This window comes from Protopterus annectens, chromosome 17.part0 (genome assembly GCF_019279795.1).
Source record: "Protopterus annectens isolate FY-2018-M chromosome 17.part0, PAN1.0, whole genome shotgun sequence".
NCBI lineage: Eukaryota > Metazoa > Chordata > Ceratodontiformes > Protopteridae > Protopterus > Protopterus annectens.
Window position 1 is genome coordinate 51,783,242 of NC_056751.1, and position 72,089 is coordinate 51,855,330.

The window sequence follows — 72,089 nt, forward strand, 5'->3', positions numbered from 1 at the left end:
GCAGCAAGCAGATGATACAGTTCAGACCACATATTCAGTGGTACAGTGCTCAGGTTTGACAATAAATGCAACACCAGCTTTTAAAACCAGTATTCACTAAAGAGGGTTAGGATCAGTCTTGGATGGCTGCTTGAGGCCCCCTAACACTTTGATCCCAAGGCAGGTACACACCTTTGCCTCACCCTGACTATGCTACTGAGAATAAAGCTGCAGCATGACAACATGAGTAGAGTAACTGGTGAATTGAGAGAAAACTGTTCTGTCACTGTGTTGTGTTTGAAGGCATCTTGTCTTTGAGACACTGTTGTGCTCAAAAAATTAGGTTAACTGTTTATGTACTACAGTCTCTAGAACTGTGGTAAATGGGCTCATTATAGTAAGCCAAATACTTTGCATGTTTAAAGTGATTGCCACTTTTTGGTACTGGAATTGTTTTGTTGTTTTTCAGGCTGTTGGTATCTTGTCATCTTTGATACTTCAGCTAGGTAAGATGGTAAGCAGGAGTGCTATACCTTCATAGGTACTAGGCTATTGATCTGGGAGAACCATAAGAAGCCTGGCCTTACATTCCCTTGGTAGTTTTTAGCCCATATATTTTTCATATGAATAACACTGAGATGTGTCAAACAATGATATGTTGGGACATTTATGTAAATTATCACCCAGTTGCAATTTACATATGTGTACAATTATAACGTTCCTGACTTGTTTAGTGAACTCTTGCTGGCTAAGTGGGAGTTCTGTTTATAAGCTTACCCAACATAGTTTGTGCCACAGGCAGAATATTGGGTGGTAGAGTGAAATCAGATACATTAACTATAGACGTATGGGGAGTGCTATATACTGTTGGCAGGTTAATACAGAGTTTAGACGTCACAGCTGAGAAGTAGGTATCAAACCCAGTTACCATTCCCTGCAGAACTATGAAGAATAAGGGGTCCGTATTACTATTACTTTTCCCATGTGGTTATTGACCCATTTGCAGAATTTATGTGCACAACCCAGGCTTTAGCTTTGCAGAGAAGCATAACAGCTTCAGTTTCCAAATAACATTTCTTGTTGCCACTTGTTAAAATTGGGTCTGTAAGTGAATTTTAAATGTTTGGCACTGCTACTCTTGAAAGAGAGCAATGCTCTGTCTATTCTGGCCATAACCTTTGTGAACTGTAGTGCTTGCCCGTGGTAGTATACCTGTTTTTACAATAATGGTCTGTAAGGTACATATCTGTGTCAGTTCAACTAATGGCTTGAAAAACAATCTGCTGTTTCCTAAATGATGGGCATCTGGTCTAATGTGTTCACATTTATGGTATTTAGCACATGCTCAGTTTTGCAAAGGAAAGTTTCTTTATGTTCTTTATAGTTTTTATAACAGTTTCACATGCTGATGCTCTATATGCCGAATCTGCTAAGGTGGGGGTGTGATCACTAAGTGTAATTAAGCCATGTACCAGCTTCAGTAAAGACTGGGATTTTTATAAGGACACTATTCAGTGATGCTTGATGCACTGTAGTCTTGTCAGCTCTTGTGGGAGTGGATATGCACTGGTGATACCCCAGCACAATGCAATCATTTTAATATTTAGTGCAGTTGCTGATTTGTTTTTCCAGGGGATACTGAAGTCACTTAGGGCAACTCACTCACCGCTACTAAATTTTCTGTACAAAATAGCAATATATGGAATTAGCCTGTTTCCTGCCAAGTTTTCATTCATCACAGAGGCAATTAAGTTTTACTAATTCCAGCAGAAGGCGAAACCTGAATACATACCCATACCTGTAGAGCTGTGGGCTGGTTATTATCTAATTGGGGGCATAAATATATAATTGAGCTAATACAGTTCTTTTACCAATTCTTTGTTTTCTACAGATGGTGAAATTAGCCAGAATGGGGTCACTGTCCCAGACAAACATATCAACCTCTTAGCTCAAGAAAAGTGGACAAAGAGTAAAATATTAGGGCAGGCTCAAAACTAGGGATAGATTTTAAATATTGCTCTTATAAACCTAGAAAGTTTCTAGAACAACATGTTTGTGTTACTGAGCATTTTTTGAGGGATATAAAGTCTGAAACTCATATGTGAGTTATTATTCAGTGACTTCAGTCCTCAGTGAATTGCCAGAAAAATCACAAATTTTATATATGAGGAAATAATTTGGATAACCTTTGAAAATCTGGACAGTTGAAAACTATGATCCCTGATGAAGAGCTTAAACCTTGTCTGAGGTAGTAAAAGTTAGTTTTGGAAAAACAACCAAATAATGGGATACTGGTACGAATTTGGGGGTCCAGTCCATTATGCTACCTACAGACCTATTTGACCATGATCTGGCACTGATAGTACATTACTATAGCAGTTGGCAAGAGCTCCTACTTTAAAAGTTATGAGATATCTGGTTAATCTAGTATGTATCCTGATACAGTGCAAGATATATACCATACAACTACTGGAGATTAAAAATATGTATATCATGGGCTTAGTTTAATTAGTCGATAAATGTAAATGACTACAGGAAAGACATGAATTAGGAATGTTGGCATAATAGAATCCTGTTAACAGATAACAAATGTTCAGTATTAGACACCCTAACACTAGTATGCACTGTGCTTCCTATCAGCTGTAATACATGCAAATAGTAACTGATTCTACATGTAAATCATAAGAAACACTATCATACATGTGGCCATTTCTTTTAGCAAAGCTGTAGTAATGATGTAAAATGTAAAAAAAAGAAAAAAGAAAAAAAAGCTGTATGAGATCTACACCTATTTTTCAGTTTTTTTTTTTTTTTTTTTTTTTTTTTTTTGTTAAAGATGCGACCTTTAAACGATGGGCTAAAACCTCTGGTTGTTGTTTCCAGCAAACCAGGCAGCATAAGAAAGAATCATACAGCTGTTTTTTTGTAAAATATGTGAGCTTTGGAACTGATTTCAGGCACAAAGCACAGATTTTTTTTTCTTTAACCTACCACTACGTTTCAAGGACTTTCAAAGTTTATTGCTATAAAGGCACTGCAGTTCCTAGAGATCTCAGTAGCTGTGCAAGCACTAGACTTATTTTTAGCTTTACTCTGTAGCACAGAAGGAGGAGCGCTAATGCTGAACCAGGCAACTTGGGTTCAGTTAGTGAATTTGGTACTGGAGGAGCCATGCAATGATAGAGGTGAGTGAACTGACATAACCCACTTGCCTCTCCAAAGAGGCAGGAAAGGGTTTGGGGTGCACAGGGAGCATACAGGATAGACTAGGGAAAGCTGCTTGCTGTGCTTAAGTGAAGGGGTAAGGCAGCTCCCCAGAAAAGTCCTGTGTTGAAGTGAGGGATGGCTGGTACAGTCATCCCATTGCATGCCCCCTCCCCCCTAGCATCCACAGACAGTTAAAGCTAAAAAAAAAGAAAAAAACCCTCAAACCACCCTGATGCCTGTCTGAATGATGGCCCCTGCTGGTCAACCCTCACTCTTGTTATGGAGAACAAATAGGCTAGTTTCACAAGATGGACTGATGAGCACTTGGCAGTGAGTGTACAGAGTACAAAAGAAAAAAATATATATAATTATATTTGAAGTCTAAACCAAATAGGAAATTCATTGTGTAAGACTCAGTCTTCTTAAGTTCAAAGTGCAAATGCTGTGCAGCTGTTAGTCACTGTCTTCTGGAGAATGCAGTTAACTTTGTAGACTAAGAGCTTATAAATGGAATTTATAGCCTGTGAGTCTTCAACAGCTGATAAATGCTCTTAAATATCTCGGGTAGATAGATTTCAGTAAACCTTCAGCTAGTGCAAGTATCAGGACCAGAGAACAGTTAGTATTTTCTAACTGCCGTCTGCCTGTTTAAAATCTTTGTTCGGTATTTCATTGTGCAAGTATATATTTGCTTGTATATTTTGTACTCAAATGCATTGCTTAATTTCATTTATTTCAAGTAAAGGATTTCATTGTACGATTTCAAAATCTTATGAATGATGGTTTATTCATTAGTTTAAGGATTTATTTGTCTGTCAGTTTGTGCAGAGGAATAAGGTTATGAGCTGTTAACAAGTTGCTTTCTGTGGTCAAGAGTTGGATTCCATCAGCCTCCACTGGACTAACTTTATGAATCTTAGCAAATCACTTGATCAAATGGTGCTCCTGAGATGAGTCTGAAAAAAGTTGGAGAGATCAGTGCTCAGTCCTAATGGAGAAATAAAATAAAACAAATCAATAAATATTTTGGCTCAGAACTGGTAAATGATTAGCTGATACATCTGCCCATCAAACAGCAACCACTTTAACCATAGCTACCAAGCATCAAACAGCAACCACTTTAACCACAGCTACCAAGCAATTATATTATGCTTGTCTTATTTTAAGAGTAGACAATAACTGTGCGCTTGGTTTACTACAGTGGTCTTGCTTGTGGCAACATGTTATCACAAAGGCATTGTCAGCTGTAACATCTTAAATTGAAAGTGTGTGTGTGTGTGTGTGTGTGTGTGTGTGTGTGTGTGTGTGTGTGTGTGTGTGTGTGTATATATATATATATATATATATATATATATATATATATTTATATACAAAATTATCTGGGTAAAGTTTCTGTTAAGATAGCAGTGGTTAACAGTGGGGGTGAGAAAAAAAGAGGTGAAATCCTGAGAAAACAGTGGTTATAACTCTCCTCTGCAGCTTATTCAAATGTGTAGGTGTTGGTCATAACCTGATGCAGCAGTCTGCATGTGAAACCTGATGCAGCAGTGCGCATTTGGCATTTGTTCTGAAAGCCAGCCTCCTCACATATTAGTCAGAGACAGTCATAGGGATCATGGGACCATAGGCCCTGAACATGACATAAGGAAAATCAAAACCAAGCAAATACTGTTAGTGACTACAAAAGAAAAATAGCCTGTTGCTATATCATGCTCCTTATAAAATATTTACAACCTATTTGGAATCACATTTTCAACTGTGTATATAACTCATAATAATCTTTTGTATGTACATCTGTAGTTGTGCTGCTACTTATCTGCGCATTATATTAATTTAACTCATTGTAAAGTCGTTGTCTCATGACCCAGGTTATGTCTGAAAAGGGCTACTGATCAGCCCATTCACCCACTTAACAAATGAATAACTAAACAGATTGAGTGATATATATATATATATATATATATATATATATATATATATATATATACACACATACAGATCCTTACCAGATGAGCAAATGTTCACATTATAGAATTTCAAACATTCGAGTTGAAATTCTCAAATCCCAGAATATTCAACCAGCAAACCAAACCGAGCACTTTTTTTGCAGGGGTACAAGTTCCCCTTCACTTCTCACGCCCAGTACTACTTATATATTCCAACGGTGTGATCACACTCCAGTGGGGGTGGAACCAGTACTCCAATCCCTGTTGCACCATGATCCAACAAAGTGCAGGTCCCTGCAAAAAGAAACAGTGCTGGTTGGCTCGATAATCCAGAATTCAAGAATTTTGGCTTAGTCATTTGAAATTCGATAATGTGAACATTTGCTCATCTGATAGGGAACTATATATATATGTACACACACACACATATATATATATATATATATATATATATATATATATATATATATATATATATAAAATAATCTAAACTCTCAATATATATAATAATCTAAACTCTCAAATGTCAATGTTCCTAAAAGTGACACAAAAAGTTTTAAAAAAGTTAAAGGTTGGTACGTTACTGTGCATGCACCAATACAAAGCTCAGAGCATGTAATAAAATAACAGTGGGCCGGATTCACGATGGCTTGCATGGAGTCTAAGAGTAGAGTAAGACTCCATGCAGCCATCATGTCCGACGAGCGATCCAGGAATAGCCTGTAGGGGCGTGTAAGAGAGCTCCTAAAACGGCTCTTACACGGACAGGGCTGGGACATGTAAATCACCTCAATTGCAGGCAAAAGGCATGCAAATGGGGTAGATTTGCGATTCAGGAAACCTGAACCTGTCCGAGTGTTATTTGCAGAAATGTACTCAGTTGACAACTGAGTACCATTCTGCAAAAAGCAAAACGGAGCCATGACTGACAGCTCCAAATAAAGGATGCATCCAGTGCAGGAAGCATGCCAATGGCCAAATATATGGCCATTGTAAATGTTCCCTGATGCAAAATTAAAATAAAAAATATTTTTTTACGGCGATTTCCGATGTTTAAGCATAGCGCAGTGCCGCGCAAACAGGCTGCGCTCTAAAAACCAGAATACTAAAAATTATAATCCACAAATGTGGATTTTATAGAAATTGTTAATGTACAATGCAAGGGAATGGCAGGCTGAAGACAACATGGCCACTGAGTAGAGGTTGCTAAGGGGGGAAGCTCAGTCTAAGACATGTAACCAAGCATTAGTAGGCAATCCTATGTAAATGAGTGTTAGGATAGTGAATCGCTAGTTTATATAGCAAATGAGCACAGTCAGTGGAGTGTAGGAGTAGGATACGGGGAGTAACAGAGTAGAAGATAGGTGACATCACGAGGGGGGTATGTTCAAAGAAGTGAAGCTCATTGAGCAGAGTGGCATGTGTCCGCTGTCATTTAGACATCATGGAAAGAGGTGTGTCAACAGGTAGGCTAGAGAAAGCCAAGAAATGGAAGGTGTATACCTTGGATAACACCAAAGTTTCTTGCTGAGCATGCATGCGCTCGTGTGCATGCGTGTAAATGTGAGTAAGACAGATTGCACGCGTGTAAGCGTGAGTGCGCACGTTTAAGCCAGAGTAAGCATGTATAAGGCTGTGTAAAGAGTTGTAAGCATGTTTGCGCTGGTGTGCGTGCGTTTTAACCCGAATAAGCAAGTTTTAGTCCATGTAAGCATGTGTGCACGCGTGTTAACTGCTGTGAGCGTGTTTGCACTTGTGTGCGCGGCGCTCCCCCCCTCCATGAGGAAACAGAAAGGAAAAAGGAAGCACAACAAATAGTAGGAAGCTACCAGGGAGTACTAACAGAGCTAGCAGGTGAAAACAATCAGAATCAGGCAATTACACAGGCAGTAAACTAACCCAGCCCAGCCTAGCACTTAAAACTCTGACAACAACAGTCCATTATGTTTCTCACAACAGACACTGCAGTAAGCTAATAGAAGTGAAAACTGAAAAAGCTTTACTGAGACAAAGAAATGTTAGGGGCTGCCATTGCTGTTATAAGGCGACATATGCAACATGCTGAGGGTGGTGACAATGGAAATGCTGCTGGACAACCCACAGTGAGGAGACGGAGAAGAGTGTACAGGCCCAGGGTAACCTACCAGGGGCTACATGAGCTGGCGATAGTGGAGTGCTATAGAGTGGACAGAGACCTCCTGCAGCAAATTGTTGAGCTGTGCAGGCCACGGCTCACACACAGAACCAACAGAGGGGAACCCATCCCAGTGGAAACCAAGGTATGTGTTGGCCTAAGAATATTAGCAACAGGTACCTTCCAGAGACCAACTGGTGATATGATGGAGATATCACAGGCATCAGCATCCAGGGTACTACACCAGTTCCTGAATGCCATGTCAACACATGTCGGTGATCATGTATATTTCCCCAATTCCCATGAGGTATTGGCCAGCAATATGTGTCTCTTCCAGCAAATAGTGGAATACCCTGAGGTAGTGGGTGCAATAGACTGCACGCACATATGCATCAAAGCACCATCCGGCGAGCGGGGTAGGGTCTACTTCAACTGCAAGGGCTTCCCCTCCATCAACTGCCAGGTCATGTGTGATGCCCAGGGCATAATACTGAATGTGTGTGCAGGCTGCCCTGGAAGCTACCATGATTCCCATATCTGGCATCTGACACAGCTGTACCAGACATTTGCCAATGGGGACATCCCACATGGTCACCTAGTGGGGGATGCTGGCTATGCACTGGAGCCGTGGCTGATGACACCCATCGGAAACGCACACACACCTGAACAGGAACGCCATAATGAGGCACACGCACAAACACGTAATGTAATAGAGCATGTGTTTGGGCTGCTCAAGTCACGGTTCCGGTGCCTGGACACATCTGGTGGAGCCTTGCAGTACTCACCAACTACATGTACCCAAATTGTCATGGTATGTGCTATGCTACATAATATGATCCTGCGAAAACAGCTGCAGCAGGACCAGCATAGGCCTGGGCCAAACAGCCCCCCACCATTTCCAAGGCCATCACAGGCAGAGCGTGACTTGGAAGAGGAACAACCTGAGCCTGCTCCAGTAGGCAGAAGGAGGCATGCCCAGTATGCTTTGGCCTTGGCAAAGAGGCAACGCATAGCACATACACTGGCTCAGTAGGAACTCTGGAAATTATACCCCTCTCCAACTCGCACATAAAGTAATAGGGATGCCTAAGTTGACACCTCCTGCTTCCAAACATGTGCAGGGAGTGTAGTATGTGCATCCAACATAGGCAGCCCTGCAGCACCACCTAAGGCATGAATGCCATGTGTTAAGCAATATAAAGCAGTGCTAAACAGCAATTACCACCATGTAGTATATGCAAACAAAATCGCACACACCAACTAGCACAACTGTGGTCAATGTTCAGTAATATTGGGCAACGTCCAGCAATGCTGGTGAATATTGAGCAATGTCGGGCAAGCCTGGTCTAAGTAGGGCATAGCTGAACAAAAGCCAACATGCTCATATTTGCTTAACAGGCCCTTAAGCAGTCTGGTCTGCTCAGTATGAAAATATAAAGCAGTAATGGGTCTCGAACCCCAGATATTGTGCACTATAGCCAAAGTACTGAACCACTAAACCGTGATAGTATTGCAGTGGTCCACCTGTATGACGGAATGTTGATAAGTCTATGCAAAGTATTCCATGGAAACACTGCAGGTACAGCATAATCCTTGTTGAGTTATGACACAAAGGTGAGTCCTGCAGTGAGAGCAGAACCTGACTGCCAACACACACAGTATAAATGTTAATATTGGTCATGTTCGCACACATCAGCAAATGTAGTGGACCTCAGATAGCAACATACTGAAGGTTCACACTGGGCATGCTCACACACTTGAATAAATGAGACAAATGTCAGGAAACAAAACATGTAATGTCAGAACTGGGCATGCTCACACACTTAGGCTATGTCTGAGTACAGCAGTGGGCCACGCATATCTGACAGTTGCATGTGTTAACCCAGGAACCTGTCACTATACAGCAATCCACCCTGTGCACACAGTTATATGACAACAGACACATCTTTAATATAGTGGAACCCTGGCATAATCAAATATGTTCTGCAGATACTGAAGTTCTTCATGGAAACTGGTAAAGCAAAGATGATAAAGACCTGCAAACAGTATCAGCAATGAACATTGTGCATCATGAACATAAGCATAGGTTCAAAGGTCGATACTAGGCTATCTGCCCTAGGGCATGTACAAACATAGCCAGAGTGTGTTTGGCATTCGCAACCCTGTCACATTACTACATTGTGTGTGTGAATAGTAGGTCACACATGATAGCCCATGTACGTTTATGCTAGTGTGCCTCTGTCTAGCAGAGGCACAGAGGATATCCCAGGGGTAAATATACAATCACCCATACAGTCATCAAGATGTCTCCAGTAGGTGGTCAGTGGGTGGCTCTGCCTATGTGAAACTGGGATTACATTCTGTAGTGAGTGGAGCCTCTGGGATAAGAATCTGTCCCTCCACAATGTCCTATTAACATCTTTGCTGAGGTATACATCCCTGCAGTATGTAGCTCCAAGGGAGTTGGATATCCTGAGGTGGAGCATGTCCAGTAATACTGGTTTGGGTATAGCTGTAAACAACAGGCACACATCATATCTGAGTAGGTGGTAAGCGACTGAGTAGAGCTGAAGTTACTGCATCTGAACTATACAGGGCATCTGTGTGAGTCCCTAGATCTGCTTGGTGAGGACCGTCTGTGGCCAGTACAGTTGCTGCAGGTGTCAGGTAAGGTACACCCCAAATGTGGCATGCAACCAAGCATGGATGTGATGAGTATAGAGGCACAATGACCTCACTCGATCTAGATGTGAAACCATATGGGATAAGGTGGCACTCATAGCAGGTGTGTCCAACCACTTTGGCAATGTGAATGTTAAAGGCGACAGTATGAACAAGTGATGTCCCCAAACCCCTAACAACCCCTACTGTATGTAATGGAGTACTACCTATGTGGTAATGTGTGGGCATGTTGTTACTCCCAAAGGGGATGACTATGCAATTAATGGCATTAAGCTGTAGGCCATGGCTCAGGCACCACTAATCCATTTCTGTGAGACCCTGATTGAGTGTGCATGTGGCAGCTGGAGAGTTGATAATGGCAGCCAGTTTGCAGTCAAGTGCAAACATGATCAGCCATATTCCCCCCATGATAGCCTGTACGTAAGACAAATATATACTGAACAAGAGAGATCCCAGGACCAAACTGTGTGTGATGTCATGTGTAACTGGTGTATAGTCAGACATGGCAACTGCAATCCTCAGCATGTGGGTGCTATCCCTGATCTAGGTATCAATCCATTGTGTGAGATATGTGTCCAGATTGATGCTGGTGAGCCTATGCATAATTGCCCAGTGGGTTATTGTGTTGAATGGTTTTGCAAGGTTCAGGTAGGCTGTGTGGATAGCCGTCCCTATGTCGATGGACCTGTTAGCCATTTAAAGAATACCTACAGGTTCAAGAGGCAAGATCTGGCCACAACAATGCTGAAATGAGTAGGACACAGTGTCTGTAGGTTCCTGATGTCTATGTGTAGGAGTCCTATGACAATATGCTCCATAGCTTTGCAGAACAGGCCACATAGGCTTATAGGGCAATATTGTCTGTGGTCCGTTGTGGCACCAACTCTGTGGAGCAGGACCACTGTTGCAGTACACCATTCCTTGGGTACATATCCTGTGGTAACTCCGATACTGAACAGTGATGCAATGTGAGGATTGCATTTGTCATGATGCTCGTGTATGATGCAGACTGGGACACCATCTGGTCACATTGATACTGTGATGTACGCTGTGGGGAGGGCAGCACTCACATGTTACTGTGTGATGTCAGGAAGGTTATACTCTGTTGGGATGGATAGTTGCTCCTTAGGGGGGGATGGGTGGGAGACATCTGCACTGAACCTGTTTGCCAGGATGTAGGCAATGCCAGTGGGTTCAGAGTAGGTTTTGTCAGTATGCAGTAACTCACAGCATATCAGTGAGTGTCCACCCAGGTTCCTGACATAACTGAAGAAGGCTGTGTGATGGTCCTACGTGTCAGGTGCAATTGTCTGGTAGAAGCGGCCCTTAGAAAAGTCTATGAGTGATTGTAGCTGTCTGCTAGTACAGATCACAGATGTCTTCCCTGTCTGGGATTGTGCTCTATCATGTAGTAGCATCCTCTTGATGTTGTACAGCTTATTAATGGCTGGGGTCTACCAGACAGGTCCCCTGCCATTGTAGTAGTGGGTCTTGTTGTTATTTGGGAGAGCACAATCCATGCGGTCCACTAGGTGTCCATAGAATGTGTATGTAAAGGATGCAGTAGTGTGAGCCATATATGCCACTGTCTCAGGATCTCTGAAGGATACCACCTTGCTTCGGTGAAGTGAGATGTTGGCTCATGAGAAGTTCACCAAGATTACCCAGGATGGGTGTGTGGAGGGTATATGTATGTCCTGTGAGATACATGTATGCTCTGACCTTACCAATGAGGGGTATATTGCTGGTGTGGGACATAGAGTCCCCATGTTGGTAATGAGCAGGTCCAATATGTATTCCCCCTTGTGGCTGTGCTGACTGGTTGTGCCAAAGCATATGAGTCCACCAATTGTAGTGACTGTTGGGTGAGGTTGTCAGGGCTTGAGTAGTATCCCCAGTCAATATGTGTGTATATGAAGTGTATATGAAGTCACACAATATAATGGTGTCTGTGGAGACCTGCATATTCTCCATAGCTCCCACAAAAGCCAAGTGTGGCTCCTGAGTTTGGGAGTGTGTTCTGTAGCAGGCAACAAACTGAAAGGCAGTATTGCACAATGGTAGTTATCTATGTATGGTCTGTGATGCCTTGTGCAGTGCTACTAACCTGGAGGTGTGTGTATCTGTGACGTATATGGATACTCCCCCTAGTTGTGTTGTCTGTTCCAAGTCTTGTTGTCAGACAGCATGGTATGGAACATAACCTGGTAGTGCTGGTGTGCATAAGCGAGCCTGAACCAGGTGTCTGTCAGGGCACAGATATTGCTCTCCTCCATACTGAGGAGAGTCCTGAGTGGCCACAATATGAGGTTAACACAACTGTTGTTGAGCAGCATTACTCCTAGTTTCATTTAACCTGTAATGTCTATGGAGGTGGGTTTGTCTTCTGAGCCCTGCATAAAAAAGGCACTTTGGTGGTAGCAAGAGCCTTAGCCAGCATACCAAAGTCCAAGGGTGACAGGTGCAAGCTGTCCATAGTGAAGCTACGTGGCATGTTGAGCATGTCACCATACATTGACAGACACTGCATCCCCTATGAATGAAACAAATGTGTTAGCCAACTGTTAAATGTGATATGTATGTCCGTATACTGTGACATCATAATTGGTGGGTGTAAGATGCTAGACAAGGTCAGAGTCATACTGTCCTGGGCTACATGATCAGAGTGTACCTCCATGTACCATGTCATGTGGTCCAGGGAGTAACATCTGAGGTGACACACACCAACATGGACAATGATGGTGCCAGTCTTGTACTTGCTTTGGAGTGACCTGACTGACTGTGTTATGTGGCAGATCCTGGCACCCAACAGACAGCCCAAAGTGACTATTCCCTTGTCAGGGCTGGTGAGTGGTACGTCAGTGTGTTTGAACATAAGTGTCGCCTATTACAACTGTATTAGGTGTGTTGTTTAGCCCGAAGGGCAGTGACTGTGTGGCACACAGACATTGTGAACTTAGTGATATGTGGGTATTGTAGTGGGGTAGCAGGTGTGTGTGTGTGTGTGTGTGTCTGCTTTGGAGGCCTCTGCTGCTTAGGTAGAGTACATTTACAGCATCCAAGTATGTCAATGTGTGCTAATGTGGTTTGAGTGCTGTTGCTAGAGGATATGTGAGACTGATATGTGGTGTGTGTGGTTACCTTCACCACCTGATACAGTGTGTCAGTCATGGGTCGAGAGACTTCAGCTCCCTGTATGTTTATATAGGTGCATCTCACACATATATCTGAGTTTGTCTGGAGGAGGAGAGGGTTATCTGTGTACATGAGGCAGATGTGACATTGTGTCAATATCACAATATCCACCAGCTGGACTGAAGAATACACACAAAACCGACCCCTGGACATGTCAGGATATTATCATGACATACTCTGTAGCCTGATCACAAAGGATCAGTAGGGTGTTAAGCGTGTAAAAGAGTATAACAGGGATTAGTGCTCATGTTTGTTAGTGTGTTGTAAAGAGGAGTTGAGAAGGAGTCCAGACTGAATCATGGCACCTCCTTCCGCTATGTCATAAATATCAATGTACACACATATATGTCCTGAGTCAGGGCCAACTGTACCTGTGTGTCAATGCCGACATCATGACAGACAGGCCCATATGTACATACCTATACCCCACTGACAATAGTCTACATCATCATACCAGGAGAGATCACATGTAGAATGGATGAGCAGCTACCCCCACTGCCAAAAGCATGGCAGCAGGTGGAATACATTGATTCACAAAATGTGTCATGCACAAACTACAGAAAAAACAGATCATGTACCTGAACAGTTAGCTGAGCCGCACCCCCTACACAGGATGTGGAACCATTGAATGCGTCACAGCTACATATGGCACTCCCCACAAGTGTTGTTGCACAACACACCATGGGAAGTCAAATCCAGTACGCCTATGAGGTCTGATCTGCAAGGTCATGAAGTCCATCATGGTTGCAGTTATAAACAGAGCTACTGGAAGCTGACACACACACAACCCTACCAACTGTGGTTTCTTCCTGTGCGGATCATGATTACCCAAACATGCTATGGAAAGACTGATGATGTCACCATCCTAGAAATACAGCAGGAGAAGGGAACCTAATCAATAAAGCAAATAGTGTGCCATGTTCATGCGTCTCTTTTCAGTATCATAACATAGCTAGGTAGGGGTTTTAATCCTGCAACGTGTGTGGGGGGGGGGTTGTGAGTATGTGTGCAATTGTCTTTGAAAGAAGTGCCCTTTTTGGAGAATGGGAAAACACACTAGAAGATGTACATTCCTCTTTGGAAAGACTGATGATGTCACCATCCTAGAAATACAGCAGGAGAAGAAAACCCAACCAGTAAAGCAAATAGTGTGCCGTGTCAATGTGTCTCTTTCCAGTACCATAGCATAGTTAGGTAGGGGTTTTAATCCTGCAACGTGTGTGGGGGGGGAGGGGTTGTGAGTATGTGTGCAATTGTCTTTGAAAGGAGTGCCCTTTTTGGAGACTGGGAAAACACACTAGAAGATGTACATTCCTCTTTGGAAAGACTGATGATGTAACCATCCTAAAAATACAACAGGAGAAAAGAAACCAACCAGTAAAGCAAATAGTGTGTCATGTTAATGCATTTCTTTCCAGTATCATAAAATAGTTAGGCAGGTATTTGAATCCTGCAAAGTGTATGTGTGTGTGGGGGGGGGTGTGTGTATGTGTGCAGTTTCCTTTGAGAGGTGTTCTTTTTTTGGAGACTGGGAAAACCCAGTAAAGGAGGTACATTCCTCTTTGGAAAGTCTGATGATGTCACCATCTGGGGGGGTTGTGTGCATGTGTGCAATTGTCTTTGAAAGGAGTGCCCTTTTTGGAGACTGGGAAAACACACTAGAAGATGTACATTCCTCTTTGGAAAGACTGATGATGTCACCATCCTAGAAATACAGCAGGAGAAAAGAAACCAGTAAAGCAAATAGTGTGCCGTGTTAATGCATCTCTTTCCAGTATCATAACATAGTTAGGCAGGTATTTCAATCCTGCAAAGTGTATGTGTGTGTGTGGGGGGGTGTGTATGTGTGCAGTTTCCTTTGAGAGGTGTTCTTTTTTTTGGAGACTGGGAAAACCCAGTAAAGGAGGTACATTCCTCTTTGGAAAGTCTGATGATGTCACCATCTGGGGGGGTTGTGTGCATGTGTGCAATTGTCTTTAAAAGGAGTGCCCTTTTTGGAGACTGGGAAAACACACTAGAAGATGTACATTCCTCTTTGGAAAGACTGATGATGTCACCATCCTAGAAATACAGCAGGAGAAAAGAAACCAGTAAAGCAAATAGTGTGCCGTGTTAATGCGTTTCTTTCCAGTATCATAAAATAGTTAGCCAGGTATTTGAATCCTGCAAAGTGTATGTGTGTGTGTGGGGGTGTGTGTATGTGTGCAGTCTCCTTTGAAAGGTGTTCTTTTTTTGGAGACTGGGAAAACCCAGTAAAGGAGGTACATTCCTCTTTGGAAAGTCTGATGATGTCACCATCTGGGGGGGGTTGTGTGCATGTGTGCAATTGTCTTTGAAAGGAGTGCCCTTTTTGGAGACTGGGAAAACACACTAGAAGATGTACATTCCTCTTTGGAAAGACTGATGATGTCGCCATCCTAGAAATATAGCAGGAGAAAAGAAACCAGTAAAGCAAATAGTGTGCCGTGTTAATGCGTCTCTTTCCAGTATCATAACATAGTTAGGCAGGTATTTCAATCCTGCAAAGTGTATGTGTGTGTGTGTGGGTGTGTGTATGTGTGCAGTTTCCTTTGAGAGGTGTTCTTTTTTTGGAGACTGGGAAAACCCAGTAAAGGAGGTACATTCCTCTTTGGAAAGTCTGATGATGTCACCATCTGGGGGGGTTGTGTGCATGTGGGCAATTGTCTTTGAAAGGAGTGCCCTTTTTGGAGACTGTGAAGACACACTAGAAGATGTACATTCCTCTTTGGAAAGACTGATGATGTCACCATCCTAGAAATACAGCAGGAGAAGGGAACCCAACCAGTAAAGCAAATAGTGTGCCATGGTAATGCGTCTCTTTCCAGTATCATAACATAGTTAGGTAGGGGTGTGAATCATGTGCCATGATAATGCATCTCTTTCCAGTATCATAACATAATTAGGTAGGGGTTTGAATCGTGTATGTGTGTGTGTGTGTGGGGGGGGGGAGTTGTGTGTATGTGTGCAATTGTCTTTGAAAGGAGTGCCCTTTTTGGAGACTGGGAAAACACACTAGAAGATGTACATTCCGCTTTGGAAAGACTGATGATGTCACCATCAGCAGGAGAAAAGAAACCAACCAGTAAAGCAAATAGTGTGCCATGTTAATGTGTCTCTTTCCAGTATCATAACATAGTTAGGCAGGTATTTGAATCCTGCAAAGTGTATGTGTGTGTGTGGGGGTGTGTGTATGTGTGCAGTTTCCTTTGAGCGGTGTTCTTTTTTTGGAGACTGGGAAAACCCAGAAAAGGAGGTACATTCCTCTTTGGAAAGTCTGATGATGTCACCACCTGGGGGGTTGTGTGCATGTGTGCAATTGTCTTTGAAAGGAGTGCCCTTTTTGGAGACTGGGAAAACACACTAGAATATGTACATTCCTCTTTGGAAAGAATGATGATGTCACCATCCTAGAAATACAGCAGGAGAAAAGAAACCAACCAGTAAAGCAAATAGTGTGCCATGTTAATGCGTCTCTTTCCAGTATCATAACATAGTTAAGCAGGTATTTGAATCCTGCAAAGTGTATGTGAGTGTGGGGGGGGGTGTGTATATGTGCAGTTTCCTTTGAGAGGTGTTCTCTTTTTGGAGACTGGGAAAACCCAGTAAAGGAGGTACATTCCTCTTTGGAATGTCTGCTGATGTCACCATCTGGGGGGTTTGTGTGCATGTGTGCAATTGTCTTTGAAAGGAGTGCCCTTTTTGGAGACTGGGAAAACACACTAGAAGATGTACATTCCTCTTTGGAAAGACTGATGATGTCACCATCCTAGAAATACAGCAGGAAAAGGGAACCCAACCAGTAAAGCAAATAGTGTGCCATGGTACTGCGTCTCTTTCCAGTATCATAACATAGTTAGGTAGGGGTTTTAATCATGTATGTGTGTGTGTGTGGGGGGAGGGGTTGTGTGTATGTGTGCAATTGTCTTTGAAAGGAGTGCCCTTTTTGGAGACTGGGAAAACACACTAGAAGATGTACATTCCTCTTTGGAAAGACTGATGATGTCACCATCCTAGAAATACACCAGGAGAAGGGAACCTAACCAGTAAAGCAAATAGTGTGCCTTGTTAATGCGTCTCTTTCCAGTATCATGACATAGTTAGGCAGGTGTTTGAATCCTGCAAAGTGTATGTGTGTGTGTGTGTGGGGGGTGTATCTGTACAGTTTCTTTTAAGAGGTGTTCTTTTAGGTTGTATGTATGTGTGCAATTGTCTTTGAAAGGAGTGCCCTTTTTGAAGACTGGGAAAACACACTATAAGATGTACATTCCTTTCCAGTATCATAACATAGTTAGGTAGGGGTATGAATCCTGCAACGTGTATGTGTGTGTGTGGGGGGGGGGTGGAGGTTGTGTGTATGTGTGCAATTGTTTTTGAAATGAGTGCCCTTTTTGGAGACTGGGAAAACACACTAGAAGATGTACATTCCTCTTTGGAAAGACTGATGATGTCACCATCCTAGAAATACAGCAGGAGAAAGGAACCTAACCAGTAAAGCAAATAGTGTGCCATGTTAATGCGTCTTTTTCCAGTATCATAACATAGGTAGGTATTTGAATCCTGCAAAGTGTATGTGTGTGTGTGGGGGGGGTGTGTATGTGTGCAGTTTCCTTTGAGAGGTGTTCTTTTTTTGGAGACTGGGAAAACCAGTAAAGGAGGTACATTCCTCTTTGGAAAGTCTGATGATGTCACCATCTGGGGGGTTTGTGTGCATGTGTGCAATTGTCTTTGAAAGGAGTGCCCATTTTGGAGACTGGGAAAACACACTAGAAGATGGACATTCCTCTTGGGAAAGACTGATGATGTCACCATCCTAGAAATACAGCAGGAGAAGGAAACCCAACCAGTAAAGCAAATAGTGTGACATGGTAATGCGTCTCTTTCCAGTATAATAACATAGTTAGGTAGGAATTTGAATCATGTATGTGTGTGTGGGGGGGGGGTTGTGTGCATGTGTGCAATTGTCTTTGAAAGGAGTGCCCTTTTTGGAGACTGGGAAAACACACTATAAGATGTACATTCCTTTCCAGTATCATAACATGGTTAGGTAGGGGTTTGAATCCTGCAACGTGTATGTGTGTGTGTGGGGGGGGGGGGTTGTGTGTATTTGTGCAATTGTCTTTGAAACAAGTGCCCTTTTTGGAGACTGGGAAAACACAGTAGAAGATGTACATTCCTCTTTGGAAAGACTGATGATGTCACCATCCTAGAAATACAGCAGGAGAAAAAAAAACAACCAGTAAAGCAAATAGTGTGCCATGTTAATGCGTCTCTCTCCAATATCATAGCATAGTTATGTAGGGGTTTGAATCCTGCAATGTGTGGGGGCGGGGGGGGTGTGTATGTGTGCAATTGTCTTTGAAAGGAGTGCCCTTTTTGGAGACTGGGAAAACACACTAGAAGATGTACATTCCTCTTTGGAAAGACTGATGATGTCACCATCCTAGAAATACTGCAGGAGAAGGGAACCTAACCAGTAAAGCAAATAGTGTGCCATGTTAATGTGTCTCTGTCCAGTATCATAGCATAGTTAAGTAGGGGTTTGAATCCTGCAACGTGTGGGGGGGGGGTTGTGTGTATGTGTGCAATTGTCTTTGAAAGGAGTGCCCTTTTTGGAGACTGGGAAAACACACTAGACGATGTACATTCCTCTTTGGAAAGACTGATGATGTCACCATCCTAGAAATACTGCAGGAGAAGGGAACCTAACCAGTAAAGCAAATAGTGTGCCATGTTAATGTGTCTCTGTCCAGTATCATAGCATAGTTAAGTAGGGGTTTGAACCCTGCAACGTGTGGGGGGGTTGTGTATGTGTGCAATTGTCTTTGAAAGGAGTGCCCTTTTTGGAGACTGGGAAAACACACTAGAAGATGTACATTCCTCTTTGGAAAGACTGATGATGTCACCATCCAGCAGGAGAAGGGAACCTAACCAGTAAAGCAAATAGTGTGCCATGTTAATGTGTCTCTTTCCAGTATCATGACATAGTTAGGCAGGTGTTTGAATCCTGCAAAGCGTATGTGTGTGTGTGTGTGTGGGGGGTGTGTGTATGTGTACAGTTTCTTTTAAGAGGTGTTCTTTTAGGTTGTGTGTATGTTTGCAATTGTCTTTGAAAGGAGTGCCCTTTTTGATGACTGGGAAAACACACTGTAAGATGTACATTCCTTTCCAGTATCATAACATAGTTAGGTAGGGGTTTGAATCCTGCAATGTGTGTGTGTGTGTGTGTGTGTGTGTGTGTGTGTGTGTGTGTGTGTGTGTGTGTGTGTGTGTGTGTGTGTGTGTGTGTGTGTGTGTGTGTGTGTGTGTGTGTGTGTGTGTGTGTGGGTGGAGGTTGTGTGTATGTGTGCAATTGTCTTTGAAACGAGTGCCCTTTTTGGTGACTGGGAAAACACACTAGAAGATGTACATTCCTCTTTGGAAAGACTGATGATGTCACTATCCTAGAAATACAGCAGGAGAAAAGAGCCCAACCAGTAAAGCAAATAGTGTGCCATGTAAATGCATCTCTTTCCAGTATCATAACATAGTTAGGTAGGGATTTGAATCCTGCAATGTGTATGTGTGTCGGTGCGTGTATGTGTGCAGTTTCCTTTGAGAGGTGTTCTTTTTTGGAGACTGGGAAAACCAAGTAAAGGAGGTACATTCCTCTTTGGAAAGTCTGATGATGTCACCAACCAGGGGGGGGGGTTGTGTGCATGTGTGCAATTGTCTTTGAAAGGAGTGCCCTTTTGAGACTGGGAAAACACACTAGAAGATGTACATTCCTCTTTGGAAAGACTGATGATGTCACCATCCTAGAAATACAGCAGGAGAAGAAGGAACCTAACCAGTAAAGCAAATAGTGTGCCATGTGAACGCGCCTCTGTCCAGTATCACAGCAGAGTTAAGTAGGGGTTTGAATCCTGCAACATGTGGGGGGTTGTGTGAATGTGTGCAATTGTCTTTGAAAAGAGTGCCCTTTTGAGACTGGGAAAACACACTAGAAGATGTACATTCTTTGGAAAGACTGATGATGTCACCATCCTAGAAATACAGCAGGAGAAGGGAACCTAACCAGTAAAGCAAATAGTGTGCCATGTTAATGCGTCTCTTTCCAGTATCATGACATAGTTAGGCAGGTGTTTGAATCCTGCAAAGTGTATGTGTGTGTGTGGGGGGTGTGTGTATTTGTACAGTTTCTTTTAAGAGGTGTTCTTTTAGGTTGTGTGTTTGTGTGCAATTGTCTTTGAAAGGAGTGCCCTTTTTGAAGACTGGGAAAACACACTATAAGATGTACATTCCTTTCCAGTATCATAACATAGTTGGGTAGGGGTTTGAATCCTGCAACGTGTATGTGTGTGTGTGGGGGTGGGGTGGGGGGGTTGTGTGTATGTGTGCAATTGTTTTTGAAACGAGTGCCCTTTTTGGAGACTGGGAAAACACACTAGAAGATGTACATTCCTCTTTGGAAAGACTGATGATGTCACCATCCTAGAAATACAGCAGGAGAAAAAAAAAATGTCCTGAAAGGCCCTTTTTATTTAAAACAATTATGTTTTTTGGTGTGTTTTTTTTGGGGGGGGGGTTTTTTTGGGATGTTGCTTTGTTTTAAAATCCCCTTTTAGATAAAACAATAAGTTAACCTTTTGGGGGTTATCTTTTTAAAAAAGGGAAGGGCCCCCCAAAAAAAATTTTTTTGGGGGGTTTTTTTTTTTGGGGGGGGTTTTCCGGGGTTTTTGGGGGGTTTTGTGTTTGGGGGTTTTTTGGTGGGTTTTTTTTGGGGGGGGTTTTTGGTGAATTTTTTTAAAAGGGTTTTTTGGGGGGGGGGTTTTTTTTTGGGAAAGACTGGGGAAAAAAAAAAAAAAAAAAATTAGGTGTTTTTCTTTCCAGTATCATAACATAGTTAGGTAGGGTTTGAATCCTAAGTTTGTGTTTTTGGGGGGTGGGGGGGAAAAAAAATTTTTTTGGGGAAAAAAAAAGGGGGGCCAATTTTTTTGAAAGGTCCCCTTTTGGGGCTGGGAAAAATAAAAGAGTAACCCTTTTTGGAAAGCTGTTTTTTAGTACAGGGGGGGGGGCCCCAAAAAAAAGGGTGTTAATGTTTTTTAGATCTTAAAGAGGGAAAACCTAAAAATTTTGGGGGGTTTTAAAAGGGTTTTCCCTTTGGGGTGTTTTTTTTGGGGGGGGGTGGGTCTTTCTTTGGGTTGTGTGCCCCTTGGGGGGGGAAAAGTGAAAAGTTTTAAAACCCCTTTTTAATTTTAAAAAATGAAAAATTTTTTGGGGAAAAAAAAAACCCCCTTTTTTCAACAAAAGGGGGAAAACCGAAAAAATTGTGTTTTTTCTTTTTAAAACTTTGGATTTTAAACCCCAATTTTGGGGTTTTTTTGGGGGGGTTTTTCAAGTTTTGAAAGGGTCCCCTTTTTTGGAAGGAAAAACCCAAAATTTTTAAAATTTTTCATTAAAAAAAAAAAAATAAAAAAAAGGGGGCCTAAAAGAAAATTTTTTGGGGTTTTTGGGGGGGGGGGTTTTTGGTTTTGAATTGTTTTGAAAAGGGTCCCCTTTTTGGAAGGGCCCTTTGAGATGAACCCTTTAAAGATGAATTCCCCCCTGAAAACGAAAAAAAAACCCCAAATAAAGAAAACCCCTTTAAGCTTTATTCCATTTTAAATGGGGTTTAACCCTCAATTTGGGGGGGGTTGATTTGCAATTGTTTTGGGGTGTTTTAGAGGGTGGGTGTCATTCCTTTTTGGGAAAGAGGGTTTAATTTAAAAACCAAGGGAACCTCCAGTAAAAAATATTTGGGTTTAAGGTTTTTCCGACATGTTTTGGGGGTTTGAATTGAAAATTTTTGGGGGTTTGGGGGGAAAATTTTGGGTTTCATTTTTTGAAAGGGGGCCCTTTTAAAAAGGGAAAAAACCAAAAAATTAATTCCCCTTTTAAAGTTAAGTACCTGAAATTAAGGGGGGGGTGTTTTTTTGGGTTTGTTTTTTTTGGGGTTTTTTGGGGGGGGGGGGTGTTTTTTGGGTGTGTTTTTTGGGGGGGCAATTTTTTTGAAAGGTCCCCTTTTGGGGCAAAAACAAAAAGGTAATTCCTCTTTGGGTGTGTGTAATTTCAAAAAAAAAACCCCTGAAAAGGGCCATTTAAGTTCTTTCCTTAAACATATTTAATTTAATCCGAAAATTTTTTTTGGGTTTGGGGGAGTTTTTTGGGGTTTCTTTGGGGGGGAAAAAAAGGGGGTTTTTTTTTTTAAAGATGAATTTTGTGAATTGTTTTGGGGATCCCTTTAGATAAAAAACCCAAAATTTTTTTTTGGGTTGGGGTTTTTGGGGGGGGGGTTTTGTGGGGTTGTTTGTGTTTGTGTTTGTGTTGGGGTTTTTGTTTGGGGGTTTTTGGTGCTTGTTTTTGAAAAATTTTTTGGGGGGAAAAAACCCCTAAAAGATGTACTTTCCTCAAAACGAAAACCCCACCTAAAAAAGGGAGAAAAACCCCAGTAAAAAAAATAGTGGTGAAAATTTTTCCAGTTATTTTTTTTTATTTTTGGGGGTTTTTGAAAAAAAGGGTTTTTTGGGGTTGATGTGCAATTTTTTGGGGTGTTTTTGAAAGGAAAAACCCTTTAAAGGGGGGGAACCTTTTTAAAATTTTTTTGCAAAAAAAGGGGGGGGGGGAGGGAAGTTTTAAAAGTCCCCTTTTGGCTGGGAAAACAATAAAAGTTTTTCCTCTTTGGGTGATGTGTAAACCCCCTGAAAAAGCAAAAAAAAAAAAAGTAAAGGGAAAAATAGGAAAAAAAAAGGGGGGGTTGATTTTTTTGTTTTTTTAAAAAAAGGGGGGTTTTTCCCTGAAAGTTGTGGGGGGTTTGTTTTCTTTAAAGGCCCCTTTTGGGAGGGAAAAAACCCTAAAGATGCTTTTTTTGGGAAAACTAGATGTCACCTCCAGAAATAAAAGGGGAGAAAAACCGAAAGGGTTTGGGGTTTTAAAGGGTTTTTTAAAATTCTTTGGGGGGAAAACCTAAAATGTTTGGGGGGTGTTTTTGCCCTTTTTAAGGGGAAAAAAGGGTTTTTTTTTTTTAACCCCAAAAAAAAGGGAGGGGCCCCCAAAAGGGTTTTTATTTTTGTTTTTAAAAAAAAAGGGGTTTTAACCCTGAACGGGGGGGTGTGTGTTTTTTTTTAAATTTTTTTGGGGCTAAAAACCCCAAAAAAAAAAAAAAATTTAACCCCCCAAAAAAACCAAAAAGGGGAAAAAGAAACAAAAGGAAAATTTTGTTTTTCTCAATTAGTTTTTTTGAACCTGGGGGTTGTGTTGGGGGTTTTTTCTTTGGGATTTTTGGGGGAAAAAAACCAAAAGATGTTTTCTTTGGGTGATGTGTACTTTAAAATCGCGGAAAGGAAAAAATTTTGGAAGGGGGCCCCATGTTAATTTTGATCCAAGTTGTGGGGTTTACAATTTTTGGGGTGTTTTTGGGGGAACTTTAAAGGGAGCCCCTTTTTTGGGGGAAAAAACCCCTAAAGATGTCACCTTTTTTTAAAACGAGAGCCCCACCTAAAAAAAGGGGGGAAAGGCCCCAGTAAAAAATAGTTAGTAAGGGTTTTGATCTAACTGTTAGGATTTTTGAATTCCCCTTTTTTGGGGGGGGGATGGTCTTTTTTTGGATTTTTTTGGGGGGCAAAAAGGAGTCCCTTTTAAGCGGGGAAAAACAAAAAAGTGTCATTTTTCCAATTCTGAGGGGGGGTTTGAACCCAAAGTTTTTTTTGGGGGGTTTGTGTTTTTTTGGGGGGGGGGGGAAAAAAAAAAGGTTGTTTTTTGGGTGTTGTTTTTTGGGGGGGGTTTTGTGTGTTGGGGGTTTTGGTATTTCAATTGTTTTAAAAATCCCCTTTTGGGGGGAAAAAACCATAAAGAGTTTCCCTTTTGGGAAAAGACGGGAACACCAAAAATCCGGAAAGAAAAAATAAAGTGTGTTTGTGTTCTTTAGAATTCTTTGGGGGGGAACCTTTTTTTTTGGGGGTTTTTGGTTTTAGGGGGGTTTTTTTTAAAAGGGCCCTTTTTAGCTGGGAAAACAAAAAGGGGGAAAATTTCCTTTTTTAAAGTTAGTTAAAGGGGTTTTGGGGGGTTTGCTTTTGGGGAATTTTTTTAAAGGGAGTCCCTTTTTTTGGGGGAAAAAACCCCTAAAGATGTACTTTCCTCTTTAAAGAGAGAGACCACCTAAAAAAGGGGGAAAAACCCCCAGAAAAAAATAGTTATTTTAAGGTTTTCCGAATAAATGTTGGTGGGTTTGAACCCTAAGGGTTTTTTGGGGGGGGTTGTGTATGTGTGAAATTTTTTGAAAGGTGCCCTTTTAGACGGGGAAAAACAAAAAGAGTCATTCCTTTTTGGGAAAAGTTTGAATTTGCAATTTTTGGGGGGAACAAAACCCGGGGGGCCCTTTAAAAATTTTCCCTTAAAAAAGAAAAAAACCGGGGGGAAAAAAAAAAAATTTTTTGGTTTTTAAAAAAAAGGGGGCCCTAAAAGTGTTTGGGGTGTATTTTGGCATTTTTTGGGGTTTTTGGGAGAGGGGGAAAAATAAAGAGGTACTTCCTTTTTTTTGGAGGGTTTTAAAAGTTTTTGGGGGGGGTGAGTGTAAATTTTTTTGAAAATGTTTTGGGAACTAAAAACAAAAAGGAGAATTTTTTTGGAAAATGTGATGTACCACCCTAAAATAACAGGGGGGAAAAACCCCAAAAGAAATATGTGATGTTGTTTTTTAGTTCTAACAATTTAGGATTTAACCCTAAATGTTTTGTGTGTGTGGTTTTGGGGGTTTTTTTGGGGGGAAAAAAAAAAAATTTTTTTTTGGGTTTTAACCCACCTATGGGGGAATTTTGAAAAGTCCCTTTTTTGGGCTAAAACAACTAAAGGTTTCCCTTTTTAAAAAGACGTTTAATTGTCCGGGAAAAGGCCCCCAAAAGAAAAATGGGCTTCTTTTTCATAAAAGTTGGGGGGGAACCTAAAAAAGGTGTGGGGGGGGGGGTGATGTGTGCAAGTCTTTGAAAATCCCTTTGGGGAAGGGAAAAACCCTAAAGTGTTTTTTTGGGTGATGTGTAAATTGAAATCCGGGAAAAGGAAAACCAGTAAAAAAATATTCCTTTAAGTTTTTTTTTTGAAAAATGGGGTTTGGGGAATTTTTTTGGGGGGGGGGGGTTTTTTTTAAAAAGGGGAAAAGGGGGGGAAAAAAAAAGGGGGGTGTTTTTTTTTGGGGGAAAAAAAAATTTAAAAAAAGGTTTTCCCCCTTTTTGGGGGGGGGAAAACGAAAACAAAAATTTTTTTGGAAATTTAAAGGGGGGTTTTAACGGGGTTTTTTAAAAACCCTTTAAAGATCCCAAAAGGGAAAAAAGGGGGAACCTGAAAACTGTTTTTGGGGAAAAAAATGTTTTGAAATTTTGTTTTGGGATTTTGGGGGGAAAACCCAAAGGTATTTTTTGGGGGGGAATTTCCCAAAGGGGGGGTAGGGCAATTGCTTTAAGGGGCCCCTTTAGATAAAACAATTAAAGATTTTTTCCCCCGCAAACTGTTGGGGGGTTTAAATCCTAAGGTTTTGGTGTGTGTTTTGGGGTTTTTTGGGGGGGGGGGGTTTTTTTTTGGGTTTTTTTTTTGGGGGGGGGGGGGGCCCCCTTTTGGGTGGGTGGTGTTTTTTTGGGTGATGTGTAAACCCCCTAAAATCCGGGAAAAAAGGGAAACCATAAAGAAATTTTTAAAGCCTTTAGTATCTAAATAGAGGAGGGAACCAAAATTTGGGGGTGTTTTGCATTTTTTAAATTTTTGGAGACTGGGAAAACCAAGTAAAGGAGGTACATTCCTCTTTGGAAAGTCTGATGATGTCACCAACCGGGGTTGTGTGCATGTGTGCAATTGTCTTTGAAAGGAGTGCCCTTTTTTGAGACTGGGAAAACACACTAGAAGATGTACATTCCTCTTTGGAAAGACTGATGATGTCACCATCCTAGAAATACAGCAGGAGAAGGGAACCTAACCAGTAAAGCAAATAGTGTGCCATGTTAATGTGTCTCTGTCCAGTATCATAGCATAGTTAAGTAGGGGTTTGAATCCTGCAACATGTGGGGGGGGTTGTGTGAATGTGTGCAATTGTCTTTGAAAAGAGTGCCCTTTTTGGAGACTGGGAAAACACACTAGAAGATGTACATTCCTCTTTGGAAAGACTGATGATGTCACCATCCTAGAAATACAGCAGGAGAAGGGAACCTAACCAGTAAAGCAAATAGTGTGCCATGTTAATGTGTCTCTTTCCAGTATCATAACATAGTTAGGCAGGTGTTTGAATCCTGCAAAGTGTATGTGTGTGTGTGGGGGGGTGTGTGTATGTGTACAGTTTCTTTTAAGAGGTGTTCTTTTAGGTTGTGTGTATGTGTGCAATTGTCTATGAAAGGAGTGCCCTTTTTGGAGACTGGGAAAACACACTATAAGATGTACATTCCTTTCAGTATCATAACATAGTTAGGTAGAGGTTTGAATCCTGCAACGTGTATGTGTGTGTGTGGGGGGGGGTGCAGGTTGTGTGTATGTGTGCAATTGTCTTTGAAACGAGTGCCCTTTTTGGAGACTGGGAAAACACACTAGAAGATGTACATTCCTCTTTGGAAAGACTGATGATGTCACTATCCTAGAAATACAGCAGGAGAAAAGAGCCCAACCAGTAAAGCAAATAGTGTGCCATGTAAATGCGTCTCTTTCCAGTATCATGACACAGTTAGGTAGGGATTTGAATCCTGCAATGTGTATGTGTGTGGGGGCTGTGTATGTGTGCAGTTTCCTTTGAGAGGTGTTCTTTTTTGGAGACTGGGAAAACCAAGTAAAGGAGGTACATTCCTCTTTGGAAAGTCTGAAGATATCACCATCCGGGGGGGGGGGGTTGTGTGCATGTGTGCAATTGTCTTTGAAAGGAGTGCCCTTTTTTGAGACTGGGAAAACACACTAGAAGATGTACATTCCTCTTTGGAAAGACTGATGATATCACCATCCTAGAAATACAGCAGGAGAAGGAAACCCAACCAGTAAAGCAAATAGTGTGCCATGTTAATGCATCTCTTTCCAGTATCATAACATAGTTAGGAAGGGGTTTGAATCCTGAAAAGTGTGTGTGGAGGGGGGGGTGTATGTATGTGTGCAGTTCCCTTTGAGAGATGTTCTTTTTTGGAGACTGGGAAAACCCAGTAAAGGAGGTACATTCCTCTTTGGAAAGTCTGATGATGTCACCAACCCGGGGGGGGGGTTGTGTGCATGTGTGCAATTGTCTTTGAAAGGAGTGCCCTTTTTGGAGACTGGGAAAACACACTAGAAGATGTACATTCCTCTTTGGAAAGACTGATGATGTCACCATCCTAGAAATACAGCAGGAGAAGGGAACCCAACCAATAATGTAAATAGTGTGCCATGTAAATGCGTCTCTTTCCAGTATCATAACATAGTTAGGTAGGGGTTTCAATCTTGCAACGTGTGTGTACGTGTGCAGTTTCCTTTGAGAGGTGTTCTTTTTTGGAGACTGCGAAAACCCAGTAGAGGAGGTACATTCCTCTTTGGAAAGTCTGGTGATGTCACCATCCGGGGGGGGTTGTGTGCATGTGTGCAATTCTCTTTGAAAGGAGTGCCCTTTTTGGAGACTGGGAAAACACACTAGAAGATGTACATTCCTCTTTGGAAAGACTGATGATGTTACCATCCTAGAAATACAGCAGGAGAAGGGAACCCAACCAATAAAGCAAATAGTGTGCCATGTAAATGCGTCTCTTTCCAGTATCATAACATAGTTAGGTAGGGGTTTGAATCCTGCAATGTGTGTGTGTGTGTGGGGGGGTTGTGTATGTGTGCAGTTTGATTTGAGAGGTGTTCTTTTTTTGGAGACTGGGAAAACCCAGTAAAGGAGGTACATTCCTCTTTGGAAAGTCTGATTGATGATGTCACCATCCGGGGGGGGTGTGCATGTGTGCAATTGTCTTTGAAAAGAGTGCCCTTTTTGGAGACTGGGAAATCACACTAGAAGATGTACATTCCTCTTTGGAAAGACTGATGATGTCACGATCCTAGAAATACAGCAGGAGAAGGGAACCCAACCAGTAAAGCAAATCGTGTGCCATGTTAATGCGTCTCTTTTCAGTATCATAGCATAATTAGATAGGGGCTTGAATCCTGCAACGTGTGTGTATGTGTGCAGTTTCCTTTGAGAGGTGTTCTTTTTTGGAGACTGGGAAAACCCAATAAAGGAGGTGCATTCCTCTTTGGAAAGTCTGATGATGTCACCATCCGGAGGGGGGGGTTGTGTGCATGTGTGCAATTGTCTTTGAAAGGAGTGCCCTTTTTGGAGACTGGGAAAACACACTAGAAGATGTACATTCCTCTTTGGAAAGACTGATGATGTCACGATCCTAGAAATAGAGCAGGAGAAGAAAACCCCACCAGTAAAGCAAATAGTGTGCCATGTTAATGTGTCTCTGTCCAGTATCATAGCATAGTTAAGTAGGGGTTTGAACCCTGCAACGTGTGGGGGGGGGTGTGTGTATGTGTGCAATTGTCTTTGAAAGGAGTGCCCTTTTTGGAGACTGGGAAAACACACTAGAAGATGTACATTCCTCTTTGGAAAGACTGATGATGTCACCATCCAGCAGGAGAAGGGAACCTAACCAGTAAAGCAAATAGTGTGCCATGTTAATGTGTCTCTTTCCAGTATCATGACATAGTTAGGCAGGTGTTTGAATCCTGCAAAGCGTATGTGTGTGTGTGTGTGGGGGGGGGTGTGTATGTGTACAGTTTCTTTTAAGAGGTGTTCTTTTAGGTTGTGTGTATGTTTGCAATTGTCTTTGAAAGGAGTGCCCTTTTTGATGACTGGGAAAACACACTGTAAGATGTACATTCCTTTCCAGTATCATAACATAGTTAGGTAGGGGTTTGAATCCTGCAATGTGTATGTGTGTGTGTGTGTGTGTGTGTGTGTGTGTGTGTGTGTGTGTGTGTGTGTGTGTGTGTGTGTGTGTGTGTGTGTGTGTGTGTGTGTGTGTGTGTGTGTGGGTGGAGGTTGTGTGTATGTGTGCAATTGTCTTTGAAACGAGTGCCCTTTTTGGTGACTGGGAAAACACACTAGAAGATGTACATTCCTCTTTGGAAAGACTGATGATGTCACTATCCTAGAAATACAGCAGGAGAAAAGAGCCCAACCAGTAAAGCAAATAGTGTGCCATGTAAATGCATCTCTTTCCAGTATCATAACATAGTTAGGTAGGGATTTGAATCCTGCAATGTGTATGTGTGTCGGGGGTGTGTATGTGTGCAGTTTCCTTTGAGAGGTGTTCTTTTTTGGAGACTGGGAAAACCAAGTAAAGGAGGTACATTCCTCTTTGGAAAGTCTGATGATGTCACCAACCGGGGGGGGGGTTGTGTGCATGTGTGCAATTGTCTTTGAAAGGAGTGCCCTTTTTGGAGACTGGGAAAACACACTAGAAGATGTACATTCCTCTTTGGAAAGACTGATGATGTCACCATCCTAGAAATACAGCAGGAGAAAAAAAAAACAACCAGTAAAGCAAATAGTGTGCCGTGTTAAAGCGTCTCTCTCCAATATCATAGCAAAGTTACGTAGGGGTTTGAATCCTGCAACGTGTGGGGGGGGGTGTATGTGTGCTATTGTCTTTGAAAGGAGTGCCCTTTTTGGAGACTGGGAAAACACACTAGATGATGTACATTCCTCTTTGGAAAGACTGATGATGTCACCATCCTAGAAATACTGCAGGAGAAGGGAACCTAACCAGTAAAGCAAATTGTGTGCCATGTTAATGTGTCTTTGTCCAGTATCATAGCATAGTTAAGTAGGGGTTTGAATCCTGCAACGTGTGGGGGGGGGGTTGTGTGTATGTGTGCAATTGTCTTTGAAAGGAGTGCCCTTTTTGCAGATGGGAAAACACACTAGAAGATGTACATTCCTCTTTGGAAAGACTGATGATATCACCATCCTAGAAATACAGCAGGAGAAGGGAACCTAACCAGTAAAGCAAATAGTGTGCCATGTTAATGCGTCTCTTTCCAGTATCATGACATAGTTAGGCAGGTGTTTGAATCCTGCAAAGCGTATGTGTGTGTGTGGGGGGTGTGTGTATGTGTACAGTTTCTTTTAAGAGGTGTTCTTTTAGGTTGTGTGGTATGTGTGCAATTGTCTTTGAAAGGAGTGCCCTTTTTGAAGACTGGGAAAACACACTATAAGATGTACATTCCTTTCCAGTATCATAACATAGTTAGGTAGGGGTTTGAATCCTGCAACGTGTATATGTGTGTGTGTGTGTGTGTGTGTGTGTGTGTGTGTGTGTGTGTGTGTGTGTGTGTGTGTGTGTGTGTGTGTGTGTGTGTGTGTGTGTGTGTGGGTTGTGTGTATGTGTGCAATTGTCTTTGAAACGAGTGCCCTTTTTGGTGACTGGGAAAACATACTAGAAGATGTACATTCCTCTTTGGAAAGACTGATGATGTCACTATCCAAGAAATACAGCAGGAGAAAAGAGCCCAACCAGTAAAGCAAATAGTGTGCCATGTAAATGCATCTCTTTCCAGTATCATAACATAGTTAGGTAGGGATTTGAATCCTGCAATGTGTATGTGTGTCGGGGGTGTGTATGTGGGCAGTTTCCTTTGAGAGGTGTTCTTTTTTGGAGACTGGGAAAACCAAGTAAAAGAGGTACATTCCTATTTGGAAAGTCTGATGATGTCACCAACCGGGGGGGGTGGGTTGTGTGCATGTGTGCAATTGTCTTTGAAAGGAGTGCCCTTTTTTGAGACTGGGAAAATACACTAGAAGATGTACATTCCTCTTTGGAAAGACTGATGATGTCACCATCCTAGAAATACTGCAGGAGAAGGGAACCTAACCAGTAAAGCAAATAGTGTGCCATGTTAATGTGTCTCTGTCCAGTATCATAGCATAGTTAAGTAGGGGTTTGAATCCTGCAATGTGTGGGGGGGGTTGTGTGTATGTGTGCAATTGTCTTTGAAAGGAGTGCCCTTTTTGGATACTGGGAAAACACACTAGAAGATGTACATTCCTCTTTGGAAAGACTGATGATGTCACCATCCTAGAAATACAGCAGGAGAAAGGAACCTAACCAGTAAAGCAAATAGTGTGCCATGTTAATGCATCTTTTTCCAGTATCATGACATAGTTAGGCAAGTTTTGAATCCTGCAAAGTGCATGTGTGTGTGGGGGATGTGTGTATTTGAACAGTTTCTTTTAAGAGGTGTTCTTTTAGGTTGTGTGTATGTGTGCAATTGTCTTTGAAAGGAGTGCCCTTTTTGAAGACTGTGAAAACACACTATAAGATGTACATTCCTTTCCAGTATCATAACATAGTTAGGTAGGGGTTTGAATCCTGCAACGTGTATGTGTGTGTGTGGGGGGGGGGGGTGGAGGTTGTGTGTATGTGTGCAATTGTTTTTGAAACGAGTGCCCTTTTTGGAGACTGGGAAAACACACTAGAAGATGTATATTCCTCTTTGGAAAGACTGATGATGTCACTATCCTAGAAATACAGCAGGAGAAAAGAGCCCAACCAGTAAAGCAAATAGTGTGCCGTGTAAATGTGTCTCTTTCCAGTATCATAACATAGTTAGGTAGGGATTTGAATCCTGCAATGTGTATGTGTGTGGGGGGTGTGTATGTGTGCAGTTTCCTTTGAGAGGTGTTCTTTTTTGGAGACTAGGAAAACCAAGTAAAGGAGGTACATTCCTCTTTGGAAAGTCTGATGATGTCACCATCCGGTGGGGGGGTTGTGTGCATGTGTGCAATTGTCTTTGAAAGGAGTGCCCTTTTTTGAGACTGGGAAAGCACACTAGAAGATGTACATTCCTCTTTGGAAAGACTGATGATGTCACCATCCTAGAAATACAGCAGGAGAAGGGAACATAACCAGTAAAGCAAATAGTGTGCCATGTTAATGTGTCTCTGTCCAGTATCATAGCATAGTTAAGTAAGGGTTTGAATCCTGCAACGTGTGGGGGTGGGTTGTGTGTATGTGTGCAATTGTCTTTGAAAGGAGTGCCCTTTTTGGAGACAGGGAAAACACACTAGAAGATGTACATTCCTCTTTGGAAAGACTGATGATGTCACCATCCTAGAAATACAGCAGGAAAAAGGAACCTAACCAGTAAAGCAAATAGTGTGCCATGTTAATGTGTCTCTGTCCAGTATCATAGCATAGTTAAATAGGGGTTTGAATCCTGCAACGTGTGGGGGGGGGGTTGTGTGTATGTGTGCAATTGTCTTTGAAAGGAGTGTCTTTTTTGGAGACTGGGAAAACACACTAGAAGATGTACATTCCTCTTTGGAAAGACTGATGATGTCACCATCCTAGAAATACAGCAGGAGAAGGGAACCTAACCAGTAAAGCAAATAGTGTGCCATGTTAATGTGTCTCTGTCCAGTATCATAGCATAGTTAAATAGGGGTTTGAATCCTGCAACGTGTGGGGGGGGGGTTGTGTGTATGTGTGCAATTGTCTTTGAAAGGAGTGCCCTATTTGGAGACTGGGAAAACACACCTGCAAAGTGTATGTGTGTGTGTGTGTGGGGGGGGTGTATGTGTACAGTTTCTTTTAAGAGGTGTTCTTTTAGGCTGTGTGTATGTGTGCAATTGTCTTTGAAAGGAGTGCCCTTTTTGGAGACTGGGAAAACACACTATAAGATGTACATTCCTTTCCAGTATCATAACATAGTTAGGTAGGGGTTTGAATCCTGCTACGTGTATGTGTTTGTGTGTGTGTGTGGTGGGGGGTTGTGTGTATGTGTGCAATTGTCTTTGAAACGAGTGCCCTTTTTGGAGACTGGGAAAACACACTAGAAGATGTACATTCCTCTTTGGAAAGACTGATGATGTCACTATCCTAGAAATACAGCAGGAGAAAAGAGCCCAACCAGTAAAGCAAATAGTGTGCCATGTAAATGCGTCTCTTTCCAGTATCATAACATAGTTAGGTACAGATTTGAATCCTGCAATGTGTATATGTGTGTGGGGAGTGTATGTGTGCAGTTTCCTTTGAGAGGTGTTCTTTTTTGGAGACTGGGAAAACCAAGTAAAGGAGGTACATTCCTCTTTGGAAAGTCTGATGATCTCACCATCCAGGGGGGGTTGTGTGCATGTGTGCAATTGTCTTTGAAAGGAGTGCCCTTTTTTGAGACTGGGAAAACACACTAGAAGATGTACATTCCTCTTTGGAAAGACTGATGATGTCACCATCCTAGAAATACAGCAGGAGAAGGGAACCTAACCAGTAAAGCAAATAGTGTGCCATGTTAATGTGTCTCTGTCCAGTATCATAGCCTAGTTAAGTAGGGGTTTAAATCCTGCAATGTGTTGGGAAGGGGTTGTGTGTATGTGTGCAATTGTCTTTGAAAGGAGTGCCCTTTTTGGAGACTGGGAAAACACACTAGAAGATGTACATTCCTCTTTGGAAAGACTGATGATGTCACCATTCTAGAAATACAGCAGGAGAAGGAACCTAACCAGTAAAGCAAATAGTGTGCCATGTTAATGTGTCTCTTTCCAGTATCATAACATAGTTAGGCAGGTGTTTGAATCCTGCAAAGTGTATGTGTGTGTGTGGGGGGGTGTGTGTATGTGTACAGTTTCTTTTAAGAGGTGTTCTTTTAGGTTGTGTGTATGTGTGCAATTGTCTATGAAAGGAGTGCCCTTTTTGGAGACTGGGAAAACACACTATAAGATGTACATTCCTTTCAGTATCATAACATAGTTAGGTAGAGGTTTGAATCCTGCAACGTGTATGTGTGTGTGTGGGGGGGGGGGTGCAGGTTGTGTGTATGTGTGCAATTGTCTTTGAAACGAGTGCCCTTTTTGGAGACTGGGAAAACACACTAGAAGATGTACATTCCTCTTTGGAAAGACTGATGATGTCACTATCCTAGAAATACAGCAGGAGAAAAGAGCCCAACCAGTAAAGCAAATAGTGTGCCATGTAAATGCGTCTCTTTCCAGTATCATGACACAGTTAGGTAGGGATTTGAATCCTGCAATGTGTATGTGTGTGTGTGTGTGTGTGTGTGTGTGTGTGTGTGTGTGTGTGTGTGTGTGTGTGTGTGTGTCTGTGTGTCTGTGTGTGTGTGTGTGTGTGTGTGTGTGTGTGTGTGTGTGTGTGTGTGTGTGTGTGTGTGGGTGGAGGTTGTGTGTATGTGTGCAATTGTCTTTGAAACGAGTGCCCTTTTTGGTGACTGGGAAAACACACTAGAAGATGTACATTCCTCTTTGGAAAGACTGATGATGTCACTATCCTAGAAATACAGCAGGAGAAAAGAGCCCAACCAGTAAAGCAAATAGTGTGCCATGTAAATGCATCTCTTTCCAGTATCATAACATAGTTAGGTAGGGATTTGAATCCTGCAATGTGTATGTGTGTCGGGGGTGTGTATGTGTGCAGTTTCCTTTGAGAGGTGTTCTTTTTTGGAGACTGGGAAAACCAAGTAAAGGAGGTACATTCCTCTTTGGAAAGTCTGATGATGTCACCAACCGGGGGGGGGGTTGTGTGCATGTGTGCAATTGTCTTTGAAAGGAGTGCCCTTTTTTGAGACTGGGAAAACACACTAGAAGATGTACATTCCTCTTTGGAAAGACTGATGATGTCACCATCCTAGAAATACAGCAGGAGAAGGGAACCTAACCAGTAAAGCAAATAGTGTGCCATGTTAATGTGTCTCTGTCCAGTATCATAGCATAGTTAAGTAGGGGTTTGAATCCTGCAACATGTGGGGGGGGTTGTGTGAATGTGTGCAATTGTCTTTGAAAAGAGTGCCCTTTTTGGAGACTGGGAAAACACACTAGAAGATGTACATTCCTCTTTGGAAAGACTGATGATGTCACCATCCTAGAAATACAGCAGGAGAAGGGAACCTAACCAGTAAAGCAAATAGTGTGCCATGTTAATGCGTCTCTTTCCAGTATCATGACATAGTTAGGCAGGTGTTTGAATCCTGCAAAGTGTATGTGTGTGTGTGGGGGGTGTGTGTATTTGTACAGTTTCTTTTAAGAGGTGTTCTTTTAGGTTGTGTGTATGTGTGCAATTGTCTTTGAAAGGAGTGCCCTTTTTGAAGACTGGGAAAACACACTATAAGATGTACATTCCTTTCCAGTATCATAACATAGTTGGGTAGGGGTTTGAATCCTGCAACGTGTATGTGTGTATGTGGGGGGGTTGTGTGTATGTGTGCAATTGTTTTTGAAACGAGTGCCCTTTTTGGAGACTGGGAAAACACACTAGAAGATGTACATTCCTCTGTGGAAAGACTGATGATGTCACCATCCTAGAAATACAGCAGGAGAAAAAAAAAACAACCAGTAAAGCAAATAGTGTGCCGTGTTAAAGCGTCTCTCTCCAATATCATAGCAAAGTTACGTAGGGGTTTGAATCCTGCAACGTGTGGGGGGGGGTTGTGTGTATGTGTGCAATTGTCTTTGAAAGGAGTGCCCTTTTTGCAGATGGGAAAACACACTAGAAGATGTACATTCCTCTTTGGAAAGACTGATGATATCACCATCCTAGAAATACAGCAGGAGAAGGGAACCTAACCAGTAAAGCAAATAGTGTGCCATGTTAATGCGTCTCTTTCCAGTATCATGACATAGTTAGGCAGGTGTTTGAATCCTGCAAAGCGTATGTGTGTGTGTGGGGGGTGTGTGTATGTGTACAGTTTCTTTTAAGAGGTGTTCTTTTAGGTTGTGTGTATGTGTGCAATTGTCTTTGAAAGGAGTGCCCTTTTTGAAGACTGGGAAAACACACTATAAGATGTACATTCCTTTCCAGTATCATAACATAGTTAGGTAGGGGTTTGAATCCTGCAACGTGTATATGTGTGTGTGTGTGTGTGTGTGTGTGTGTGTGTGTGTGTGTGTGTGTGTGTGTGTGTGTGTGGGTGGAGGTTGTGTGTATGTGTGCAATTGTCTTTGAAACGAGTGCCCTTTTTGGTGACTGGGAAAACATACTAGAAGATGTACATTCCTCTTTGGAAAGACTGATGATGTCACTATCCGAGAAATACAGCAGGAGAAAAGAGCCCAACCAGTAAAGCAAATAGTGTGCCATGTAAATGCATCTCTTTCCAGTATCATAACATAGTTAGGTAGGGATTTGAATCCTGCAATGTGTATGTGTGTCGGGGGTGTGTATGTGGGCAGTTTCCTTTGAGAGGTGTTCTTTTTTGGAGACTGGGAAAACCAAGTAAAGGAGGTACATTCCTATTTGGAAAGTCTGATGATGTCACCAACCGGGGGGGGTGGGTTGTGTGCATGTGTGCAATTGTCTTTGAAAGGAGTGCCCTTTTTTGAGACTGGGAAAATACACTAGAAGATGTACATTCCTCTTTGGAAAGACTGATGATGTCACCATCCTAGAAATACTGCAGGAGAAGGGAACCTAACCAGTAAAGCAAATAGTGTGCCATGTTAATGTGTCTCTGTCCAGTATCATAGCATAGTTAAGTAGGGGTTTGAATCCTGCAATGTGTGGGGGGGGTTGTGTGTATGTGTGCAATTGTCTTTGAAAGGAGTGCCCTTTTTGGATACTGGGAAAACACACTAGAAGATGTACATTCCTCTTTGGAAAGACTGATGATGTCACCATCCTAGAAATACAGCAGGAGAAAGGAACCTAACCAGTAAAGCAAATAGTGTGCCATGTTAATGCATCTTTTTCCAGTATCATGACATAGTTAGGCAAGTTTTTGAATCCTGCAAAGTGTATGTGTGTGTGTGGGGGATGTGTGTATTTGAACAGTTTCTTTTAAGAGGTGTTCTTTTAGGTTGTGTGTATGTGTGCAATTGTCTTTGAAAGGAGTGCCCTTTTTGAAGACTGTGAAAACACACTATAAGATGTACATTCCTTTCCAGTATCATAACATAGTTAGGTAGGGGTTTGAATCCTGCAACGTGTATGTGTGTGTGTGGGGGGGGGGGTGGAGGTTGTGTGTATGTGTGCAATTGTTTTTGAAACGAGTGCCCTTTTTGGAGACTGGGAAAACACACTAGAAGATGTATATTCCTCTTTGGAAAGACTGATGATGTCACTATCCTAGAAATACAGCAGGAGAAAAGAGCCCAACCAGTAAAGCAAATAGTGTGCCGTGTAAATGTGTCTCTTTCCAGTATCATAACATAGTTAGGTAGGGATTTGAATCCTGCAATGTGTATGTGTGTGGGGGGTGTGTATGTGTGCAGTTTCCTTTGAGAGGTGTTCTTTTTTGGAGACTAGGAAAACCAAGTAAAGGAGGTACATTCCTCTTTGGAAAGTCTGATGATGTCACCATCCGGTGGGGGGGTTGTGTGCATGTGTGCAATTGTCTTTGAAAGGAGTGCCCTTTTTGGAGACTGGGAAAGCACACTAGAAGATGTACATTCCTCTTTGGAAAGACTGATGATGTCACCATCCTAGAAATACAGCAGGAGAAGGGAACATAACCAGTAAAGCAAATAGTGTGCCATGTTAATGTGTCTCTGTCCAGTATCATAGCATAGTTAAGTAAGGGTTTGAATCCTGCAACGTGTGGTGGGTGTGGGTATGTGTGCAATTGTCTTTGAAAGGAGTGCCCTTTTTGGAGACAGGGAAAACACACTAGAAGATGTACATTCCTCTTTGGAAAGACTGATGATGTCACCATCCTAGAAATACAGCAGGAAAAAGGAACCTAACCAGTAAAGCAAATAGTGTGCCATGTTAATGTGTCTCTGTCCAGTATCATAGCATAGTTAAATAGGGGTTTGAATCCTGCAACGTGTGGTGGGGGGGTTGTGTGTATGTGTGCAATTGTCTTTGAAAGGAGTGTCTTTTTTGGAGACTGGGAAAACACACTAGAAGATGTACATTCCTCTTTGGAAAGACTGATGATGTCACCATCCTAGAAATACAGCAGGAAAAAGGAACCTAACCAGTAAAGCAAATAGTGTGCCATGTTAATGTGTCTCTGTCCAGTATCATAGCATAGTTAAATAGGGGTTTGAATCCTGCAACGTGTGGGGGGGGGGTTGTGTGTATGTGTGCAATTGTCTTTGAAAGGAGTGCCCTATTTGGAGACTGGGAAAACACACCTGCAAAGTATGTGTGTGTGTGTGGGGGGTGTATGTGTACAGTTTCTTTAAGAGGTGTTCTTTTAGGCGGTGTGTATGTGTGCAATTGTCGGTGAAAGAGTGCCTGTTTTGGAGACTGGGAAAACACACTATAAGATGTACATTCCTTTCCAGTATCATAACATAGTTAGGTAGGGGTTTGAATCCTGCTACGTGTATGTGTTTGTGTGTGTGTGTGGTGGGGGGTTGTGTGTATGTGTGCAATTGTCTTTGAAACGAGTGCCCTTTTTGGAGACTGGGAAAACACACTAGAAGATGTACATTCCTCTTTGGAAAGACTGATGATGTCACTATCCTAGAAATACAGCAGGAGAAAAGAGCCCAACCAGTAAAGCAAATAGTGTGCCATGTAAATGCGTCTCTTTCCAGTATCATAACATAGTTAGGTACAGATTTGAATCCTGCAATGTGTATATGTGTGTGGGGAGTGTATGTGTGCAGTTTCCTTTGAGAGGTGTTCTTTTTTGGAGACTGGGAAAACCAAGTAAAGGAGGTACATTCCTCTTTGGAAAGTCTGATGATCTCACCATCCAGGGGTTGTGTGCATGTGTGCAATTGTCTTTGAAAGGAGTGCCCTTTTTTGAGACTGGGAAAACACACTAGAAGATGTACATTCCTCTTTGGAAAGACTGATGATGTCACCATCCTAGAAATACAGCAGGAGAAGGGAACCTAACCAGTAAAGCAAATAGTGTGCCATGTTAATGTGTCTCTGTCCAGTATCATAGCCTAGTTAAGTAGGGGTTTAAATCCTGCAATGTGTTGGGAAGGGGTTGTGTGTATGTGTGCAATTGTCTTTGAAAGGAGTGCCCTTTTTGGAGACTGGGAAAACACACTAGAAGATGTACATTCCTCTTTGGAAAGACTGATGATGTCACCATTCTAGAAATACAGCAGGAGAAGGGAACCTAACCAGTAAAGCAAATAGTGTGCCATGTTAATGTGTCTCTTTCCAGTATCATAACATAGTTAGGCAGGTGTTTGAATCCTGCAAAGTGTATGTGTGTGTGTGTGGGGGGTGTGTGTATGTGTACAGTTTCTTTTAAGAGGTGTTCTTTTAGGTTGTGTGTATGTGTGCAATTGTCTATGAAAGGAGTGCCCTTTTTGGAGACTGGGAAAACACACTATAAGATGTACATTCCTTTCAGTATCATAACATAGTTAGGTAGAGGTTTGAATCCTGCAACGTGTATGTGTGTGTGTGGGGGGGGGGTGCAGGTTGTGTGTATGTGTGCAATTGTCTTTGAAACGAGTGCCCTTTTTGGAGACTGGGAAAACACACTAGAAGATGTACATTCCTCTTTGGAAAGACTGATGATGTCACTATCCTAGAAATACAGCAGGAGAAAAGAGCCCAACCAGTAAAGCAAATAGTGTGCCATGTAAATGCGTCTCTTTCCAGTATCATGACACAGTTAGGTAGGGATTTGAATCCTGCAATGTTTATGTGTGTGGGGGCTGTGTATGTGTGCAGTTTCCTTTGAGAGGTGTTCTTTTTTGGAGACTGGGAAAACCAAGTAAAGGAGGTACATTCCTCTTTGGAAAGTCTGATGATGTCACCAACCGGGGGGGGGGGTTGTGTGCATGTGTGCAATTGTCTTTGAAAGGAGTGCCCTTTTTGGAGATTGGGAAAACACACTAGAAGATGTACATTCCTCTTTGGAAAGACTGATGATATCACCATCCTAGAAATACAGCAGGAGAAGGAAACCCAACCAGTAAAGCAAATAGTGTGCCATGTTAATGCATCTCTTTCCAGTATCATAACATAGTTAGGAAGGGGTTTGAATCCTGAAAAGTGTGTGTGGAGGGGGGGGTGTATGTATGTGTGCAGTTCCCTTTGAGAGATGTTCTTTTTTGGAGACTGGGAAAACCCAGTAAAGGAGGTACATTCCTCTTTGGAAAGTCTGATGATGTCACCAACCGGGTTGTGTGCATGTGTGCAATTGTCTTTGAAAGGAGTGCCCTTTTTGGAGATTGGGAAAACACACTAGAAGATGTACATTCCTCTTTGGAAAGACTGATGATGTCACCATCCTAGAAATACAGCAGGAGAAGGGAACCCAACCAATAATGTAAATAGTGTGCCATGTAAATGCGTCTCTTTCCAGTATCATAACATAGTTAGGTAGGGGTTTCAATCTTGCAACGTGTGTGTACGTGTGCAGTTTCCTTTGAGAGGTGTTCTTTTTTGGAGACTGGGAAAACCCAGTAGAGGAGGTACATTCCTCTTTGGAAAGTCTGGTGATGTCACCATCCGGGGGGGGTTGTGTGCATGTGTGCAATTCTCTTTGAAAGGAGTGCCCTTTTTGGAGACTGGGAAAACACACTAGAAGATGTACATTCCTCTTTGGAAAGACTGATGATGTTACCATCCTAGAAATACAGCAGGAGAAGGGAACCCAACCAATAAAGCAAATAGTGTGCCATGTAAATGCGTCTCTTTCCAGTATCATAACATAGTTAGGTAGGGGTTTGAATCCTGCAATGTGTGTGTGTGTGGGGGGGTTGTGTATGTGTGCAGTTTGATTTGAGAGGTGTTCTTTTTTTGGAGACTGGGAAAACCCAGTAAAGGAGGTACATTCCTCTTTGGAAAGTCTGATTGATGATGTCACCATCCGGAGGGGGGGGTTGTGTGCATGTGTGCAATTGTCTTTGAAAGGAGTGCCCTTTTTGGAGACTGGGAAAACACACTAGAAGATGTACATTCCTCTTTGGAAAGACTGATGATGTCACGATCCTAGAAATAGAGCAGGAGAAGAAAACCCCACCAGTAAAGCAAATAGTGTGCCATGTTAATGCGTCTCTTTCCAGTATCATAACATAGTTAGATAGGGGTTTGAATCCTGCAATGTTTGTGTGTATGTATGCAGTTTCCTTTGAGAGGTGTTCTTTTTTGGAGACTGGGAAAACCCAGTAAAGGAGGTACATTCCTCTTTGGAAAGTCTGGTGATGTCACCATCCGGGGGTGGGGTTGTGTGCATGTGTGCATATGTCTTTGAATGGACTGCCCTTTCTGGAGACTGGGAAAACACACTAGAAGATGTACATTCCTCTTTGGAAAGACTGATGATGTCACCATCCTAGAAATACAGCAAGAGAAGAGAAACCAGCCAATAAAGCAAATAGCGTGCTGTGTTAATGCGTCTCTTTCCAGTATCATAACATAGTTAGATAGGGGTTTGAATCCTGCAATGTGTATGTGTGCAGTTTCCTTTGAGAGGTGTTCTTTTTTGGAGACTGGGAAAACCCACTAAAGGAGGTACATTCCTCTTTGGAAAGTCTGATGATGTCACCATCCGGGGGGGGGGGTTGTGTGCATGTGTGCAATTGTCTTTGAAAGGATTGCCCTTTTTGGAGACTGGGAAAACACACTAGAAGATGTACATTCCTCTTTGGAAAGACTGATGATGTCACCATCCTAGAAATACAGCAGGAGATGGGAACCCAACCAGTAAAGCAAATAGTGTGCCATGGTAATGCATCTTTTTCCAGTATTATAACATAGTTAGGTATGGGGTTTGAATCCTGCAAAGTGTATGTGTGTGCAAATTTCTCTGAAAGGAGTGCCCTTTTTGGAGACTGGGAAAACACACTAGAAGATGTACATTCCTTTCCAGTATCATAACATAGTTAGGTAGGGGTTTGAATCCTGCAACATGTATGTGTGTGTGTGTGGGGGGGTTGTGTGTACGTGTGCAATTGTCTTTGAAAGGAGTGCCCTTTTTGGAGACTGGAAAACCACACTAGAAAATGTACATTCCTTTCCAGTATCATAACATAGTTAGGTAGGGGTTTGAATCCTGCAACATGTATGTGTGTGTGTGTGGGGGGGTTGTGTGTACGTCTGCAATTGTCTTTGAAAGGAGTGCCCTTTTTGGAGACTGGGAAACCACACTAGAAGATGTACATTCCTCTTTGGAAAGACTGATGATGTCACTATCCTAGAAATACAGCAGGAGAAGGGAAACCAACCAGTAAAGCAAATAGTGTGCCATGTTAATGTGTCTCTTTCCAGTATCATAACATAGTTAGGCAGGGGTTTAAATCCTGAAAAGTGTATGTGTGTGTCTGTGTGTGTGTGTATGTGTGCAGTTTCCTTTGAGAGGTGTTCTTTTTTGGAGACTGGGAAAACCCAGTAAAGGAGGTACATTCCTCTTTGGAAAGTCTGATGATGTCACCAACCGGGGGGGGGGGGTTGTGTGCATGTGTGCAGTTGTCTTTGAAAGGATTGCCCTTTTTAGAGACTGGGAAAACACACTAGAAGATGTACATTCCTTTTTGGAAAGACTGATGATGTCAGCATCCTAGAAATACAGCAGGAGAAAGGAAACCAACCAGTAAAGCAAAGAGTGTGCCATGTTAATGCGTCACTTTCCAGTATCATAACTTAGCTAGGTAGGGGGTTGAATCCTGCAAATGCTGACTGTGTGTGTGTCACTGTACTGACTGTGTGTGTGTCACTGTTGGTCAACAGGGTGTGGGTTTTGCTATTACTATGGTATGACATAGTATGATGACAACAGTAAGTGCATTGCAGACATCAGGTATCTGCGTGGCAAATATATATGTGTACATGTCCCCTCAATCAGTACATAGGTGTGAAGCCTGCATACTACATGAATACATTTGTTTCCATTGACAGGTTGTGCCGCTGCTACTCAGATCGTAGGTCACATATGTATGTATGTGACATGGCCATCCACTGTCGTGTTCTTTGACCAAGGTCATCTGTGGCACACACACCCATGACAGTTACTTAAGAGTAGTGTGAGTCAGGGTATATGCCTGGGATATATGTCAGACATGGTCATACACAACAGAGTCTGCCAAGAATGGACAGTCTTTATAGGTGTATGACTGCCTTGTGGATATGCATTCAGGCCTATAATGTCTGTGATACACCTTGGGACTCCACAATACCTATGGATATGTGGATACGAAGGGGCATATGACATAACATGGGTCTTTATGTACACAATAGTACCCAACATATATGTTGAGGGCTACCACCGGTGTGGTACTGACGGGATACTATGTATAGTATATGAGGATGACTATGCCATAGTCGGCTTACTGCTATACAGCATGTATCACACAACAGGTATCTGTCGGTATGATACCCCTGTGTAGGATATGCGTCCCATCCAGGGAATGCATTGTATGCTATTCTATGCATTCCCAGATTTGGATGGACACATCCCTAGTGTTTCTGCATGTACCAAAGGGGGCTATATGACACACAGGTGTGGTCACAGTAATGGGTGGCGGTCATCACCACTGGTTAGTGTTATAGTGAAGCACCGGAAGGATCCAATTGATACTGGGTTCCCCACTACTGTGTGTCAATTGTCAGGACATCATCCAATGATTGCTTATAGTCATACTGTTGAGGTTGTGTATACTACTAGGCTGCAAATCATTGACTGATATTAACGGTATCACCCGCAGCATAGTCTCAACCCATGTCATACACACATCTACCCATGTTAGTACATAACTGTAGTAGAATGCATACTGGCCATTGAAAGATGCAATGGGATGTTAATAATGTGTACGACAGGGTATGCCACATGTCCCATGTGTCCACTATGCACGTATATCCAGACAGTGCGCATCCACCATGTTCAGAGATGTGCACTTGCTAATCTGTACTGCACACATCGCACACATACTGTCCACTCGCTAACACATGCTGGCAACACATCACACATCAGCCAAGTGGCACATGGGTGGATAATACATACTCAGACCTAACAGTGGTGTAAACAACGCTACATTGACAAACAGAGCTTTGATGCATAATGTCTGCTCAGATATACCTACAAGGATGTAGTTAGACTTCCATGTTGACAACTCGCTATTATTGCTACACTGCTATAGTGTCACCCTGTGCATCAGCACCATGTTAGCCTGTCCCTCCATTGATAATGCAGATGACAGGAGGTGGCACAGGTATCATCATATGCACAGGGCGTTTTGTTGTTTGCCAGAGACAACAGTACAGCATGGGCCAATGTTGAGGTAATATGTGTGTGTATGTGTGAGCCCTAGTTGTTTGTTTAATGTGTGTGTGTCTGCATGCACACAGCTCCACCATGTGGCTGCCATATACGGTGGTTTGTGGGACAGCCACAGACTGTACCTGCTTGGCTGTACAGATCACTGTCTCCAGCCATGGACACAATACCTGTGCCTGGCAGGGGTGCTACGGATGGTATCGGGTACCAACCCTGACTGGGTAGTGTCATCAGAGGCAGAGGTATGATGACTGGACCCATGTCCCTGCTGGGACTGGCCAGAGCCATGTGCATGTGGTCTACTGGGATGGACAATGGACAGGCCAGGCCCAGCATTGCTGGGGCTGGTACTGCCACTATGGGAGCGGCTGTGAGCTGTGGGCCATCCGTGACCACTGCCAGCTGTTGCTGTTGCTGACATGCATCCGCGTCGACGTTGCAACCATCCCGCACAGTCCTGGCTTGAGGAAGACATGTTGTGGAGGGCATCTATTGTCTCCTCAACGTCTATCAATGACCTCGATGTATGTCCGGATGGCACTGGCAAGGTCACGGATGCTGTCATTGATAGCGGTGTTATGTGCCCTCTGCGCCCTAAGTCCCTTCCTGGTGTACTGTTCCATACGTGCCTGAGCTGCATTACAGCCCAGAACATAGTGGTTGTCATAAGACCTGTGAGGGCACTCCTGCCAGGGGAAATTTGTCCAGTGATGCTCCCGCGAGAACCCCTGGACCTCCACCTATGTGGTACCATTGCGGGTCTACGGCTATGGCTGCTGTAAGGGGATGCACGTGCCATGGGTACCACACTCTCCTGGTCAATGCCAACTATATGCTGTCCCTCCCCTATGGCCATTGGTGGTGAGGGATGTAATGGCAGTATGAGTGTGCGCATAGATGGGGTTGAACGCTGTGTACTGTTGATTGGTGGACCAACGACAGACCCTGTCAAATCTCCCTGTGCCAAAATACATGTTTCATCAATACCACTATCTGTGGCAGTGGCTTGAGATCACCTGCTGCTTTCACCAAGTCCTACCTCAGCACCTGTGAGAGGAAGACAGGAAACACACATTACGGTCTGCACATGCACACATGCACACATGAACACATGCACACATGCACACATGAACACAAGCACACACGCACACATGCACACATGAACACATGCACACATGAACACATGCACACATGCACACATGCACACATGAACACATGAACACATGCACACATGCACACAGGAACACATGCACACAGGAACACATGCACACTCCTCACTACAGCAAATACACACACACAACAGAAATCCAAATCATACTCAATACTGGTTGAAGGTGGGTGACAGTATCACAAGGCAAACCATCACGCACATGTGTCAGCATGCAGAAAAAGTGTTGCTCAAGTCCATGCAATGTGAGTGTAGACAGCCATAGTTGATGACAGTGTACATGGCTGTGATGCATGTGTGTACATGTTCAGTGATTGCCTACACCCTGGAACACAATGTGTACAAGGACACAACATTTCTGTGCAAGTATTATAAGCTCTGCAATGTTCTGTGCACCATCACACACAGGTATACATACCATGGCTGCATGTGTTATCTGTATGTCACATGGATTTCCATGTCTGATTGCAGTGTCTGTGTCTGTAGCAGATAATTGTGGACACAGGTATAGCACATGCATGCTATGTACACACACAGGATGGGTGGTGCATGTATACGTGATGGGATACCAATCCTAGACATGGCCATTGTAACAGTATGGGGTGTAGTACCATTAGCCATCATCATCATGCATCATGTGGTCATTCAAGGCCACTAAAGTGTGCTAGACCACCGCCTAGCAATCTGTACCTAAACCACAGTGCTGTGGCTAAGTTCACAATTACACAGCCACATTGCACAAGAGTGTGTGAGGTGTCCAATAGGGAGCATTGCCTAACATGACTGTGTTATGTGTTGAGGAGTGTTGCACAACCTCATGCTAGACCCCTACCCCTCAGGTATGGTATGCGTGGTGTATGGATGACATGTGGGATACTGAAGTGTGACCTGCCAGCGGGTGTCTGGTTACACTATGTGTAGAATGTTGAGATGTACTGCGTATGACAAACGTGTTATGTTGTGTACATGTGTGTCAACTATGCCTATCCAATGTGCAGTACAGTGTTGCCACATTTGTGTCTGATGCTCTGTGCATTGCATGTGAATGAGGCAGCTACTGACATTACTGAGATGTTTCAGGTCTCACAGCAAACATGCACAGCATGCATTATGCGTAGGTGTGTTATGTGTACATGGCCTACACCTCACCTATGACATGCACAGTTCAATACCAAGTTTAAAGTGTTAACACACTCACCAGCATGTAACATCTGCCCTGCTGTCACACCAGAGGGATCTGCAAGAATATAACACAGTTTGTCAGTGGCCACACCTGTGGCATCGCTACTGTGAGTGTGCTAAACTACAGTAGAACAACAGGCATAGGTGTACAGATACTATTCAGATTATCAGTACTGCACACAATAGGCATCACAACTGCTAAACACAGTACACATCTCACACATGCATAATCTAAAATACAGGTAACAGTAGTCTACAGCTAGGGCATGTTACCTGCATGCTCCATGTCACTATGCTGGGTGGCTCCGGCCTCCATGATGACACATGTGTGATGTTGTTGTTGCTGTAGGCCAGGGGCCACCACACTTAGCAGCAGTTCCTCCACTCTGGTGAGGGAGGGATGTATGGCCACCCCACCACCTGTGGCAAGCTGTTGTCTGTGGATATCAGACGCACGCCGCCAGACATGTCTGATTAAATCACTGCAGTGATGGCGTACCTGCTCATATGTCTGGTTATGCATGCCTATGTCATTTACCCGATGAACAAGTTCTTGCCACAGTGCAGTATGCTCCTGCTGGTGCTGGCTGGCCCTTGAAAACAGCAGGGTATAGTGCTATACCAGGCTGTGGTGGATTTCCTGTTCCTCTGCAGCTGTGTAGCAGGGGTTCCTGTGATGAGCCATTAGCCTGGAAGACAAGTAAATGATATGTGTGAGCAAGTCATGTGGCACACAACATTATACAGTACAGATATCAGTTAACTGCCATATATAGCATCTGTTCGTCTGTCAGAGGAATATCTGTGAATCTCAAAGGGGAGGCTACTGTCCACCTGTGTCCCATGTTCCCTTATGACACCTTCAGTGTTAGTCAGGCAACCACCTATCTGGTAGTTAGTGGGTAAAGTAATTTGGAATGGGGTATGGCACTGCAGAATCAACACTGGTGTTCAGTCATTGCCTTGGTCACCAGGCACCTGTTGAAATACATCTGACCCTGTGTCTCCCTCTCTCACTATATATATATATATATATATATATATAAAAATCCACGAACGGAAAGCAATGAAGGAAACCAAACAGCAATAGCGTACAAATAATTTAATTTCCTCTTTCGTCACTCGACTTCCTCAGAATGCATCAAAACACATCAAAATTCAACACTTAAATACCAAAATGTAAATGATAAAAACAATCAATTAATTTAAAAACAATTAGCACATTTACTTCAATAACAACCTAATGTTGTTGTCTTTATTAATATGCAATTTTTGATGTTTTAAAAAAACATTTAATGTTGATGGCATCGTTGATGCCAGGAAATTTGTCAGAATTTAATCTGACCTGCCAAACAGTTTCACGTTGCTCAAGATAATTTTTAAAATCACCCATTCTCAAATCAGGGAACACAGTTTCTAATACAGAAAACAAAAATTTTTTAAAAGAAGGACAAATTACCGAATGTTTAAAGAGAGCGTTATTGTCATCTCTAGTTTTGATACTGTAGAGGTGCTCCCTGATCCTGGTCTTGAGGCTACGCGTCATGCCGACATAAAAGCCGGACATGTCGAACATAAGGCATGTAAACCACTCCACTGGAATTACAATCAACGTAGCCTTCAACCTTCAATGTTCTCTTAATAGATTCAACCAGAATATAAGGTCCCTCTGAAATGTATCTGCACATGTTACATGAATAACATCTGTGCATACCTGTTCTACAAGTAGGGGCACGAACACATGTTCTATTGTCAAACTCCAAAATCTTTTTTAGATTATTGTATTTCTTAAACACAAAAGCTGGACAATCACCTAAAACTTGTTGAATGTCCCTATTGCCACTGATTATCTTCCAATTGTTGGAAATAACTCTTTTGATCTGCCCCCCATCCGTGCTCATGTCTAATGAACATAGAACCTCTATCCCTACTCTACCTCTGGATGGTACTACATCCTTCTTTGAAACAAAAGATGATGGATAATCCAATAAAGGTTTAAAGGACAAAAGGCGTTTACTCAAAATCTCATCTCTAGTAATGCTCAAATCGTGTTCATGATAACCCCTTTTAGTGAATAAAGAAACTATAATACCAAACTCATTAATCAAATCACTGTATTTGCTGGTCATTCGACATGCCCTAATGAGCTGACCCCTAGGAATATTTTTAACAATGTGTTCTGGATGGTTACTAAGAACATGCAAGTAACCGTTAGTGAAAGTCTCTTTTCGAAAAATCTTGCTATGGAGTCTTGATTCAACCTCATCCCAGTACAAACAGATATCTAAAAAGTTAATGAAGGTTCCAAAACTACCTTTGGTAAACTTCAAATAGTCAGAAGATGCATTCACCTCTGCTATGAAAAAATCAATGGTATTGGCATCGCCCTCAATAATAAAAAATAAATCATCTATATAATGACAATAAAGTTTAATATCAAACTTTTGTTTAATAAGGGGCATAATGTCTGTCTCCCAGCCTGCCATCACTAAATTGGCAAAGGCTGGCGCAGCTGGGGAACCCATTGCGACTCCCTTCTTCTGCCTATAATAACGGTCCCCTAGTAAAAGAAAGTTGTTTTCCAAAATGAGCTCAAGAAACAATCTGATGGTTGAGATAGCATTATTGCTCAAATTGACCTTTCTTTTCATTAAGAATTCACAAACAACATCAATTCCAACTTGATGGGGAATACAGGAATATAAAGAGGTGGCATCAAGAGTAAAAATGATGTGCCTTGTGGGGTTGTATTCAAAATTATTCAAAAACTGCCCTAATTTACTCAGGAAATGCCATGAGTCTTTGATGAATGACTCTTCATCACATACAACCGGCCCCAGAATACCATCAATAACTAAAGATATACCTTCAGTAACCGAATGTGGAGATGAACGATGGGTCTTAAGGGTCACGAAGATTCTTGTGGGTCTTGGGAATCCCAAAGATCACCCCAATACGTGGTTGTTCAACCATACAAAAATCATATAGTTCACGATTGATGTCACTAGTCATGAACAGGGAATACAATTCTGAATGAATAAATCTAATACGACGATTAATGTCGTATAAACTAATAAGCTCATATTCATCAGTATTGTTGACAATGTCTAACATCTTTTTATGATAAACATCCTGAGTCATGATGACTATATTGCCCCCTTTATCACTTTTCATAAATCTATAATTCTTGCTCAAAACTCTTAAATTAGCAAGGGCTAGTCTTTCTTCGTGGTTCAAATTCTGATAGGTGTTTCTCCTATGGTGCAGAACCTCTGTTACGTCACTAATACACTGTTCTTCAAATATCCTCAAGGTGTGGTGTAATTGAGGGGTGTAACAAGATGGTTTAATGAGGGACTTGTTGTGCAACCTTTTGTCTGACACAGAATGCATGATGTAACCCAAATTCAACTTCCTAATGTATTTCTTAATATCTATAATGGTGTTACTGTAATTAGCCCTTGCGGCAGGAATGAAGCTTAACCCATATTTCAACACATTCATCTCAGTGTCAGAAAAACAATGTCCTGTTAAGTTGATAATGTTGAATAAATCCAACCTTTCTTCTAAATTTACATTTCTTCCCCGGATGAGTTCGAACCTAGAAAGGTCCGACTCCTGGTTAAAACAGTACTCCTGTTTTGATGTTGATTCTTTTTCAATAAAAAAGAAGTGGAAGAATAAGAAGAAGAAGGGCCAGTCCGGGTGGTACGAGAGTCCAAACCTTCTTTATTCCTTGGTCTAACAGTCTCACCAGCATTTAAGGAGCCGTTACCAGTCTCTTTCAAATTAACAAGAATGGTATTGTCACTCACAAGGTCGTCAGTCTGATCAGTACATGCCTGATTGCCCCTAGAGTCATTGTCAAAAATAACGTCAGACGGTTCAGCTCTATTAGTGAGCAATGGAAAATCCTGCGCATAGTTAGGAGATTCATTATCAAAAAAATGCTCTGATGCACTAGAGCCTTGAAGCACTACATTCTGATGCGTGTTGCCCCGAGCTTTAAAAGCTTGTGGGCGTTGCTGATTGACTTTAAAAGTCGTATTATTAGTCTTAATGGCAAAATTATTGTAAGCACTGTTACTATTGTAACATGCAATGTCGCGTGCTAATTTGAGATGCTTGCGATTAGTTACTTCAACAGTATGTTGTTCTAACTGCTCAAACAAATCACAGTCTTCCAAATCACCAGTAACGCGTTAAAGTCAATCAGCAACGCCCACAAGCTTTTAAAGCTCGGGGCAACACGCATCAGAATGTAGTGCTTCAAGGCTCTAGTGCATCAGAGCATTTTTTTGATAATGAATCTCCTAACTATGCGCAGGATTTTCCATTGCTCACTAATAGAGCTGAACCGTCTGACGTTATTTTTGACAATGACTCTAGGGGCAATCAGGCATGTACTGATCAGACTGACGACCTTGTGAGTGACAATACCATTCTTGTTAATTTGAAAGAGACTGGTAACGCTAAATGCTGGTGAGACTGTTAGACCAAGGAATAAAGAAGGTTTGGACTCTCGCATCACGGACTGGCCCTTCTTCTTCTTATTCTTCCACTTCTTATTGAAAAAGAATCAACATCAAAACAGGAGTACTGTTTTAACCAAGTCGGACCTTTCTAGGTTCGAACTCATCCGGGGAAGAAATGTAAATTTAGAAGAAAGGTTGGATTTATTCAACATTATCAACTTAACAGGACATTGTTTTTCTGACACTGAGATGAATGTGTTGAAATATGGGTTAAGCTTCATTCCTGCCGCAAGGGCTAATTACAGTAACACTATTATAGATATTAAGAAACACATTAGGAAGTTGAATTTGGGTTACATCATGCATTCTGTGTCAGACAAAAGGTTGCACAACAAGTCCCTCATTAAACCATCTTGTTACACCCGCCAATTACACCATACCTTGAGGATATTTGAAGAACAGTGTATTAGTGAACAGAGGTTCTGCACCATAGGAGAAACACCTATCAGAATTTGAACCACGAAGAAAGACTAGCCCTTGCTAATTTAAGAGTTTTGAGCAAGAATTATAGATTTATGAAAAGTGATAAAGGGGGCAATATAGTCATCATGACTCAGGATGTTTATCATAAAAAGATGTTAGACATTGTCAACAATACTGATGAATATGAGCTTATTAGTTTATACGACATTAATCGTCATAGATTTATTCATTCAGAATTGTATTCCCTGTTCATGACTAGTGACATCAATCGTGAACTATATGATTTTTGTATGGTTGAACAACCACGTATTGGGGTGATCTTTGGGATTCCCAAGACCCACAAGAATCTTCGTGACCCTCCCTTAAGACCCATCGTTTCATCTCCACATTCGGTTACTGAAGGTATATCTTTAGTTGTATATATGTATATATATATATATATATATATATATATATATATATATATATGGGTTCCTATGACTTCATCGAACTGTGAAATCACCGACACTCACCTCTTCGACACCAATCCATCGACGTCCATATCATCGACAATTCCGGTAAGCGATCTTCCCCCTCACAGGACCCATGGTAGTGCTTCTTCCTGTGTTACACCGATTAGGGTTTACGTGATTCCGTATAATGTACCTTGAAAGCTACCATGGGTCCTGTGAGGGGAAGATCGCCACCGGAATTGTCGATGATATGGACGTCGATGGATTGGTGTCGAGGAGGTGAGTGTCGGTGATTTCACAGTTCGATGAAGTCATAGGAACCCATATATATATATATATGTGTGTATATACACATACATATGTGTGTATATATATATATATATATATATATGTATATATATATATATATATATATGTATGTATATATATATATATATATATATATATATATATATATATATATATATATATATCCATACTTGTAAACAGCCACTGCTGTACATATACATGCACATATATGCAGATATACTGGCCACCTTTCATGGTGGGAATATCAATTATGGAACAGTTGTGAGACATATGATTATGTAATAATATTGCACAGTGTTGTGCAGAATGTATTTCACTATCCTCAGGCCATATAGCCATAGCAGACCTCACTGGCTGTAACTCAGTCCGACAGCATTTAACCACCACATGACATATACCTGCACTGCTTGCTGTTTTCAATGCCACACACTACAACCTACATAGATATGTGCACATAGCAACCTTCAAATACATATATATGTCCAGCCTTCACTAACAGTTGCAGTATGTCCCTTGCCCTATGCACATCTGCATATACATATAGATATGGACTGCTAACACATAAGGAGTGTTCACAGAATGTAGAGTACCCTTCAGACACATCATTCGGATGCCAGCAAATACATCTGTGTTGCATACCTTACCTTTGTATGTCCCACCTCAGTCTGTTGTACCTGTTGATGTTTTTTTATTTTTATTTATTTAGGTTGGTGTCCTCCACTGCCTCTGTTTGTTTTAATTTTTGTTTTGTTTGGTTGGTGTCTCCAACCGCCTCTGTTTTTTTTTTTTGGTTTGGTCTCTCCAACTGTTTGTCTGTCTGTATGTCTCTCTCTCTTGCTCTCTCTCTCTCTCTCTCTCTCTCTCCAGTTGCTGCAATGATATTATTGCATCTGTGGACAGCAGGTACAAGCTGCTTTGTAGGTATCTGCACATGTGCATGTGATGGCCTCTGCACCAATTGGTGCCCACCATTTAGTGATTGCATGCAGCCTGCTGTGTGGTAATTGCAGTTCTCAGTGTGATTTCAGGACACTGCTATAAAATGATAGGTTAGGTAGGCATAGGCCTTTCAGTTTTGTAAGGTGGGGACCATGCTTGTTTGCTGTGGACACTGTTGTGTCAGGCAGAAGGTTCCGTAACCAAATTGAATCAGCGTAAAGTTCAACAAAAGTACTCTTAAACAAAAAACAAAACGCTGATAATCCACACGCTGACAGTAAATTTCACCCAAAGGAATGCAGCTCAACCACAAAGTGCAAAAATGAAAGATTTAATATGAATAGGTTAGCGCTTTCACTCGTAACCAACGAGCTTCATCAGACCAAACAAGTGCATTAAATTACTAACGTTTAAATACACAAAATTAGCGCCAAAAGCAACCACAATTAAAGCAACCGCAGTGCACAATAAAAATTATAAAATATACATTGTGAACTGCTCTACAAAAATGAGCTGAATCAATATACAAATATTTAAATATTTACAAACCTAGCTGCAAATAGCATATATTAAGTTAATTAAAAATTAAGAATTTGATTAAAAATTCTTAGGGATGAGTAAATATATTGTAATATGTTAAAGTAAAAATAAAAACTGCAGTTATCTATTTAACATCAAAACAGGTTTGACTGAAATAAAATCATTTATTCCAGGATATGTCGTGGCATCAGTTAATAGTTGCCACCAATATTCCTTGTAGGCTAAAAAGTTTTTTATGTTGCCCCCCCTAGGATCTGCATGTATGGTATCAATAATGGCAAACTTAAAATAATGTTCATCACCCCTGCTATTAATATGCCTATAAAGTGCATTTTTGGTGTCCTTTCTTTTAATGCTGTAACCATGTGCATAAATCCTCTTTTTAAACTGTCTTTCTGTCCTGCCTATGTAAAAAGCTGGGCAGGACATACATTTAGCAAGGTAAATGAGCATGCTCGTTCTACAATTGCCTTTCTTGAATTTAACTACCGTTTTGTTAACATTTTCCAGTGTAACTTGTTTCTCCACTAGTATATCCTTACACTGGTGGCAAGCTCCACATTTAGAAGTGGATAAATTCAAAATGTTCTTGGGTTGAAATCCTTTCTCCAAAATGCGTTTCAAATTACTACCCATCTTATAGACAAAAAGTGGTTTAGAACCAAGTATATTTAAAGCATCTTCCTCAATAATATATGTTTGCCAATATCTTGTCATGATATTCTTCACTGCTTGTGTGTGAGGGCCAAATTCTACTATACATGCTCTATTAAACTTTAAATCTGTGCTGTTGTCTTTACGTTTATTGATATCTATCATATTAGATCCAATAGTATGGTTTTCACTATTGAAACCCAATAGGGGTAAATACTTCTTTCCCCATTCATCTATAACATATTTAGTTGTATCTGACATCATTCTTTCATCATACCCTCTTTCTCTAAAAAGACTAGTAATAAACTGGACCTCGTCAATCATTTCATTGTAATTAATTTCATTAGTAATTTAATGCACTTGTTTGGTCTGATGAAGCTCGTTGGTTACGAGTGAAAGCGCTAACCTATTCATATTAAATCTTTCATTTTTGCACTTTGTGGTTGAGCTGCATTCCTTTGGGTGAAATTTACTGTCAGCGTGTGGATTATCAGCGTTTTGTTTTCAGTCAGAAGGTTGGTATATGTCTCATATCTGAAGCTGGGTTGTAGCCAGTGAAATGCATGTTGTACTGAAACCTGACTGTTGCTTCTTCAAGTACACTCTTCTCAGTGTGTAAGTTTACTCACACCTCCTAATGCTAACACTGGATACATGGGAGTATGTACTTTATTTTGGAATTAGGGAATTAACTGACATACAACAGTAGTTATTGCAATGTATTCCTATGGCTTTCCTATTTTCCCGTTACATCCAGTCCTTGTAATGCATGTCATATTTCTTTATTGCAATGAATTCCTATGGCTTTACTATTTTCCCTTTACATGCACTCCTTGTAATGCATGTTATATTTCTTTCAGCATCAAATTATTGCATATATTCTGTGGCTTAGTGGTACATCATGCAGATTGGTGAGTCCAAGGTGTGGGGTTTGAGACTGACAAGGGTATTTTATTTTGCTGCTGAGCAATACAAGGGCCTTATCATACAGAGTGACAAAGGCACTTTGAAGCAGTTGTAAGTGAGTTGGTGCGGGTTTGCATGACGCTTACCGATGCTAAGCAACGCTTGGCTCAGCTTAGTGTATTTTAGCAATACTAAGCTAAGCTTAGCTTAGTTCATTTTATGTTAGCAATAGTAAGCTAAGCTTGGTGGAGCTTATCATATCTTAGCAATGCTAAGCTAGGCACACACATGCGCACACTGGTGCAAACCCGCTTACTACTGTTTACAAGTGCTCACTCCCGCTAACCCCCGCGCTCATGTCTTTGACAGAAAAGTAAATGGGGAGATAGGAATGTGGTGATAAAGGGTGCTCAGAGAGGGGAAGACAGTAGGGAAACTAGCTTGGGATGTACACGATGGGTGTGGAGAAGGTCCATAGCTGCCCATTTCTTTACCAGCAACAGCTGTGCATATGCAATATATTAGGTGGGATATTTGAAACCTTCCACCCCTGAGAGAGTGGTGAGGACATCTAAGTATGTTGTACTACCAATTATGAATATCAGGCACATGCACTGTTTGTAAACTGCTATACTGTCATTAGTACGTTACTCACATCTGAACAGTTTGTGGTTTGTGTTGGAATTAACAGTCTGCTCAGGACGACTGGATGTATTTCTGTACTGTGTATGCCTACCTACACCCTTGGTTGTGCCTGACTGCACGGTTATATAGTACCTTTGGGTAGGGGTGCAGAACTGCAGTGTGCATTATTTATTATTGTGTGATGTTTATCTTACTGAACATGCAGAGTTGCTGTGTACCTGTAAGTCTATGAAGGCTTGTAGTCTGTCTGAGTAGCTCCCACCTGTGGACATATCCAGATGGTAGACAGAGGTCAGCCTAGTATTCTTTGACTGTGCACCACAGCAGTCTTTTCAGCACCTGAACAATGGCATTGTCACAGGTGGTTGCTAGCAGTACATGGCTACATCCTTTGCTATTTCTGTGTTGTACTTCTACATAAGGGCATGCTTGTGGGATTCATTCTACAGCTATTTGCAGAGTGTGTAACAGCAGACAAGCTGATATGCCTGTGTGTTTCTGACTCTTCTAGGCCTCAGATACTCTCACGTATATATTTGAACAGCCTCAGGGAAAGGTACATATAACTGGGATACACCTGTCATATAGTTTAGACATTTTGCAGTTCAGACTTTGGGTGATTCAGAGCATTTCTATTACTACACCTTTTCTGATTTGCAAGCGGTGTCTACTCTTACTTATTGACATTTGTTATTAAGTGAGATTCAACACCTTTCTGCCTACTGTTAGTACAATTCACAGGGAGTCAGAGGGGCACAGCTAACATTTGTTTACAAATCAGGGTCATCACTGTAGAGCAGTCACTGTTGGGAGGTCTGGCCTGTGATCTATGAAAATATGCCAGTGTTTATCCTGCCCTGATACTGTGTGGGGTTTGTAAGCTGCTACTGTAACCTTATTCCCTACTAGCATGGCTGATTCTCTTTTGACAGTCATGTCATGCAATTCAACAACACCTGCTGGTTAAGGCCCACAGTACAAGATTTGTGTTATGGCATTCCTATTTTCCCTTTCATTCCCTCATAGTAATGCATGATATATTTATTACAACAACAAGTTATTGTATATCTGCTGTGGCTCAGTGGTAGTTCATGCAGTCTAGTGTGTCCGGGGTTCGAGACTGACAGGGGTATTTTATTTTGCTGATGAGCAGACTACAGGCCTTGTCATACAGAGTGACTAAGGCACTTTTAAGCAGTTGTAAGCGGGTTTGCATGGGTTTGAGCGACAATTATCTATGCTTATCTATGCTTAGCTAAGCGCACACAAGCGCATACCTGCTGACTACTGCTTAAAAGTGCTTACTCCCGCTAACACCCGCGCTAATTTCTTTTAAAGAAAAGAAAATGGGGAAATAGGAAAGTGGTGAAAAAGGGGGCACAAAGAGGGTAGGACAGTAGGAAAACAAGCTCGGGATGTGCAAGAAGGATGTAGGGAAGGCCCATAACTGCCCAATTCTTTACCAGCAACAGCTGTGCATATATTAGAAATTTAGAGTGAAATTTGAAACCTTCCACCCCTGAGAGAGGAGTGAGGACAACAAAGTATGTTGTACAGCCAGTTGTAATTATCAGTTTACATGTCCAGCAGACATATGTGTGAAATGGGCAGCTATGTATGGGGAGTAATTTTTTTGCGGGAACAGATTGCCCTTTTTTTATTTTTTTTGCAGGTAGGAGTGGAATGTGAGGTAAAGGAAGAAGGAATATTGAGGGAGGTGGGTTGGGGAGGTTAACAGACAAGACAAACAAGATGCATACAGGGGCGGAGTATGACATATGTGGTGGGTACACACAATTGACGGGGACGGATGCTTGGATATCGCAAGCCCATGAGCTCACAGATGGCAACAGTGGAACTGACATCCTCACCCATGGGCAGTTACCACTGTGCCTTCACAGCCCAGGCTGAGGCTGTGCTGGGGGCTAGATAGGAGGGGCAGGCACACCCGTGAGTTGTGCCACTCTCGCCTCAAGCTGGCATAGGGGATCAATCACGGAATGCCTGATCTCACTATGCACCACAGCCCGGACCTTTTGGAGGGTGAGTGGAGGCTCTCCTCCAGCCACGCTTGCAGGGGGGGGTGAGCCCCATCCCCTGCAGCGCTTCCACCCAAAGGTGGCACAGGACCACCGGAGGAGGAGGTCCCTGGCTGGGCACTGGTGCCAGGTGCAATCGCCAGCTGAGGTGGGAGAGATGGGTCCGCTTGGAGACGCCTTCCCTGTTGTCCTATGTTTAGCAGTATTTAATGGCATTTTGGGTTAGTAACAAACAACACCATTCCAAATTAGTTGTAACAGCATGCATTAGTATTCCCATTAACCAAACACACATGAATTCCAAACGTTGAACAGCAAGCATAACACATGCATATTTAGAACAACAGTGGACATTCCAACAGCATGCAGGGTTGATTGGTGGCAACGGGCCATCAGGTTTGGATATGTGAACAGGGCACATGCATCAATGTACATGCAGATATGTATAAACCAACAGGACAAATGTCCATATGAATTAATTGTGAATAGACATACCCAGTTTGGTGTAGAATGACATCATTTGTGAACATAATATAGGATGGTTCAGTGGTGAGTATAAATGAAGAAATGGTTAATACCTGTGGTTTTGTATGCACATTTAACATCAACTCCCATAAAATAATGAATATTATTACAAAAAATTGGGACTTCTTGACGAGTGATAAACATTTTAGGGAAATCTTCCAGAAAGGCCTAAAATTATATATAGGCGTGGTAATAATTTAAAAGAAATTCTGGAAGCCAATGGTGGAGTCAATACTAATAAAGAAGGTATGTACAGGTGTAACATGCGTAGGTACTGTAAGTATATTGATGTAGGTTGCAATTTTAGTATTGGTAACCAGAAATACAGGTCCAATGGGAGATTTAACTGTAACAGTAAACAAGTGGTATATCTGGCTAAATGTACAAGTTGTCCAGCTTTCTATATCGGGAAAACCGATAGAAAGCTTGGCGAAAGAATCTACGAACATATTTATTGTATTAGTAGGAACAAATTAGAGAATGCATTAGCTAGACATACAAGTGAGTCTGTTGGCCATGAATTTAAATTTAGGGTCATTGACCAATTGAAGAAAGATGAAAGGGGTGGACCAGAGTCTTCGAAGTTGGAGAGGAAGGAACTCCTATGGCAGCTCAGGGTAAATGCATGTCAATTTCCAGGCATTAATGAAATGACTTCCATTATGTGTATACTTAGGTTGAAAAATTTAGTTAGGTAAATGTTAGTAAAGTAAAAAACCAGTAAAAATGAGTATAATTGAATACCATATCTAACAATATTATTGGAAAACTGGTTGGTTGTTTAGATAGGGATGATGGAGTAAACCCATCCCTTAATGGGGTTAAAGCTGGGCATAATGAATTTTGTGGGTGGCACGTTTATATGTGTATATGTCCACATGTTTAAAAAGATATACGTATATATTTTTATGCGTTTGAACATCCCCTTATGGTTACATCTGTTAGTGGAGAAATGTGTATCCTACTAGAATGTAATTTAATTTGATTAAATGAACTGAATGATTAATTTTAAATTTTTGTATTAAATTTATGCAGCAAATATATTAAATACATATATAAATATTTTTATTGTCTTTAGGTCAGTGCCCTGTTAATCATACTGGGATTTGTATTTGTTTTTTATTTTTGATTTGTATTATTATATATACTTTTTATTTTATTCATTTATTGTTTATATATATTTTAATCTAGTACACTACTAAATAGTGAATATTTAAAATATATACATATGATTCTATCATCTTATGTTTTTTAACAGTGTAAAAGATAATGTTAAAATTACACTAGTCCAAGTTAGTTTAATACTGTAAGAGGGTATATTAACTTAATGAAAATGCCCCGAAGAGAATGTAAAACCAATAGTATGTAAAATTATAGTATATGCCTTTAAGTTACCAAATGGATTATTGACTGGTTGTTGTGGCTATACTTTAAATAGTGGTTTGTGGTATAGTTTTAAAGTTTCTGAGGAAGTTAAGACATCAGTCTTGACGAAAAGTGTATCGCTATTTTAACGCACTTAAAATTAAAATTTAAGGATTTTTTTGAGTGGAGAGTCTGGGATCTGATATTTTTTGTTGTTGAAGCTGTTGGAAAATTTTTCTAAAGCACTATTAAACTATGGGCACCTCTGTTTAGCTGGGTAAAGCGCTATTAAACTATGGGCACCTCTGTTTAGCTGGGTAAAGTGCTATTAAACTATGGGCACCTCTGTTTACCTAGGTACAGCACTGCTTAACAGCAGGTTATTATATATCTGGGTCCTTTAAAAATATATATTTTGTTCACTGATACATTGGCCATTTCACTGCTTTTAATTAAATCTTAATCATATATGTCTGATATTATTTCAAATTCTGATTTAAAACATAAATAAGAAGGGGAGTGGTGGGACTCAAACTGTGAATGCCTCTTCTTTGTGCATACGCTGTACCATTACACTATTGCAATTTGGATTAATTTGCATAAGTAGTTCTTATATGCTCTTCAATATCACAATTGCTAACTGTGGTTAAGCAATTGGCACACCCGCGCAAACAAGAGCAAATACGGGCAGCTATAGCGTGGATTTAAAAAATATATATTTATTTGTTACGTTTTATAACTGTGATGGGGGTTTACAGTGTCAGGGAGTGTGGTGTTGGGTGCAAGTAGATTTGAGCGAACTTGCTCTTGTCTGTTGACACTATGCTTTTCAAAACCTTGCAGGGGCACGGACTTTTAGACTGCTCGGCAGTCGGACACGCGCCCCCTGCTTGCCTACTCAGTCCGTGTAAGAGTTACGGATGAGTCAGCATGCCCTCATGAATATTCATGGCACGCTGACGTCATACCGTTCAACTGCAGCCTCCGAGTAAGACATATTAAGTCTTACACGGAGGTTTCGTGAATCCGGCTCAGTATTTTTTACAGCTGATAAGCCCTTCTGCACCTGCCAAACTCCCCACGCTAATTATATTTTCTCATTTGGATATCACACAGAATAGGAAATATTCCCCAAGACCAGTAATGTAGCAGTCTCACACAGTTAACTGTATGTCTTGTCAACCAAAGTATGTTGACAAAACAGATGTCAACTTTAATAATGGTCAGTTATATTAAGCACCCCCCCCCCCCACACACACACACACACATAGATATATGAATATATATGTGTGTGTGTGTGTGTGTGTGTGTGTGTGTGTGTGTGTGTGTGTGTGTGTGTGTGTTTGTGTGGATGTGTGAGAGAGAGATTGGAAGAGAGTGAGAGCGATGCATGAGTGAATGCGTGTATGAATGAGGAAGTGGGTGTGTGAGAGAGAGATCAGAAGAGAGTGAGAGCGATGTGTAAGTGAATGCATGTATAAATGAGAAAAGTGTGTGCGTGTGTGTGTGTGTGTGTGTGTGTGTGTGTGTGTGTGTGTGTGTGTGTGTGTGTGTGTGAGAGAGAGATTGGAAGAGAGTGAGAGCGATGCGTGAGTGAATGCGTGTATGAATGAGGAAGTGGGTGTGTGAGAGAGAGATCAGAAGAGAGTGAGAGCGATGTGTAAGTGAATGCATGTATAAATGAGAAAAGTGTGTGCGTGTGTGTGTGTGTGTGTGTGTGTGTGTGTGTGTGTGTGTGTGTGCGCGTGTGTGTGTGTGTGTGTCTGGTGTGTCTCCTGTGTTTTTGTGGGCATACCTGTTTTGTGTAACATCGGCAACTCAAATTGAGAACTAATGCTGAGGTTATGTGTATTGATGTTATATGATACTCTGGCCACCGCCTGCATGCTGCTGCATTCAACATATCCCTCAACCTCTTAGTACAAGAAATCTGGACAAAACCTGATGAAATGGGGGGGGGCAAAGGCCCAAAAATAGGGACAGATTTTAAATATTGATCTTTTAAACTGAGAAAGTTGCTAGGGTTACAGGGTTTGTTTTTAGCATAAATTTTCCAAAGGATTTGAAGTCTGAAAGTCAAATGAATGTCATTATTTTGTGACTTCAATCCTCAGATCATCCCAGTGTTTTTGTCAGAAACCACAAATTTTATGAGGAACAGACCGAAAAAATTAGGCAAAAATCTAGACATTCTGCCAAAAGCTGGGCAGTTGAGAGGTGTGCACATTGTGCTTTGTGTATAGGTTCAAGGAGGCATGCCCTCTCCACTTCCTGTAACTGTGTGGTTTAGTTTTGTGAAAACTTGTGAGCAGATCTTCAGCATGTTTTAGCCAAGTGTGGGAAGTGGCAGATAAGGTCAGTAGTTTTCAGAAACAACTATGATCATTCTGTGATTAGCAAGTTACGTCAGTGTTTTAGTACTTGTTTCGAGTGCATTGATTTTTTTTTAACGAGACAGGCCTACAGATTTACATTTTAATATGAATAAGAGACAAGGAACTTTGTTTAATTTTGGTGTTAAGAAATGTCATATTGAAGATGCTTGTGCTGCAAAAAATACTGATTCATCCACCTCGATCCTACAGAGCAACCTTCGGGATGTACAAAAGGAGGGGGAAACTAGCAGCACACACAAGAAAGTCTGCAATCACTCATAAGTACCTGGGCAGCCACTTAAAATTTGGTTTCATACAATGCCCTGACACTGACCAATTGCCATGATCTTAATGTGTTATTTGTGCTATTGTTCTTGGAAATGAAAAGCCAGAGATAGAAGCCAGTAAGAACCACAACTGATAAAGTTTCTATTGTGAGACTAAAGCGCTCAGTCAATAAATCAGTTGCGGATCTTACTGGCTTCTATCTGGCTTTTTATATCAGTTTGTGGTTGGTGTGCGCTTTTCATCCCTCTTGGAAATGAAGCTATGAAGCCATCAAGACTTATGAAACATCTCAGCACAAAACATTCCATTCTCATCAACAACCCCCTGGAGTTCTTTATGCATAAAAGAGATGACCTTAAAAATAGAAAAGAAAATTATTTCCCAAGCTTCATCCACTGACAATTCACTTCTGACGGCATCCTATTTAATATCATTACAGATAGATAAATGTAAAAAAAACGTATTCAATTGGTGAAGCTGCCATTAAGCCTTCTTTGATTACAGCTTGTAATGAAGTATTAGGCCAGTGTGCTGCAAGTAAAATGAAAGACATCCCATTGTTGAATGATACAGTTGAAAAGTGGATATCTGATATGGCAAAAGATACAGAAATGCAACTCCTTGAAAAAATTAAATAATTGAACTTGTTTGCTTTACAACTGGATGAATCTACAGATATCCAGAACAACAGCATTTTACTTACGTATGTACGATATACTGACCATGATGAAAGGGACATGAAGGAAGACATTTTAAATGTTTCTGAATTACCTGCTCACAGTACCAGCAGTGAAATGTTCAAAGTTTTAAATGGTTTCTTTGAAGAGAGAGGTCTGAAAGGAAAAATTGTGTTGGAGTTTGTACTGATGGCGCTGCCTGTCCTACAGGTAGAAATTCAGGTGTAGTACTAAAATTAAGGATATGGCAGGCAACAACTTATTGTTAACACATTGCTATCATAGGCAAAACCTGGCCTCCAAAAAATGGCACCTGAGCTTAATAAAGTCCCGTCTCAATCCATTAAAATTAATTACATAAAAACAGTGCTTTAAACACAAGCCTGTTAAAAGAATTGTGTCATGAAATGGGCTCTGAGCATCAAAATCTTCTTTTCCATTCGGAAGTTCATTAGCTGTCCCGAGATAACGTTTTCAAGAGGTTATATGAACTCCGATAGGAAGATGAGCTGTTTCTAATTGATAAGAAAAGTAATCTGTCGCATTATTTCCATGATAACAAATGAGTCGCCATGCTGGCATATCTCAGTGACATATTTTCTTACATAAACGAATTGAATTAAAAACTTCAAGGTCCAGAAACAACAATATTTAATGCTTGGAACAAGATCGAATCATTCAAAAAGAAACTCAAACTCTGGCATAATATAATAGCCGAAAAAAACAATGAAATGTTTCAGTCGTACTCAGATTATATTACGAAAGCAGATGTTTTCAATTCACAGAATTCAGGTTCAGATATTATCGCAGCTCACTTGAAGATGTTGTTGTCATTTGAAAAGTATTATCCAGAACATGAGGATCCCCGGAGGCAAAATATGCGGATTGTGAACCCTTTTGTTGAGCACAGAGACAGCCCATTCCCATGAGGAAACTCTTCAACTTATTGAATTACCATTAGACAAAGGACTGGAAAGCACTTTTAATTCTATGAGTAATTCGAAATTCTGGACAAGAATGAAAAATGATTATCCAAATTTACATGAAATAGCAATGAGATTTTGTCTGTTTTTCCACCACATATCTTTTTGAAACTGCATTTTCTGCCATGACTCTGTTTAAAACAAAAGAGAGGAACTGCCAGCAAATTTTTGACTGTCTCCGTTTGGCTATCACTTCAATTCTTCCCAGAATTAATAAGCTAATGGAAAGAAAACAACAACAAAATTCTCATTAGCTTAACTAAAACCTTCAAAAACTGAGTTGAAATAAAATAAACTAAATGTAACTTTTTCAAGAACTTATAATTGCTATATTAAACTGTTAAAGTGCTGCATTTTTACATTCAAAATGTTAGTTACTGTTGGATAAAGTGTTTAGAAATGAGAGATTTATACATTTATCTTTATTAAAATAGATAATTTGCATATATAAATATTTGACGTGTGTATGTGGTAAGTGTTTTGTTGACAATTTGACATCCTCCTGCTTTGGAAAGGTAAAGGATCAGGTCCTAGTCTTATAAAAAAAGAATTTACTGGGTCGGCCTCACAAAGGTTGAGAACCACTGGTCTAAGAGATAGTAAAAAAAAAAAAAAACACTTTACAATGTATCTTACAAAGAATAAATACAGAGACATGAAATCAATCCCACAGAGCAGTTCTGATGGACTTTGATATTACTTAACAAGGGTCTATATTAGATTGTCAAAATGGCATTACAGTGAATGTCGTTTCAATGACACCTAAAGAGTAAAATGCTAAAACAGCGAAACTCCAGGTCACCGATGTTTTTTCCTAGGGAAAGAATTTGTAGACCAACAAGACAAAACACACCATTTAAAACAATTTAAAGTAGGGAACTTTGCCTGACACCCCCCCCCCCAATGTGGGGGGCTGTGCCCCCACAACCCCCAAACTAAATATACCAACTCCAAGATCACAATACAGTAGGGTAAAGGGCAATGGCATGACTCAGGCCAAGCAATTTTTTCCCTAGGAAAAAATTGCTGACCTGAACTTTTGCTGTTTAAGCATTTCGCTCTTTATGTGTCGTCAAAACGGCATTTGCTGTAATGCTGTTTCGAAAATCTAATATAGACCCCTTAACAATTACCTTCTGAGTCATTTACAGTGCTTGTAAGTGGTTATTAATTTTACTTGCAATGTTCTACTGCTATGCTACATGTGGGACAATGAATATGTGAATAGCTGTGCTGTAATATTATAGAAGATTTGAGCATGCAAGTAAAGACTTCAGTCTAAAAAGCAGTCTGTAATAACATGATATCCAAGCAACCAGTAATTGTAGTGAGCAAAATAAATGTGAGATAATTATCAAAGCTAAATTAGTATAATGGATAAAAAGTTCAAAAGCCTCTGGGTAAAAGAATCCAGCTGGAACAGAGTGTTTAAGACTGGAAAGTCAGGGTCACTCAGGCATCAATTTGTTGTACCAGCTGTTTAAAGAAAACGTTGAACTTTAATAACCATTGCTAACCTCAACAAATACTAGCTACTCCCACAATTCACAGATCAATTAAGCTACTTTAAACTTCACATTAACAAGAGGAGGCTTCAGGATTGTAGCCAGAAAAGTTAGTTTTGTAGACATAATATTGCAATGTTCCCATCAGTTTGCTTTGTATTTAAAAATATAATGTGTCCAAAATGATGACCAAATGCAGCGAGCTAAAAGAACTTCCTTTATTCCAAGAAAATAGCACTTGAGCGTTTGGTCGACATTTTACTGCATTGGATTGACCAACTAACTTGGTACTTGTTCTTACTTTTATTTAAAAATTTATACATTTCTCCAAATGTTGCCACATGTGCTTAATAAATATCTGCATAATTATAAATGTTTTCTCATACCACTATAACAAATAATGTTTTTACAGGAGTATGCCTACCTTTATCAAGTTTTGTACATCTATGAAGTATACATTAGTATAGACAGTTGAAGAAATATTCTGTCCTCTGTAAACTACAACATACTTGATAAGAGATTCAGAAAAAAATATGTATTCGCTTGAAAACAAAGAGTATGCCTGGATACACACCCTTGAGAGGTCTGATTTCTGTTTCAAAAGAGAACGTTTAAAGTTCATATAGAATACTTACATAAAAACATTTCAATTAAATGAGTAAAAAAAATAAAATAGAATGAATTACAGCCTACCAACCAAAACTGAAGATTATATGAACTTGTGGTAATTTCCTGTGACAACTATCTCAACAGAACATTGAACTAGTGCCTTTTATTATGATTAGCCATAAAATACAGTTGACCAACCTTTCCTGCAATTCACAATCCATTTAGTGTACCTTAGGCCTTACACAAAGAAACATTTTACAATAGAACAGAGATATAAAAAAAAAAGAATAACAGAAATAAAACTAGAAAAATAGCATCAGTGTACAAAAAATTGGAAAATCTGATTTGCTCACAAATCATATCACTCTGTTCACTTTACTTAAACAACAAGGCTGCAATTTCAATGTTTCCAACAAAATATGTAACTATGCAGTGCTTAGCAGAAAATATGAAATAACAAAAAAGTATACATTTATTTATTTATTTATTGAAGTGTTGACCGACTGTTTTATAACCAAGAAAGTTTAGTACGGTTGTAAAGTTATTATATAATAGAACTGGCCAACTCTCTTTTGTGGCTAATTTCAGAAAGAGACATCATATCAAGGTTTTATTTAGACAGCAGCTGCAAAAAATGTTTCATGAATAAATCCTATGTTTTTTTTGGTTTGTTATACTATTTTATATTAGTGATACAGAATGTGTTGTTCCACGAGAGAGCAATAATTCACAAATCAGCAACAAAACATTTCTGTGGGGAATGCAGCTACCACTCACATCTCCCATATAGGCGGACCTGTCCTCAAAAAGGCCAAGGATCTTAATATTGTGGTCTCAAAGCATATAAGTTGTTTCTGCTACAAACAGCACTTCTTAGACTAGAAAGCTTTTTGGAGTAGGTTTCACTATGTATATGATATTATTTTGGACTAGCTTTGTTACAGTTATTTGCAAGAGAAGACTCAAAGCCCCTGTTTTAAAACATAAGACTATGTTTCCAGATTTGCTTTTATGCCAAAGACAGGAAGCTATAAAAATATCCAAACTGTTACACTTTATTCTTAGAGGAGTTTAAGTAATATCACAACAATCAAACGGCATTACTGAAACAAGAGTTTATGAGTACTTGAATAATAATTTGGTATTTTAGCATCTGATCAACAGATTATCTTCAGATGTGCATTATAATGTGTATGTTTGTACAAAGTCTAAATTGAGATTATATTTATTCAAAAGTTTTAATGTCTAGTAGTATTTATGTGTGGAGAAGTGACCATTGAGTAATCCCCAGAAAACTGAATGCTTCAAATTAGGATGGCAGGTGTGTACAGTCTACAAATTAATAGTGGATTGATTGATTAGCCAACACTGGAACATGTATTAATAAATAGACAAATAATAAACTAAGATAAATAAACTCTAGTATATGGCAGGGGTCTGTTCATCCTGATTTAGTAAACCCATATGTGCTAGAGGGCAAAGCATATAGCAGTGGTTGGTATGTGTTTTCAGCTTGCATCATCTGTGGAGCTACATTTCAACTATAACAATGAAGAAAGAAGGGTGAATACAAGTGTAACCGCTAAGTTTCACTCTGCGGTCGGGCACATCCATTTGGTTATTAGGACATCAACAACAGCCCTGAAAAATAAACTTAAGAAAGACTAATAGTTTCAAAGTATGGAATATGACTGTGCTTTAAGTAAAATGGTCTGACAATTGATCAATAACGATACATCAGCTGTCACCCAATCAGTTATCAAACATCAGTTTAAATATCATTAGGGAACTTCTTATAGCCTACAGCAGCAAGTCCAGTACAAGGCACTCTATGTAATATGAGATCTATCATCTTTGAGTATGAATCTGAGAAACCAATATACTTAAACTGAGATATAAATGAAGAGTAATCATATCCCCATTCCAAGCTCAAGTTTAGAAAGGCAAGCACATAAGTCAAGTTCTTTAACACTGTTTTTTTTTTTTTTTTGGTAAAAGTCCTTAGAATATTTTTCTAGTTTACAAATTTGGTCTGTATTTAGAGATAGCCATGATCATACCTCTCAACCTCTTAGCAGTACAAATCTGGACAAAGCCTAAAATAATGGGGGACAAAGACCCAGAAATAGGTACAGATTTTAAAACTTGCTGTTATAAACTTAGAAAGTTGTTAGAATAACAGGATTTGTCATAACATGCATTTTCTGAAAGATATAAAGTCTGAAACTCAAGTGTATATCATTATTTGGTGACTTGAATCCTCAGCAATGTGCCAGAAAACCACATATTTTATGAAGAGCAGACCAAAAATATGAGGCAAAAATCTAGACAGTCTGCAAAAATCTGGACAGCTGAGAGGTATGGCTCATGTTAAACAATATTACATATGTAAAATTGATAAATTTAAAGATGGCAGATAAGCTGTATATATGTTTGAGATGTTTTTAATATTTGAAAATTATATTGCCTTATTTCAAAATAACAGGAGCAACATAAAAAATAAAGTTAGAAATCATGATGCTAAGCTAGTTATTTACTAATAAATCTGTAAAAATAAAATTAATTTTAACAATAATAGGAATCTGAGAATGAACATAATGAAAAAAGGGTGAACAACAAGTATGTAAGGGAGATGGATGCTGCACACAGAATATGGGTCAGTATTTTGGCTCAAGGATCTTTGTGGTGATAGAGAATGTGAGGTCAACAGGAAAATGGGGGAGCTGCAGGAGAGAACAGGGGTGTGAGTGACTGTAATGGATTGGCTAATAAGGCAAGAAAATGCAAAGTGAGAATGGTAAGCAAAAGGCAACAGCAGGCCCATTGATTGGATGAGGTGGATAAAGGTAAAGGTAATGCTTCATTTCATTTCTTCAAATAAGATTTCATCAAAGGTAAGTTGCACTTATTTGGTTGAGCTACACTAGCCTGAATGTTCATTCATTGGTGATCAGACTGTGTGTTTGACAGGGTGTGCTTATCATCTGTTAGCAGTGTAAGCGAATGGGTATTTGTCATTCACTTATACTGGCTAAATGGGGATTTACGTTTTAGGTCAAGGAGTGGTTGAGGGATTTGCATTTTGGGGGAATGGAGTGTTAGCTTATGGAGTGAGATCATGAAGTTAGGATTAGGGAAGATCAGGGAGTTTAAGTTTAAGGAATGTGAGTGAAGGCTTAGGGTTAAGGGAGACCCAGGGAGTTTAGGTTTAGGGAGCAGGAGGGGAATTTTAGAGTTAGGGAGTGATCTGAAGGGTTAGGTTTAGGTAGCAAGAGAGATATTTTAGGGTTATAATTGGAGTTCTGAGAGGGGCATGTGGTTTAGTAGGATCAGGATGGTGGAGGGTTATGTAAGCTGGGATGGTCAGGGTATTGGCTTTAGAGGATTTGGAATGGTACTTTATTTGATAGCTTTAGTTTCTTTCTTTTTTTTCAATGGGATGGGACTCGATGAATGTTTCGTCAATGTTAGGACTTTCTGATTAAATGAAATAGATACAAAGGTGATGGGGGTGGGAGGGAAGGCAGAGAACAAAAGGATGTTTTAAAAGTTGTCAGAGAAGTACAAGTAAATGCTGTCACACAGAGTAAGGGAAAGCTAGAAAATGGAAGATGGAAAGAGAAAAAATGTAAGACATGGAGAAGGAATGTTTCATAGAGATATAGGTACAGATAGCAGTAAAAAGTGATGAAAAGGATAGAGCCAGGGATGAATGCTCAGAAACCAACACCACAAGGAGATCAGAAGAGAAGTTATAAGGGAGAGACAATCACAAATAAGAAAAGGGCAGAGAGTGGAAGGGACAGAACAGTGGATAATGCTAGTAAGCAGAGTGCTGGAAAGTTTGGAAAGGAATCACTACAGCACATGAAGGTAGTTAACCAGCACAGAGAGGAGGACTGGGATGGTGAAGCTATCGGGATACAATTACAGAGTGGGATGGTGAAACTATTGGGATATGGTTACAGAGTGAGATGGTGAAACTACTGGGATATGGTTACAGACTGGGATGGTGAAACTATTGGGATAGGGTTATGGAGTGGAAAAGGAGTGGTGTAGCGGAGAAAGTGAAGGCACTAAAAACCATTACAGATGTGGAGAACAGAGTTCTTTTAATTTCACATTCAGTCACCAAGGAGGTTGAGTCTTGGCTATAGAGACAGGACAGACCAGAGTCCAATGAAATCATTCTCAGTGCACAGAAATAGTAAAAAGTTAAATAAGGTGGTTGCCAACAAAGAGGGGTTAATATAAAAACAGTTACTTGTCAGTGGAGACAGGACAGGTGGTAACAAGCAGAACCTGAGTGGAAACAGAGAAAAGCCAGGATATAAGGTCAGCGGTAGCATTCTTATAAGTATTACCTGTAGAATCAACAAACACACTGTGAAATAAGAGGATCAGGGCATTATAACTGGCTGCAGCAGTGGACAAGTGAGAAAAGCATGGGACTGATGCAAAGAAGAGGAAACATGGTAAAGAACCCAACTCTAGGCCAATGAAAGTTTCCATCATAGTCTGGAAAGGACAGTGATACTCAAATCTCAGTTAGAAATGTAAATCTGAATGACTGCACCCTTAAACTGAGATAGAGGGGAGGGAGAAGTTGTCAAAGAAATTGAGGACTTCAACAGGAACTATGTGAATAAGCAGGAAGAAAAAAGGGCACAGGTCATAGCAGAGGAACAAACACTGGTGATGTTGATCTTGCATGGATAGTATTACTATGTGGAGCAAGTAGTTTTGGTAAGGTGATGGGGAGGTTGTAAATAGTGATGCAAGCAGGGAGATAAACATTGTAAGTATCACTGGAATATGGACCAATGACAAGAAGGGGTGGGACATTGAGGAGCTAGGTTATAGGCTGTTCACAAATGACAGAAACGAGACGTATGGAAACGAAACAGTGGTCTATATGAAGGATGGGAACAAAGTCAACTTTATGGAGTAGAAGGAACAACAACCTATGAAGCTCGCAAGGGGGTAGGCAGGGTCAGAACATATTATAAGAATACTGATGACTGTGGTAGTGGAAGACACAAGGAATCTGGTAGACTGATATAGTGTATCAGCCCATGGTGTATCAGGGTTGCCATCTTCACATCCTGACATTTCCTGACAAATACATCACACACACCAAGAACCTCTGAGGATCTAGATAGTCTATGCTACATTTCTGCCTTATCTTTGAAAGGTAATAACTTGCAACAGATGGGGAAGAAATGTAGCATATGTCCTTAAAGCGCAGTCTGCAAAATCTTATATCCTGGGAACATCATAAGGGGACCAGTCTGCCCGCCAAAATGCACCCCAAACTAAAAACAGTTATGACAGAGAACATAATGTTTAACATTTAATGCAACACATCCCCATCCTAGTTTATGTGTAAATTGATGAATGACACAATATCATGTTCCTCATAAAAATGAGGCAAAACCTGGTGGACATATCAATTTCAAAGATGTGGCTGTTGGATGGCACTTTTCCAAAGTGGACAGCTATTTGCCAATAGATGTATATTGCTCATGTATGATGTGCTCCCCCACCTAAGAACAGCCACATCATACTTGATGGCAAGTAGGGACAAGTCATTGTACAACACATACTGATCTACTTGGAATGCATTCAACTTGTTTATTATGTTAGCATGTAGTATGGTGTTAAATGCTTTA